We start from the raw sequence: 72,089 nt of genomic DNA, 5'->3' as shown, positions 1-72,089 counted from the left end.
TGGCAATCCCAACTGAAAAAAATGGTACCTGACCAAAAAAAAAAATTAAAGTTGGAGACCCAGACAAGGGCTAAATGGAGGTATTAACAAATAAAGCTACGAGCCAACAGTTTGCTCAGCATGATTTGCGATCTTTTTCATTCATTTTTCTCACCCTTTTGTATAGGCAAAATATGTTTGACATAAAGTTCCTCAGAAAAGGGAAGTGTTGTTCATGTGTAATCCCTATGACCTAATTGGTTTTAGCCAAGAGGGCGGAGTCAGTAGCTAGAGAGCAAGGCAGCTGAGGAAGAAGCCAGTTGCTAGGGAGCTTGATAATAGGCCAAATCCACACTTACCGGTACAGCGCTAAGGAGGCGGAGTGAGAGTGTCTTTCTGGCGCGATTTATGATGTCATCGCACCATGATGCCTCTCTCGTGGTGTGATGACATCATAAAACACGCCAGAAAGACTCTCTCACTCCGCCTGCTTAGCGCTGTGCCGGGTAAATGTGGATTCGGCCATAATTAGTGTGCTCTTATCACCTTGAATAAAGTAATCAGAAATGTTGTATGTCAACGACAGTGACTAAAAGTGGTGTATGAGTGTTGTGTTGTTATTACTGGGATTGTATTGTTCTTGCAGGGCTGTAATTTCCCAAGAAGAGGACAGAAGTCTGGGTTCCAGTTGCTTCAAATTGGAAGGATTGTGAAAAAGGGCTCTATTACTTGGTGGGATCCAACAAATTGAACTTGCTTACCTTGAGTGGTTTCAAAGACATTGTTGGCTTAACGTTTCTGTTTTTGTAGCACTTATGAGTTTGGTTAAAGAAAAGAAAAAAATAGCCGTATTGTTCTAATTGTTAAAAGATTTGGTGAAAAAGAAAATTTTTCTTAGCTTAAAACTGTGTGAAAGTTTCCTTCCTAAATTAGCCCCATAGAACCCATGAAAGAGAGATTACATGCATGTATCAGAAATGTGAGTTTAATACTGGAAATTTGATTTTTCACAAAATTATTTCCTTATTTAGGGTATTTATAGCCTCTCCTTCCATTCTAAATAATATGTAAGGCAGCTTAAAACAGTACAGAATAGTGTAGAGGCCATATTAATTAAACAAGGTCACGTTTGGTAGCCATTTCAATGGATGCAGTGTGTTAGATCTATCAACAAGTGGTCATACTAGCCAATGAAATAATATCTGCATTAAAATGTCTAAAATTGAACCAAACACATATTACCAAAAATGCCTTTCCTGCATATTGGCAGATGCAATTAAGCCTTGTTTGTTCCAAGACAAAAAATGATTTTTTTTTGCATACTTGTTAGGTGTCTCCATTTTGAATGGAGCAGCTTAATAAACAAGTGGTAGCTTCTTTACGCCTATATTGAGGGAGTGATTATCTTACCACAACAATTGTAAATGAAACAAATGAAGAGTACCTGTAAGGACTTGTGAGGAAGGGGAAATCCCATTCCTCCTTGTTCTAGCACCGGTTTTGCCTTAGCTGGTTCTGGCTTGCTGGAAGCATCTTGTTTCTGCCTTTGCTTCAACTCCCTGTCTCCACCTCTACCTACCTTTGGTTCACCTTACCCCTCCTTGCTCTGCTAATGGCTGCCTCACGTGTGCATGCCTTACACTGAATCACACCATCAGGCCTTCAAGGTTGGTATTGGCTACTCAGGCAGTGGTTCTCTGGGGTCCCAAATAGAGATGGGTATGAACCAGAATATGAATTAAAAAAAACCCACGAACCAGCCTGGTTCATGGTTTACGAACCAGTGGTTCATAGAAGCTCCTTTCCATGAACTTCCACGAACCGGTCTACTGGTTCGTTTGGTTCATTTTAAAGAGCAATGCCTCCTTCCCTGCCGCTGCAAGGCAGCAGGGAAAGGGGCATTTAAATCCGCGGATCAGCTGCTGGTCAGGGAGATCCCTGACCAGCAGCTGATCATTTGAACAGTGGGGCTTGACTGCCCAGCCAGGAGTTCTGGGCTGGCCAGCCAAGCCCCACCTGCAGTTTAAATGGCTATTTCCCCGCCTGGCTGGCCAGCCAGGAGTTCCCGGCTGGCAAGCCAAGCCCTGCTGTTTAAATGGCCGAGCAGTGGGGAAATGGCCATTTAAAGAGTGGGTGGAGCTTGGCTGGCCAGGGAAATTCCCAGTCGGCCAGCCAAGCCCTTCTGTTTAAATGGCCAGTTCCCCACCCCTTGGAGTGGTGGGGAAATGGTCATTTAAACTGTGAATGGGGCTTGTCTGACCGTCCAGGAAATCCCAGCAAGCCAGCCAAGCCACACCCACAGTTTAAATGGCCATTCCCCGCTTCTGGGAGAGGCCATTTAAATAGCCCCGCTGTTTAAATGATCAGCTGCTTGTCGGAGATCTCCCTGACAAGCAGCTGATCTGGGGGTTTAAATGCCCTTTTCCCTGCCACTGCTAAGCAGCCGGAAAGGAGTGTTTAAAACCCACGAACCAGTTCATAAACTTGCCCCAGTTTGTGGGAGTTGGTGGAGTTTTCACTAACCACATGGTTCATTTTTTCATGGTTTGTGCCCATGTCTAAGCAGAGGTCTTTCACACCACCCACCACTTAATCTTTTTAACTAGAGATGCCAGGGATTGAACCTTGGACCTTCTGTTTGCCAAGCAGATGTTCAGAGTTATTCATATCAAAAGGGGTGCTGCTTATAATTATTATTCTGCATAATGCTCTGATGTGAATTTTAGTTCTGAGTTTCATAGCTCTTTATAATTTGTTGACTGAATGCACCAAACACAAATGCGAAACGTCCTAATTAAACAGCAGAATTATCACACTTTACGTTGGGCTCCCCTCAAAATCCACTTGGAGACTGCACTTGGTGAAGAATGCTACTGTTTGTCGTGGTTTTGATTATGCTACACAGGCATCAGTGGCAGGGTTCAAGAGAAGACACGGCACACCAAGCTTCAGTACAAATGGTGTATTATATAATTTACTGGTGGATATATTTACAGGTACATTACGTTGACTGACAAAGTGCTTCGCCAGCAACCCGCAGAGCTGGAGTTCTTTACAATACAAGACTTTGCATCCTTATATATTACTTAGTAACCAATCCCCACACAGTGCTGACTCACTGTGCCAGCCCAGGTGTCCTTGACATTTACAGAGAAGTACATCACCTGGCTGGTATCACATGATAGCTACCTGTCATCACTCTGTTACTACTGATGACACAGATCAGTCACTGCTAGCTGCCTCATCTGTTTGTTTACTTTATTATCTTGACACTGTTCAACTATTGTTGGGACTTAGATGGCATATGCATATTACTCCTGTTTTGTGGTTGCTAGATTGGCTGCCTATCAGCTACCAGGTTTAATTTAAGCTATCACAATCAAAGCCCTTCATGGCCTTGGTCCCTGATAGTGGCCGGACCGCCTATACCACTTTGTTTATCTGAGCAGGGCTATCTGCAGAAGCCAACCTGCAAATGGGCAAAATCACAACTGCCTATATGTTGTGAGTTGTGATGGAATGGCTTCCTGATGAGTTCAGAAAAGCTCCCACTCTCCTGCCTTTCCGCAAACTGTGCAAAACTGAATTATTCTACGCAGGTCACAGGATTGTACTGTAAAAAAAGTTTCAGAAGGTTACTTGGGTTTAGAGACTATGATCTATACTACTGTGTGTACTGCCTGTTCTTGTAAGTAGGATCCTGCTATGTAATTTTTGCATCATTTAACAAAACACCCTGTGAGGTGGGTGGGGCTGAGAGAGCTCCAGAGAACTGTGACTAGCCCAAGGTCACCCAGCTGGCTTCAAGTGGAGGAGTGGGGAATCAAACCCGGTTCTCCAGATTAGAGTCCCGTGCTCTTAACCACTACATCAAACTGGTTCTGCATGTACATGGAGTGCACAATTTAAATGGCCACTTCCCTGCTGGCCAGCCAAGCCCCACCCACAGTTTAAATGGCCGTTTCCCAGCTGCTCTGAGTGGTGGGGAAATGGCCATTTAAATAGTGGGGCTTTGCTTTGCTTCAGTTCTGTTACTAGATTTCTTACTGGCTCCAGTTCTCTACTATGTAAATACCATTGCATTGTTTATTGGATGTTCCAATTCTGTTGATTCTATTGACTTATCCACCTTGATTTCTAGTGAGAAAGGCATACTATAAATAAGTAAATAAATAAATAGTTTTGTTTTGTATTATTTGAGTTCTCTACTTGGTTCTGGTTTTGCATCTTATTTGCACTGAATTATTTTTGCACACAATTTGCACAGTATTTATATATGCAATATATGCCATGTATCCATGAAATACATAGAAGCATGTTATTTTTGTGCAACATAGATGATGCATACATTTTCAGGGGGGAAATCAGTGTAAGGAAACAAAAGGCTAAATAAAGAATCACTAATTTGAGTCTCATGAAGGAGATAAAAAATGAAAATGTCCGTATTGAAACAGCAAGCATAAGAAATTTGAAATCATTCCAAATAATACATTCAATTGCACAACTTTTTAAAAAAAGTATGGTGAAGTTTTGAATTATATGCCTTTTGTCTTCACTTAGTAGAAATGTGTCTGTAAAAGACCTCCCCCCATTCTGATAGTACCATATTACCCAAAGATCAATTATTTTGCAGTAAAATAATAAAAAGCACAATCCTTCCATCCATCCATAAACTAGTAACTGATATGAGATAAATTTTCCTAATGCTATTTAAAAATTTTCAAATGCCTGGGGTGTTAATTAAAACATAACAATGCCAGAAAAAGTTCTTTGTTCTTTCCACTTGGATTAGACTGTTTGACCTGACATGGGTGAAAACAGTGCTCTTGAATAAATCCATCAGGAATAAATATACATCCGCTCACAACTGTGTGTCAACATAGTTTCTGATGAATCTTTTTATCTATATAACACAACCTTTTTTCTGCTGACTTCTATGAGTAATAATGAATTTCTAATATATATGAAAAGATACCTCCACAAAGCCTTGAGCAAATGCTTTGTTAATATGACTTATTCGTGAGGATTTAGAAATTCAACAAGTAAGGTCCCAGTCCTCATTACCTCAGTCCAGAGACCTCTGAGCATTACAGGTGGATTTGCATTTGCAGCAGAATGAGAAAAGGTATTTTTTCAATAATCCACTACTAAAACTCCCTGAGAGTAGAAGAATCTTTCCAGAGAAAAACTTTAGTTCACCTTGGTGCAGAGGAATGGTTTGGATTTTGGCCTAAGATATGAGAGGCCCAGATTTGAACCTCTAGTCTGCAATGGAACTTCAGTGGTGAACTTGGGTTAGACCTTCTCTTAGTTTAACCTGTGTCATAAGGTTGTTGTGTGTTTGTTGTTGCCGTGAGCATAATATGGAAGATGGGTGAATGATGTTGTAATTCACTTTGGGTCCCCATTGAGAAGAAAGCAATGAAGCGTCAGCTGCCTCGCGAGATTATCATTGATTTTTCATCTAAGAGGATCCGGGACACTATCCTATATAATTCATACAATGCAGATTTGGACTTTTTGGGTAATAAAGTTAAGATATTGAAAGACGTCCCATTTCTAGTTCGGAAAAGACGTTTTAAGTATAAAAAGTTCGCAGCTCTTCTGAGAGAACGTGGAATAAAGTACAAATGGTTATTTCCGGAAGGAATCTGGTTCAGTCACAAAGATCAAGCTTTCAAGATATTATCAGAAGATCAACTAAGGGATTTTGAGGATAAAAATCCAGAATTTCAGTGCACCAAGCAAGACGAAAAGGAGAAGTCTGAGGGGGGGGGGGGAGGAAACGAGCACTGCGGCTGCAGTTGCTCAGAGAGAATTGCGTCCGGGACCCAGGAGGGGAAGGAAAATTTAATTTGAATTTAAATTGTAATTTGCATTTAGTAAGGTCAACCACTCCATCAACATAACATAAAGCTTTAACTTTTGAATAATGGCAGTATGAAGGGAAAACATTTTGTGTAGCATAGTTGTTACATGTTGTAGTTGTTGTGTGTTTTTTTCCTTCCTCCCCTTGTTCCCTTTCTTCCCTTTGTATTGTTAGTTAATGTAGTTAATAAAAAATAAAAATATTTAAAAAAAAGAGAGAAGAAAGGTGTAGCATGAAAATCTAAACAAACAAATAAACCATTTGACAGGCAGTGGTTTTCTGTTTGCTGGGACTTTTCTTTCTTTCTTTCTTTCTTTCTTTCTTTCTTTCTTTCTTTCTTTCTTTCTTTCTTTCTTTCTTTCTTTCTTTCTTTCTTTCTTTGAGCAATTGAAGCTATGCTGTTTTCATATGTTCATTTAGGTAAATACTTGAGAACATGGTTTTAAATCAACTATATTAGGGTCCATACTGAAGATGATAATCAGCATTCACTAACCGTCTTCTAACCTTAAAGTCAGAGTTATAAAATAATGATTACTTGACCATTATTCTTTTCTTCTGAGCACATATTACCTGCACAAGTGGCCCTAATGCGGGCTTGTAATGTTCTTGCTAGTAGCAAAGGATCCCTCACCAGCAGCGGGCACTTTCTGTTGCCACTCAGCTGGGCAGTAAGGAAAATGGTTGAGAAAGGGGGTGGTGATGGTCAGCATCCCAATACACTGATGTTATTCCCCATGCACCCAGAATTGTGTCAGCATGTTGCCAGGTACACTGTAGCATTGGGGCAAAAATCTAACATTTGGGCAAAACTCCATAGAGTTTTGCCCAAATACTAGAACAGCCCTACTGATGCACTGACATCAATTCTGTGTGCATGGAGAGTGACATCAATGTGTTGCTGGTGATACCATTATGTCATTGGAGTATGCCCCCCACAGGGTAAATCTCCTGCTGATTGCCAGCCCTAATGTAGGGTAAGGCACTTTGAGCAATGTACATGTTCCATGGCTCCTGGTAACTACGACTCAGATTTTAAAAGGAAATTCAGTACAACTGCTGGGCTGGCCCACTCAAGGTAGCTGGCCAAGAGCCTAAGAGGGTCTTTAATATCTGAAACCGAGACAGAAGCTCAGCCTTTTTAAAGCTAGAAGACAGGTTCCCAAAATTCACTTCCCTGTGGTGAACAAGAACTGTTGCATTTCCATTTCTAGCACTAGCAATATATGCCTTTTAGTTGCAGTGCAATATTTTCCAAGATAAACATTAAGGTGGCATCTGATAATTTTTTTAAAAAAGATGCTTGAAATAAATCAGATTGGTAGATATTCTCCCCCCCCCCCAATCCAATTGATTGAGGAACTCGCAACCCAGGAAATTGCTGGTTCAAATGTATTTGAAATATGACTAAATGCATACCAACGATAACAACATCTGCAGTTCCATGAACTGTGCAAAAGAATGATATGGGCTATTAATCACCTGGCAGAAGGCAATCACCAGCTGGGTAAAGAAGAATCTTCATTGGAAAAAAAAACTATTTAAACACAATTTGATAGTTGTCGGAAGCAGGTTAACAGATTATATGGACCATGGGTCATTCCAACTGGCAAGTGTAGCCAGCAGGACAGGACTCCATCACAATATTTGGGGATCCATGTTCCAGGCGCCAGCCATGAGTTTACAGTGTAATTATGTAGATGTAAGCTTTATGGTGAAACCTGAAAAATGTCATTCATTTGACCCTGCCATTGTAGTTTTCAGTTAACTGAGGGCCAAGCTACACATGACAAATGACACTTGAACGGCAAGTGGATTGAGTGGAGGGCAAGTGAACAGGGAGAAATACACTTGCTGTTCAAGTGTCATCATTCTTCATGTGTAGCTTGGCCCTGAGTCTCCTTTTGATAGGCCAAAACATTTGTCATGACAGGTTATGAGAGGTTTACAAGACTGGACAACAATAATTGCAACATTCTTACCAAGATTAACAAAAGTCTCCACATATGTATCTCTACAGTGGGTCTGCACATTTCTCTGGCACTCAAGGGCATAGTGGGGAAATCCCACAGTGTGTGTCCCTGAACTCTTTGCCTGCACTACGAAAGGTATATTTGTGTGCATAGCCAATTGCCACTGATATGGAAAACCCAATCCCAATTCTACCTCAAAGCCATGGGCAAATTACCTAATTTTTCTTTCAGCTTACGCCACCTTACACTGGCAGGATATGCCACCTATTGGCATGATTAATATAAGATGGGCTATTTTAAATATGTAAAATTTCTGGAAACAGAAAACTTTTTGTTCTGTGATTTTGTTGTTGTTTTGGGAAAGAACAGAAATTTGGTGGGGGGAGGAATTGAAATATATCCAATGTTTACTTTCCTATCAGATTTAAATTTCTTTTATAGATCATTTATATACATATTTTATAACTTACTTAGCATTTATATACATAATTTATAACTTAGCATACAACATTGTATCATTTGGCATGTTTATAGTATAAATCTTTGTCTTTTATAAGAAAAATAGCAAGTATACCCAGTAGTTGAGAAAAAGCTAGAAACCGATGTAGACTTTGCTACTACAGCAAATTACTGCCCTGTCTTGAATTTACTATTTCTGCGCACAGTAAGTAGGTGATAGAGGAGCAGCTCCAGGGTATCTTGATGAAAACATATGCATTGGACCCGTTCCAGTCTGGCTTCAGGCCTAGATTTGGCATTGAGGCAGCTCTGGTGGTGCTGGTTGACAATCTAAAAAAAAGGGGGGAAACCCACATTTCTGGTCCCTCCCCCCTCCCCCACCTCAGGCCTTTGTAACCCTTCTGAGGTTAATTGGTTTAGCCCAGTGGGGAGGAGTCAAAAGCTCGAGGCAGGCTGCTGAGGAGGAGGCTGGTTGCTGGGGAGCTTAATAATTCATATGATCTTACCACTTTGATTAAGGGCTGTAATTCCTCAACAACAAGACAAAAGCCTGTGATACAGTTGCTTCAAATTAATGAAAAAGGACTCACCACTTCATGGAATGTTGAACTGTTTTACCTTTCCAAAAACATTGTTGATTTAAAGTTTTCTGCATGGTTGCACTTACGAGTTAGTTTTTAAAAAGTTGTATTTTATTAATTGTTAAAAAGTTTAAAAAGAAAAAAGAAAAATTCTTTCTTAAAATTGTGTGAAAGTTGCTTCCTAAGCCCCATAGAGGCCATGAAAAGAGAAGTGACACCTTCACATTTCTAAATGTGTCCATGAAAATCTGTTAGAGAAAAAGATTAGTCATTTATATATAGATGATTCTCACTTACAGAAAACTCAGGTAATGATGGTTTATTTAATGGTAGTACTGGTACATGCATGGAATGTAAGTGGAACTAAAATTATTAATCTCAGTGTAGCGTTTGGAGTTCTCCCAAAATTACAACTGATCTCTGGACTACAGAGACCAGTTCACCCGGAGGAAATGACAACTTTGGATTCTATGGCATCACATCTTCACTGACGTCCCTGCCTTCCCCATAATCCACTCTCCCTGGCACCATCCCCAAATCTCCATGAATTTTCCAGGCTGAAATTGGCTTCCTCAGTATGTTTAGGATTCCACTACAAGAGAAAAGAAACAGAAGTAAAGGGAAGTCAATGTGTAGTATTGTGGTCAGAAAGTGAAATAGCATTGCTCTCAATTGTTAGACTCTCCAGTTTTCTTAAGGTCCTATGCTACTCCAGATTAGATATGGGCATGAATGGAAAAAAAGAATGAACACGCTGTTTGTACTTTGTTGCCGTCACAAACAGAAGAACAGTAACGAACATGTCCCATTAATGAACATGTTTGTTATTTGTTGTTCATGGGGGCCAGAATGGCCCCTGTTGGACTTAGAGAGCCCATATTCACAGGGAGTGTTCAGCAGGCTCCCCTCCAACCATCGCTCAAATTTGGTCAAGATTGCAATATGGATCTTGGAGTTATACATTCCCAAATCCAAAGCCCCCAGGAAACTCCCATTCGATACAATTGGAGCCATCAGTTGACTTTGGCACAGTTTACAAGTGGAAGACTCGAAGGCAGGCTGCCTCCCCTCTAGGGGGCGGGTGGTCTGGCTGCTCACCGGCGGCACCCCCCATGTGCCCACCCTCCCACCAGGCCTCAGAGTACTGCACTGCACTTTCCTGTGCAGACAGGGACGTGGGTGTTGATGAGTGCGGCCCCAGGGCCTGGTGGGCTTCGGGAGGTGGTGATGGACTGCCCCGCCTCTAGGGGTGGGGGGGTCTGGTCACTTGCCAGTGACACTCCCCACGTGCCTGCCTGCCCTCCAGGCCTCAGAGTACTGCACTGCACTTTCCTGCGCAGACAAGGATGTAGGTGATGAGTGTGGCTGCTGGGCCTGGTGGGCTTGGGGAGGTGGTGGTGGGCCTCCCTCCTCTAGGGGGTGGGGGGCCTGGCCACTCACCAGTGGCACCAACCATGTGCCCACCCGCCAGACTTCAGAGTACTTCACTGAACTTTCCAGTGGAGACAGGGACATGGGTGATCAGTGCGGCCATCGGGCCTGGTAGGCTTGGGGAAGTGGTGGTGAGCTCCCTCCCCTCTAGGGTGTGGGGGGTCTGGCCTCTCACTGGTGGCACCCCCATGTATCTGCCCACCAGGCCTCAGAGTACGCTAGTGCAATTTCCTGCTCACACAGGGACATAGGTAACGAGTGTGGCTGCTGGGCCTGGTGGGCTCGGGAAGGCGACGGTGGGTGGCCTCCCCTCTAGGGGGCAAGTGGTCTGGCCACTCGCCAGTGGCACCCCTTTGTGCCCACCCACCAAGCCTCAGAGTACTGCACTGTACTTTCCTGCACAGAAATGGATGTAGGTGATGAGTGCAGCCACTGGGCCTGGTTGGCTCAGGAAGGTGGTGGCAGGCTGCCTCCCCTCTAGGGGGTAGGTAGTCTGGCCACTGATGGCTGACATCACCCACATTCCTGCTTTTGCAGAAAGGATGGGAGAGAGAGGAGAAGTTGTTTGGAGGGGTCAGAGTGTTCCAGAGAGGGAGAGGTCGAAACAGACACTGGGAACTGGGACGATCCCAATAGTTGCAAGGCCTCATCCAAGGATCCCACTGAGGTACTCAGTGGTGGCAGCTAACATCAGCCACCTTCCTGCTTTCGTGGAAAGGACAGGAGGGAGAGGAGATGTCGGGAGAGGAGAGGGGTCAGAGTGTTCCAGAGAGGGAGAGGTTCAAAGATGGATGGTGAGCTTGTCAAGGAGAGAAGGACAGAGGGTCACACTTCCTGGCTGCCTTGCGGAGCAGGACCAGGAAACACCCAAACATTTGTGAGCCTTTATCTTTGAAACCCACTGATCTTGTCAGCTGTCACTCACCATCCTGCCTCCATAGAAAGGATGGGATGGACAGGGCAGGAGAGGTCGTTGGGAAGGGTCAGAGCGGTTCCAGAGAGGGCAAGGTTCAAAGAAGGACGGGGAGCTTGACAGGGAGAGGAGGACAAAGAGGATCCCAACAACCACCGTGTTCGACTGTGCAGACTGCTCTGGCAGAGGCTTGTCCACCCCTCCTGTGTTGCAGTGGGGGCTGTCGCCAGCATCACTCACCTTCCTGACTTCACAGAAAGAATAGAATGGCCAGGACAGGAGAGGTCGTTGGGAAGTGTCAGAGCGGTTCTAGAGAGGGAGTGGTCGAAAGAGGGACTGAGTACTTGTCTAGGAGAGGAGCTCAGAGGCTTCCTGGCCTCATTGCGCAGCAGGACTGGGATGGAGGACCCCAACATCCACCCTGAAGGAGTGCCCAGACAGCTGCTGGTGAGGCTTGTCCACCCCTCCTGTGTTGAACTGGAGGCTGCTGCCAACATCACTCACCTTCCTGCCTTTGTGGAAAGGAAGTGAGTCATGGGACCCATTCCTCCCATGCACAGGGACAACAGCAGGTGCCCATGGATAGGGGTACACCGTACAGCACAACTGTATCAGCAAAAGCTTTTGAGCTGCCCATCATGCCCCAAAGCAGCAACAGCAGCAGCACAGCATCCACCTTCCTACCTTCATGGAAAGGGTGGGACAGACCCATTCCCCCCTGCCCAGAGGGGACAGCAGGTGCCCATAGATAGGGGGCCTTGTGCTGCATATCCATATGCACAACAGCTCTTGAGCTGCCCTTCATACCCAAAAGCAGCAGCAGCAGACAGCACCCACCTTCCTGCCTTCATGGACAGGGAGGGGGGGACCCATTCCTGCCTGCTCAGGGGGGACAGCAGGAGCCCACAGATAGGAGGCCCCATGCTGTACAACCCTATCATCAGCAACAGCAACAGAGCTGTGCCTTGTGGCCAAAAGCAGTGGCAGGTGACATCATCCACCTTCCTGCCTTTGCAGAAAGGATAGGGTGGGCAGGACAGGACAGGTTGGGAGGCATCTGAGCAGTTCCGGAGAGGGAGAGGTTGAAAGAGGGACCATCAGGGAACATGTCAGGAAGACAGTGACAAAGGGTTACTGCCGGCTGCATCGCCGAGCAGGACTGGGAAGACCCCTTTGTTGGCGAGCCATGAGCCGAGAAACCCACTGAGTCATGGGGCGGTGGTGGCTGACAACATGACACACCTTTCTGCCTTCACGGAAAGGACGTGATTCGCGTCGCAGCCCCTGCTCAGCATGGACAGAAGGCGCCATGGATAGGGGGCACTGTGCAGTACCGTACAACAACCTGTGCCACAGCAGCAGAGCTGTCCCTTGTGGCCAAAAGCCGTGGCAGCTGACATCACCCACCTTCTTGCCTTTTAGGAAAGGATGGGACAGGCAGGACAGGAGAGGTTGGGAGGCATCTGAGTGGTTCCAGAGAGGGAGACGTTGAAAGAGGAAATGACCAGGACATTGTCAGGGAGAGGAGGACAAAGGGTTGTTTGTCACAGTCGCATTGCAGAGTGGGACCAGGAAGGCCCAAAGGCAGTGGCAGTGCCATGTAGTCCCCCGTGACAAAGGCAGCGGTAGCTGACATGACCCACCTTCCTGCCTTTGTGGACAGGACAGGATGGGCAGGACAGAAGAAATTGTTGGGAAGGGTTGTTCTGATTCCATTCACAGAGGGCAAGGAGGAAAGAGGGACCGTACGGGAACTTGTCAAGGAGAGGACACGATGGGCAGGAGAAGTTTTGGAGAAAGATCGTATTGGTGCTGTCCAGAGAGGGAGAGGTTGAATGAGGGAGCGTCCAGGAACCTGTCTGGGAGAGGAGGACCACAGGTTACCAGCCATGGGAGCAGCCCCGAGAACCAAGGAGGGTTGGAGCCCACTTTACAGGAGTTTGGCCTAAAACTACAGTAGACTTGGGGAGGCTCAGAGCCCAGGTAGGTCCAGGTCCAAGGAGGGATACCCAAAGAAGTTGAGGTTGTCCTTCATGAAGGTCAACATGTCCACCAGGTCTGGATGCAGATGTGCACGGTGAGGACAGAGGAGGTCTCGCAGGTGGGAGAACACCTGCTCGCTTTGCACGCTGGTGGGAGTGCAGGAGAGGATGTTGGTTGCCACGATGGACAGGTCCAGCCAGATGGCAGATTTACTCGCAAAATACTCCAAGGGGTTGGAGTGGGAGGCTTGGTGAGCTCCACGAGGTACTCTCGTACCATAGCCCCTGCCGAGTCCTCCACTGTGCAAGAAGCTGCGTCCAACCACACAGCCCACCGACGAGGACCAAAGATCAAGTGGGGCCATTTGGGTGGGTCTCTCCTGGCGTGGCTCTCTTCCCAACTCTCCCACCCCTCCTCTTCCTCCTCCTCCTCCTCCTCCTCCTGCTCCTCCTTCTCCGCCGCTGCCCCAAGCCCCTGCCCAGTTCCCTCAGACCTGCCTTCCCTTTCTGGAAACGGAGCACCACTGTGCAGAGCGCCTTTTTCCAGTGCTGCATCTGACCCTCCCACATGGCGATGCCCTTGATCCAGAGGGCACAGAGGGAGGCCATTTGGTATGGCACCTTGTGGCACAGAAGATGCAAGCACTTGGCTACACATGCCTGGATCCTCCTCACAAAGTCCTGGACCCTGGGGAGCAGCTATTTCTCGTTCTTGAGCTCCTTGGCCAGGAACTAGTTGAGCTCGTGGATCAGGGGGATGATCTGACCCAGGCTGGCCTCATAGGAGCACAAGAGCTTGGTGGCCTCCTTAAAGGGTTTCAGCATCCAGGACATCTGAGCAAGGACTCTCCATTCCATGGAGCTGAGGCTCAGCTCCTCTCCCCTCCTCAGAACATCCATGGATGACAGGATGTCTTGCAACTGGCCCCTCTACTCCACCAGATGACATATCATGTCATAGGTGGAGTTCCAGTGAGTGGGCAAGTCCTGAAAAAGTTGGTGCTCGGGGTCCCCCCTCCCCCTACCTCTGCAACAGAACATGGGAAGAGTTGATGCTGTGGGAGAAGTGGGAAGTGATGTGGCGGCAGCTGTCCAGCAGATTGTGCATATACAATATTCCCTCATCCCAGCTGTCCCTTGGCTTGCTCCCCAGCCCAAGCATGTCCCTCATCACCAGGTGCAGCTTGTACGCCATGCACACCAGGCCCGGGAGGGATGCCTCTTTTACGGCTGCCAACATGTTGCTTCCCGCACCTGTCACCATGAAGCTACAGATAAACCCTTCCCCACTGGCTGTCCACTCTCTCAGTGGCACCTTTACGGTGGTGGCGATGTTCTTCCCAATATGGACCTCATCCATCCCCTGGGCCTGAAGAAGAACTGCCATATAGCCCAGTGTCAAGCTGGTTACCTTTTCCGGGGGCCAGTTCTTGGCCTGGGGTGGCAGATGTCTGCTGGTTGCCACCAGTGGGCGGTGATAGTAAAGTATCTGTGATGGCAGTCGCTCCAGAGGTCGGCCATGAAGTGTACTGTGCAGCCTTTGGCAGCTGACATCTCCCTGAGCACCATGTCTTGCACAGACTGGTAGAGGGCAGGCAGGATTTAATGTGTAATGGTGCTCTGTGACAGCATGGAGAGCCATGGGGCAAAGTGCAGAAGCAGCCTTTGGAAGCCCACACCCTCCATGACGAATAGGGGAAATGTTTGCAGGGCAATTGTCTCTACCACTACATGAATGCCTGCCTTCTGAGCCCTTGACCTCACCCTTTTCAACGACAGTATCCTCAACCTTGATGGAACAACCTCCCCAAGGGTGGTCTGCCTGAATGTTCCGCTCCCACCAGCAGCAACCTCGTGGCAAGGCTTCTTGCTTGGGGTGGATTCCAGTGACCCTCCCACTGATCCCTGCTCAGAGGAGCTGGTAGCCCTCTGTCTCCCCCCCGCCGGATGTTTTGCTGGCCGAGGAAGGAAACCACAGGCTCGGGTGACGTGTCTTCAGGTGCCTAGTCAGGACTGTCAATGACAGGTGCTTTGGGTCATTGCCCTTGTGCACCAGGCCATCACAGACACAGCACTGCACCACACCAGGGTCATTCAGAAGGCCCGGAAGTGCCTCCATACAGAGAGATTGAACCATGGCCCATTAACTGTTCCAGGGGAGGGAGGACAAAGGGTTACTGGCTGTGCCGTGGAGCTGGCAATGGAAGACGGAGTGAGGCGTGGACTGCAGGCAGGGACAGCACCGGGAGTTTGGGATGGGGACAGGATGGATGTTTCATCGAACCCTAACTGTTCCTCCATGGATCCGTTGCCCTCCTCCTCCTCAAACAGTTTAAAGATTTCCTTTTCCCCTAGTGGCAAGGGATTTTCGGCCTCCTCCACAGCCCCCCCAGGTGATTTTTGGGGAGCAGGAGTCTCTGCTACTCCAGAGCCCAGCCCAGTACTGCTTCCTGTGGGGCAACCAGGACAATTTTTGCACTTCCCCCCATGACCAACCTTGGCCCCCAGCTGAAGCCTCATTGTGCCAGCAAACAAGAATTAAGGAGGTGAGAAAAGGAGAGAACACTGTGAGCCCTCAGCCAAGTTGCCCAGTGAGCTTGGCCCCAGGGCCTGGCAGCAGCCCTGGAACCAGAGAGAGGGGGTAGAGCCCTAGCCCAGTACTCCCAGAAACCTGACCAGATCAGGAACTAAGAATAAGTGTGAGCCCTCAGCCGAGGTGCCCAGTGAGCTTGGCCCCAGAGACTGAAAGCAGCCCTGGAACCAGAGGGAGGTGCTAGAGCCCTAGCCCAGCACTCCCAGAGACCTGACCAGATCAGGCACTAATAATCAGGGTGAGCCCTCAGCCAAGGTGCCCACTGAGCTTTTCCCCAGAGCCAGGCAGCAGCCCTGGAACCAGAGAGAGGGGGTAGAGCCCTAGCCCAGCACTCACAGATACCTGACCAGATCAGGCACTGATAGTAATCAGAGTGAGCCCTCAGCCAAGATGCCCACTGAGCTTGGCCCCAGAGCCAGGCAGCAGCCCTGGAACCAGAGAGAGGAGGTAGAGCCCTAGCCCAGCACTCCCAGGGATCTGACCAGATGAGGCACTAGTACTAATAAGGTGAGCCCTCTGCCGAGGTGCCCACTGAGCTTGGCCCCAGGGCCTGGCAGCAGCCCTGGAACCAGAGGGGGTAGAGCCCTAGCCCACCCACCTTTCACAGAAAAAATACCAGCTCCAATGCACTCTCCCTGTCTCACTCCCCAAAGGCTAGCAACAGCTCTGTCCCACTCCGCTGCCTGCTGAAACTGAAAGCCAGAACTGGGAGCGCAGTGCCCTTTTATAACCAGAGGTCTCATAGAGAAAAGCGAGAGGTCTGTGGTTGGCAGAACTGCCCATGGCTGCAGAACACCACCCTTCCCCCTCCCTCCCCCCTGGTCTCTGGTCCCATGTAACCAATTGTAACCAATTTGTAGTTTCACACTTGGAAGGAAAACCTGCCCATCAAGCTAAGTTAGGCTTAGATTGGGGTTTCCAGGGTGAAAGCAGGAGTGCAGACAGAGTTCAGGCAGTCCCTGCCTCCATTGCCAAGGGAATTGATTGAAGGTTGCCTGACTGTCTTCACAAACAGCAGATGAATGCAACGAACCAGGCTTGCGACGACCACTTGTTCATTTACAATGGGGCCTAATGAACAGCTTGTTCGCAAACAGACGAACGGGCTGTTCGTGGGTTTTTTGCGTTCGTAATGCTGTTCGTGCCCATGTCTACTGCAGATTCCCCATTTTTCATCTTACCATTTTCCTCTCATTCCTAAATATGAACTTAATTAGTTAAAAAAATCCTGCATAACTTCATCCCCCCTCCCCATACTCCCCTTTCTTTGAAATGGCTCGCTCTCTAATTGGAGCAGACATCAGGAAATAAGAGCAAATAAGGGTGCTAAATCCATTAGCCTGACAATATGGACTTCTGAAAAAAAAATCAGGGTGAAGAGGGATAAAGTACCAATGAAGCATATAGTCCGAACATTTTACTCCTTAGTGAGTCATGATTCTAGTTAGTGTTTATTTAAGGTTTCACCATATGTAAAAGCCTGCTGCATGCATCCAAGCCATGTGCTAAATTTATTTAACAGGCATAGTTTTAATGGGTCACTCATAATGGGACCTTTTGGCACTGATAGACAGAGCTGATTCTTTTTAAATTGATATTTAGATGTTTAGAGGATTAGTCAAACATCTATTTTGTAATAATTTTGAGCATTTGGTTTTCACTATGTTATCTTGATGATCGTCTTCATAAAACAAAGCTTTTGCTACAATAAAATAAAATTGGTTAGTCTTAAAGGTGCTACTGGACTCTTTTTGAAAAGTTATATTGATTCTTGTAAAAATGACACTACTGGAGGTTTGTTAGTTGCAGGCCAAAGCTCCCAAATGAAATAAGTGCAGCAGATGTTAGCTTTGCTTTTCCTTCCCTTCTGTCCATGAACTCCACTAAAAGTGCAAATAAGCTGCAGCCAGTCGGTAAGGTTGTCACTTACACAATGGATCAAGGGTCAGTGGAATAGCATGTATAGAATATCTCAGGTTCAACTCCATTTTAAATAATCTCAGACAGCTCTGCTCAGAAAGATCTTTCTGTGTTGAATCTGGGACCACCAGCATGCAAAACAGTCACAGCTTTTCCCTCTTGTCCCCGACCTGGAAAACCCAAGTCTGAATCCTCACTCTGACATGAGTAATCTTAGGTCAGTTTCACACTCTCTGGGATAAGATGGAGCAAAGGAGAATGTTGCCAGTCCCTTTGTGTACCCACTAGGGTAAATAAATAAAAACGAGTTTCACAATTGGCTGAATGTTTAGTTTTTATTAGTGGTATCTTTTGTGTGTATGTTTCATTTTGTTTTTCTGTATGTATTCTTGGTGTTAACTGCCATGAACTTCACAAGAGAATGATAGTGGTGCTGTGTAAAGTGCTGTCAAGTCATAGCCGACTTAGAGTGACCTCTGTTGGCTTTTTCAAGGCAAGATACTGGCATAGGTGGTTTGCTATTGCCATTCAATTACTAACCAAGGCAGACCCTGCTTAGCTTCTGACTAGATCAGGCTTGCTAGAGCTATCTGGGTCAGGGTCACAAGAGGATAGGATAAGTTGTATATATATTTTAAACAAACAAATATCAGGTAACAAATGCTGGAAAAGTCTGCCTTTGTATCAGGCAGTTTCATATGTTCAAATTTTTGGTTCTCTGTTTGGATAGCAGAGAAAATACCTTAAATTTTCTGTTTATCTACTTTGTGGGTATCATAAGTTATTCTCATTTAAAATGAAAATATGAGGAAGTATTCACTAATGAAGGCAGAATAAAGGGTCTGGACAAAGTTCAATCAACATTCAGTTTCAAAAATACATATCTGAACAGAATGAGCTTGTGAAGGCAGCAAAGAACAACAGTAGACTTGCTTTAAAAGGAATAGGAATAGAGATGGGCACGAACCGGAAAAAATCCGAACCATATGGTTCCTGGTTCATCAAATTTCACGAACCACGAACCATGAACTTTCATGAACCTGTCCCTGGTTCGCAAACTGGTTCATTTGGTTCATGAAAACGTCACATCCAGGACAGAAAATCATCACTTCCGGTTCAGCAGAAGGTCACTTCCGGGCCAGCAGAAGGTCTGCAGGAAGTCCATCCCCTGTTGCCTAGGAAACTGATTGATTGGCACCAGGCTGTCTGCAGTGATGAACCAAAAAACGAATCAAACGTACCAGCCTAAAGTTCGTGGTGGTTCATCAGAAATGTGATCTGATGAACCGCTGGTTCGTGAACCATGAACTGGCCTGGTTCGTGCTTAATTTTGGTTCACATTTCAGTTCGTGCCCATCTCTAAATAGGAATACCTTGTTTTGTAGAAAATATAATGCAAAACATTGATACTTGGTTTAATGTACTTACTCAGAAAATTAATATTACTATGTAAGATAATAATGGGATATAATTGTCAGTGGAGGGCACCTTTTTGGCATCAGTGTCCCAAGGCAAGTATGAGACAGTGATCTAACTGTGAGTGATCTAAAGTCTATTGAATTGTCTGCTGACTAGAGCAGTTATGCTCCAAGGGGTAGGGTAGCTGAACTCAATCAATCCATATGAGAAAGTGCATATGAAAAAAAGCCAGTTGCTCTCTACTGCAGAGTAAGTAAGGAACACAGTGATGCAATTTGTACAGCATCCATGAATGGATTAACAATCTATTCGATCAATGCTTGAAAAATCAGGCCTTCAGCTAAAAGGACCTGAGTCCAACCAGTGGGCGTTGAAGCGTCCCTAAATGCCACATAAGCTTGTAAGGAGGGCCATATGTTCTTCTGTAGGAACTACGTTAATGAAATAAGAGGATAAACTTTTCTTTACAGCATTACTTCTCTGCATTTGGATCAATCATTTTAGTATGATTTACATTTTTTATTCAATCTATATATATTAAGACAAGTGTTGTGACTGACTCATCAATGCCCAGCCCAAACCCCTGGACCTAGAAATGTGAAATTTGGGGAGAACATTCCTTTTGTGATGTAGAGGTTCACTAAGAAGAGATTTTAAGAAATTTGCCCCCTCAGGGGGTAAAAAAGGGTAAAATATGTTTTCCCATAGGGATACAGTTTCCCTGTGTGACTGGCAGGGTGCTCCCCCCCCCCCCATTACCAACTGCCAACTCAGCCTCCCTGAGGTCATTTGCATATGCAGCCTTGATTGGTCATCATCCCAACTTTCTAAACAGTATGAAGGACACATGCAGTGCCTCAGGACATATACGATGACTCCCAGGTTTTCCTGTGTGCCTGGCAGGCTGATGGCTCAGCTGTGGAACTCTGTGTTCTGAGGTAAAAATCAGGCAAAGGAAACTGCAGACAGTTGAAGAAAGACAGTACAAGACTCCTGAATAGGAGTCTTGTGGATACTGAATAAAAGTCAGTATGGCAACTGAGTCTTTAAATGGCTGTTGTGGGTTTTCAGGGCTGTATTGCCGTGGTCTTGGCATTGTAGTTCCTGATGTTTCGCCAGCAGCTGTGGCTGGCATCTTCAGAGGTGTAGCACCAAAAGACAGAGATCTCTCAGTGTCACAGTGTGGAAAAGATGTTGGCAGGTCATTTGTATCTACTCAGGAGGGGTGGGGTTGAGCTGAGTCATCCTGTAAGAGTTTCCCAGGGTGTGGAATGCTAATGGCGGGAGGCTTCACTGTATCCTGAGGAGGTTCTTTTGCATATGGATTGGTACTTGATGTGCTAATCTTCTCTGCAGGGCTATTGTCGGGGATAGAATGTTTTGTTAGCCTGGTGTTTTTCAGAACTGGAAACCATGCTCTGTTCATTCTTAAGGTTTCTTCTTTCCTGTTGAAGTTTTGCTTATGCTTGTGAATTTCAATGGCTTCCCTGTGCAGTCTGACAAAGTAGTTGGAAGTGTTGTCCAGTATTTTGGTGTCCTGGAATAAGATACTGTGCCCTGTTTGAGTTAGGCTATGTTCAGCCACTGCTGATTTTTCAGGTTGTCCAAGTCTGCAGTGTCTTTCATGTTCTTTTATTCTTGCCTGGATGCTACGCTTTGTGGTCCCGATGTAAACTTGTCCACAGCTGCAGGGTATACGGTATACTCCTGCAGAGGTGAGGGGGTCTCTACTGTCTTTTGCTGATCGTAGCATCTGTTGTATTTTTCGGGTGGGTCTGAATACTGCTTGAAGGTTATGCTTTTTCATAAGCTTTCCCATCTGATCAGTATCCCATCAGTATCCCATCTGATGAGTCTTTAAATGTTCATGGGGAGATGGTACACACCCCTTCTAGGGTCCATTTCAATACAAACCTCTCACATGAACCTACCAAAGTGCCCACCACACCACCCTTCCCTCAGTCCAACTCCACCTCACACCTCTTGCAGCCATCACCTCTTACTGCCACCAAGAAGCCTTCTGGCAGATGTTGTGCAAGATACACCGATGCTAAAAAGAGTAAGCAACTTAGAGATGCGGCAAGGAAATATGCACGTCTTGCTCCTGCAGTGCACCAAACAGCAGTGGCCAAGTATCAGTAAGATCACCCCAAAGTGCACAGAGTGCCCGAGTCTCTCTATGAGCAAAGCAATCCTAAAAGACAAGTAGAGAGGTGCTCACTTCCATGGAAGGTCAAGGTTCACTCAAGTATGGCAGATGATCCTTCACTACCTTCAAGCTACCTCTTAACCTCATCCATGCAGAAACACCCCTGTTCGGCATCTCAGAACAAAGCAACATGGCCCAAGTGCTGTGAAACTGTAAGCTCATTGTTTGGGATGAGGGGTGTTTTGAGGCACTGAGCATAACTCTCAAAGATGTCAGGGGCAATGAGGGAGCAATGGGGGGAGTCACAGTGCTGCTGGCTGGAGACTTCTGGCAGACTCTGCCAGTAGTCCCAAGGGGAACTCAAGGTGTCAAGGTTACAGTGTGTGTCAAGGTGGCCCCTCATCAGGAAACTCTGAGAAAAAACATGAGGGTCCACTTGAGAGGCGAGGTGTCTGCTGGGGAAGTCTCTGAACTCCAACTAAAAATAGGGGATGGAGCATATCCTGAGTCCAAAGGAAAGGTGACCATCCCTGCAGACCTGGGCACAGTAGTGACAGACCCTAGCAGACCTAACAGCCATGATATACCCTGATATCGTCACTATCACAGAGAAGTCCATGGACTGGCTGTGCAAGTATGCCATTGTGACCCCCAATATCGACAAGGCTGCCATCATTAATGAAACACAACTTAACTCACTCAAAATGGAGTACTTATCTGTGGACTCAGTGGTGGAAATGTATGATGTGGTCCACTATCCTGTGGAGTTCCTCAGTATGCTCAACCCTCTAGGCTTCCCAGCCCACAAGCTTCTCCTCAAAGAGGTGGCTCCAGTGATGCTGCTCCAGAACATCAGCCCACCCAAACTCTGCAATGGCACCAGACTATGAGTGAAAGCCTCCACAGGAACGTCATTGAGGCCACATTGTTCACTGGCAGAACTCGGGGGGGGGGCGGAGTCAGTGTTCATACCATGCATACCACTCATACCATCAGAGAACCCCTTCCAATTCAAGAGACTGCAGTTCCCCCTCATGGTCTGCTTTGCTATGACGATGAACAAGTCCCAGGGCCAGACACTGAAGGTGGCAGGAATTGACTTGAGGGAGGACTGCTTCTCACATGGGTAGTTCTACGTGGCCTGCTCCAGAGTGAGCTCACCCAGCAGCCTGGTGATCCTAGCGCCTGAGGGGAAAACCACCAATGAGGTCTACAAAGAGGTCCTTCAGTAGGAAAAAAAGAAGGCTGTACGTATTTTTCACTTTATTTATTGCACTACAATCTTTTCCTTTTCCTTCAATAAATGTTACATTTCGAAATTCACTTCATCAGCTTTCGGCATCAACACGCTTCACTTTATGCAAACACCTTTGTGAAGCTCGGATACTATGCTATTATACTACAAAACCAACTAACCCCCCCACCCCAACCATAAAATGTTACATACCCATAAGTATTATAACTGGATTTAAAATAGTTAAATACCATAGCAAGGCACGGGCATTAAGTTAGTCTATCTATCTAAAGACAAGTGTCCTGACTGACTCATCAATGCCCAGCCCAAACCCCTGGACCTAGAAACGTTAAATTTGGGCAGGACATTACTTTTCTGATGTAGGGGCTCACTAAGAAGGGATTCTAAGAAATTTGCCCCCTAAGGGGGTAAAAAGGGATAAAATGTGTGTTTCCCATAGGGATACAGCTTCCCTGTGTGGCTGGCAGGGTCCTCCCCTCCCCTGCCAACTGCCTCTCTTCCCTGCGGTCATTTGCATATGCAGCCTTGGTTGATCATCTCTCCAACATTCTAAAGAGTATATACTTGCTATTGGGAGTCACTGAATGTGTCCTGAGGTAAAAATACACCTCCCAGTCTAGAGTTGCCAATCTCCCTGTGGGGCCTGGCTTTCCTGTGTGGCTGGCAGGCTGATGGGTCAGCTGTGGAACTCTGTGTTCTGTGGCAACTTAGAGATGCGGCAAAGAAATATGCACATCATACTCCTGCAGTGCCCTGAGCAGCAATGGGCAAGTACCAGCAAGTCCTGAGTCCATGGGAAAAGCGACCATCCCTGCAGGCCTGGGCACAGTTGTGATGACCCTAGCAGACCTAACAGCCATGATATACCCTGATATCGTCACTATCATGAAGAAGTCCATGGTCGGGCTGTGCAAGCGTGCCACTCTGACCCCCAAGCACAACAAGGCTGCCATCATTAATGAAACACAACTTAACTCCCTTGAAGGGACAGATACGCCGCCAGGCCGTATCCTGTGCCAGCAAAGTGCAGTGGCGCCGGCTCTGGCAGTGGCACAGAGATGCAAATTGGGAGAACCAGAAAGCGTTGTGGGCGGGCCTGATGCGTGGCCACCGCCGGGCGCAGCCAAAGGGCGCTGTTCTCGACAAGCAGCAGGGGGAGGGGCCAGGATAGGCGCAGCCAATGGGCAGCACGTGATCCCGGCCAGGCCCCAGAGCAGCAGGCAAACCGCGCCCATGCCGGCAGACCACCCCGGCTCATGCGTTGGGCGGGGCTTGCAGTTGGGAAGGAGAGGGGTGGGCGTGGTCTGAGGAGCCTCTCCCTCGTTTGCTCAATGCAGCACCAAGTCCGTGGTGGCTGCGTCCAGAGAGGTTTGCATGGGACTGGCAGGCACCCTGCCATGAGGAATCCAGGGCAGCAGCCAGTCCCGGCAGCAGGGAACAGCCACCAAGTGGCGCCGAAGGGGAGGGTTGGCCTGAGGCCGCCACCAAGAGGCAGACACAGCGGGCCCGCCCCCGTCCCCTTCCCAAGGCAACGACCACAGACACCCATTGCACAGAAATCAGTCTTTATTATTATACCATCCCACCTCCCCCAGCAGATGTGAGGAAGGGGAGGCGTGTAGGAGAGGTAGGGTGTCGAGGGACCATGGGGAGGCAGGGCTGGGGAGAGCCCATTTGGAAGGACAGGCAGCCAGGGGCCTGTCGATGGCCTGGATGCTGCCTCGCCAGCCCCCACTGCTCGCCCCCTGTGCCATCCGGCACCTGTGCGAGTGCATGGTCAGAAGCAGCTGCCCCTCCACCCAGCCTTCCCGGCTGTGGTGACCAGGTCACACGGCTAAGCCCCGCTTCGCTGCCCCCGGCCCCCCCAGGACCCTGCCCCATTGCCTCCAGCATCTGTATAACACCCTGGGCTGCGGCCCCACCTGTCCAGCAGAACACCCCACCCCCCAGAAGGCGGCAGTGGGGCTCACTGGCGAGGCCAGAGGCCGGACCCCCATGGCCATCCACGGGCCCGGCCTCTTGCACGCAACTGGGCCCGAGTGAGGGGCGCCTCTGGGGCGGGTGGAGCTGCTGCAGCGGGTGGGGCCGGCGGGTCGAGGATGGTGACAAGCCCTTCAGCATGGGCTTGAGAGGCGCAGAGCCCCTCCCCCACCTCCAGTACTGCGGCCATGAACTCCTGGCCGCGGTTGTTCGCCTCCTCCCATGCGGTGTGCACCTCTAGCCGCTCCCTCTCGATCACCGCCCACATTGCGGCCAGTGTCGGGGGAAGCCGCTGGGCAGGGCGGAGCCACGCGCAGCCTCAGACACACCCCACCCCTCCCAACAACCACGGCATGTTGGCGTGGGAGGCTGGCAACAGCCCCGCAGGAGTGGATGCGAGGTGGGACGCCGCGGGGCGGAGGGTGTTGTAATGACCAATGGGGCTGCCGCAGGCACCTGAGGGGCTGGACCCACTCTGGGAGGAGGCCACTCGTGGGACTGTGTTGCTGCAGCTGCGGCTGCAACGGGAGTGACCCTCCTCCGGCGCATGGGACCTCCTGCCTGGGATATGGCATCCGCCTGCTGCTACCCTATTTTCTTTGCTGATGGGGCTAGGGTTCGAGTGAGTGGACCGTTTCCCCTGCCATCTCCCGCCCCCTTGCAGCAGCACCCCCAGCAACCCTCTCCTTGGCTTATCAGGTGCCAGCTGCTCGCCCTACCAGGGATTGATCACCCTCGGTGACTCCCCCTTCCCCGCTGACATGCCCTGCCCCAACCCTCTACCTGAAGTTACTGTGAGGGGAGGGGGGCGGGGAGGCAGAACGGGGTCTGTCAGATACATTTGTGGCGATGTGCAGGTGGAGATATGTGATGGGAGTGTTGGGGGAGGGGCAGAGGACGAAGTCAGGCTCGCAGACACAGATGGCAGTTGTTTTACAACTCGTTTTATTGCACTGGAACAAGCGGGATTGTTTTTAGGCTAGCAAGGGAGCTGGGGCATTCTTCACAGCCCTCCTTCCCGCTCGGCGGGGCGGGGCTGAGATGCAGGCCACGGCGCGAAAGTGCTTCCTGGGTTGCAGCCAACCGTCCATCAGAGATGTTTGGGGAGGGCGGGATGCGGGAGAGCAGCTATGCCCTGGACATGCCTGAGGGAGAAAAAGACACATGTGGGCTTTGCCTTGTTCCACTGGCAAGGCAAGCCCCACACTCCGCCATCTGGGAGGATGCACATAGTCGAGGGCAGCAGCGACCAGCTGATGCATGACAGTCTGGCGAGCATGCACTCAGCCTTGCCAAGCCTTTACCTTTACGGGAGGGAATGAGCTGGTCATAACAAACACCTGGTCACATGTGGTTTTCGGGGCGCCTGCCTCTGAGGCGGCCAGGGGCGGCCATGGTCGCCCCCCACCCCTGCTGGGCCTCACCCAAAGTGGCAAGTGAGCGGGTGGGTTCAGGTGAATGGGCGGTTTGCACTAATCTGCAGAACGGCCCCCCCTCCCCTACCTCCTCCTCACCTGTCAGCACTCTGTTACTCATCACCAGGCGGGAACTCCAGAGTCAGGGTACCTGCAAGGAAACAGGAGAGGCTGCAGTTAGTTTGCCAAGTGTCATTCCCTTCTGTCATGGAAGGGTTAATTCGTTTGTGCTTAGTTAGAAGCAACTAGCTTGCATGAGTCCAGTTAGATGTTGAGTCGTTCTTCCTGTCAGAGTAAAAAGGGAGTTAGCCAGACATTTGCACTTCTTCCCTTTTACGGGAAGTTCCCCCACTTTTTCACAAAGTCCCCCGAGTGCATTCCGTGCCTGCCACCGTGAATGCCCTCACCCCCGTTCGGTGTTCAAAGGGGCAACGCCACGCAGTACACAGACAGAGGGACAGAGCCTCCGGCCAAGTGCTCACTTACCTGAGGGGTTTGGCCGGCGCTGGCAGGATGTTTTGTAGGGCGCGGTCGCAGATGATTGGGTGGGGAGAGGGGGGCTCGTCCATGCAGGGTGCACACGCTGATTGGTCCCTGGGATAGTTCTCATCCTATGCTCCTTCGGGCCATGGAGGCGGGGCTGGGTGCTCAGAGAGGGGGCTGGTTTTTCGCCGTTCCATGGGCGCCTATGGGCTATGCCTTCTTCCGTGGCGTACCTTTTTTGCGCCACTGTGGGCGTTCCCGCTTCTGGAGGGGCTTAGGGAGCAGACTAACTCTAGCCCCACCCTCCCCCATGCCCCCCCACGCCGACGCAGGGCTCTACGCCGCTCCTCCGCATCTGCCCGGCCGCCCTGAGGCTTGCGCCGGTGCCGGCCCGCCGGTGGGCCAGCGCCATGTCCCAGCACGGGCGGAGGGCCACTTACGCGGGCGTAAGGACCAGATACGCCGTCGCAAGCCTTAGTTCGGTTCCTATTCACTTTCCCCGCCCCTCTTAGGATTGGGCTGCCTCAGTAGTTAAATACCGTAGCGAAGCACAGGCATCAAGCTAGTGTTAAAATATAGACTGCATGTTATTTAGTATGAAAAATCTCCTGCCATACGCCAAATATGTGCTTGGCAAGTTGTGGGTAACATACCAAGAATTAGCTTTTGAGTTTGTATCACAGGGTGCTATGAATGGTTCTTATTTCATATAAGCTTCCAGTAGTGTACATTTCCCTTTCAGATACTTCAATTTAATGGGCACTGGCACAGAGGCATACATCTACGCACATACAACATACAGAAGTCTGCAGATGGCTATAATTTTCATACTGACCTAAATTGAATTTAAACATTCAGTCGGCCCAGCTGTTTTATGATAGTTCTTCAAGATCTGGAGATAATTTATCACCAGAACTTCAAAGGTGCTTTTTTGGCTCTTACTCTTGGTCATTATTAACAAGACAAATATGGAATAGCTTAAATTGAATAGTTTTTCCTCCTACAAACAGATCAGCTAGCTTTGAACAAATGTACAGTTCCTGAACTGGTCTTTTCAGTCCTCCTTCTATGGTTCCTTAATTGTATGCTTGTGCAACAAAGGTACATGGCCCCAAGACTGTACAGTCATTAGAGTGGGCTCACTCATGCCCATTTGTACCCTGTAAAATTGCTATTTTTGTTAGCTGGAGCCAGCAATTTATTGAACAATCCTTGAAGCCAGGTATCATAGGAAGTTGGCCTGCCTGACTGTTCTCTTTCACTTTCATCCTTATATTGGAGAGAAAGTGATGTATTGCATTGTTTTAGTCTAGAAAAATGACAATCAATACAGATGGAGCAGGAAAAGGCTTCTATGTTGCAAACTGCCTGGGAGAGGCACAGTAGGCATCTACATATTCTACACATAGTGATATTACTTTTCCTAGTCCAATCCCGGCAACTGGTGGGAGGGTTGGGGGCAGGGACATGGAGGGGGGCATTGTTGTGGATGTGACATCCCTTCTGGGGAAACCAGGAAGTGATGACAGGTACCTCTAGGAATTGCCATAAATCCTATGGTAAAATGGCTATTCGAACCATTACTTCCGAGTTTTCCCGGGACGAGACATTGTCATGACCAAAACGTCAACTAGATTTGAAATTCTCCCCTCCCCGCTACTGTTTGGAGTAGTGGTTTTAGTGGGATCTTGAGGTGGGGAATTCCCTGCCCCCACCAGGGCATGGCAGCCTAGTGTCACCCCTTAATTTCTCCTGTAAGATCTCATCATGACAGGTATTAATTATAAGAGAAAGAGAAAAGGTATGTAGCTATGGATGCTTTCATTTTTTTAATCCATTTATTCCGCCATTCTTTCATTCATAAATTGTTTTTAGAGGTTTATTTCTCACCTTTTAATTATATAGTTCAGTCCAATGAATTGGGAACTAAAGAAAAAGGTATGCATGACACTGATACCACTTAAAGAAAGCAGCACATAACTTTTTCTCCATTGATCCCATTTTTTTCTGAAAGGCAACATTAATCTTTAGAAAAGCAAGCAGAAAGATGGAGAGGGAGCAAAATGTATGTCTATTTTTGTTTTGTGCCCCTCTCTCCTGACATTAGAAACACAACTTGTAACATTTGGGTTTCGATAGAAGCATTTTACCTTCTCTAGGGCTTGTTTGGTTGTTTTTGCTTTGTTTATTCCCCTCCAGAATGCCTGCATTGGGGCCTACATTGTATCTCTCCAACCAAAACCCAGTAATATTAACCCAGCTTTGGCTGAGATCAGCAAATCCATGTATTTAATTAGCTGTTAGCTTATGCACATCTACCTGGGAGTACACCCCACTGAACTCAGTGGGACTTTCTTCCGAGTAAACAGCCATAAGATAGGGGGGTTCATTATAAGACAGCTCTGTTTCAAAAGGTGAAGGCAGGCTGTGCAGGTCCAATTAAATTCAGAATTAAATTCAAAACCGAAAAGAGTAGACAGTTCATAAATAGTATAGAGGGGTAGACTAATGAGAAGCTCAACATTCAAGGCCTTTCTACATTCAGCCCCATTTATCCTGCCCCCAACAGTGGTTCTTCTCAGCTATTCCCTGCACAATTATATTCCAGTGCTCAAAATGCATAGGAATCCATGACCAGTGAGCTGCTGGATCGTACCTCTTTAAACATTATGGATAGGTTTGCCAGGTGTTTGCTTATGGTGCAAAATCTCCTGGCAATTTACTTTGATTCCTGCCCATGCCAAGTGCACTAGTGGAAGAAACTGGGAAGGGGGGAAAGAGGGGAAAGGTTTAAACCAGAAGTGACAAGGGACATTCTAGCACATCTCAAAGACTCTGGTAAAACCATGGAGATTTTTGAGAAATACCAGTGTCCCTGATGATGCATTGATGTCACTTCCAGGAACATGCAGGGTGACATCAGTGTATCACCCCACTAGCAACATGAGCATGTCACTGGCACTATCGTGATACTGATGGTAAGGCCACCCTCAGCAGGGTAAGCCTCCCCCCTTGTCCAGGGGGGATTTGGCAATGCTAATTATGGAATACTCAGGCTGGATCTGGGGTCGCCACCCAGTTCCAATACAACACAATCACATGTGAGTTTTAAGTTCTCTTTTATTTCTGTATTTGCTGTTCCAACTTAGGATCAGGACCACAGTATAAGCGGCAAAAGCTCCTTCATCCCCTCCCCCTCTCCCATGCCATTTTCCCAGCTTGAAGCAGGCCAGGGTATACTATTGGGTCTATTGTTATCTCTTTCTCCTTTTCCAATAAGCTTTGACCACAATAGTAGTCCTTTTTGCTTGATGGTCTGAGCGGAGGGGCCCAGCAATCAGAATAATCTTAGTTGTGGAAGTCTTCTGGTAAACCAAGTGACACATTGGAAAGATTTGGTGTGATAAACAAAAATGGAAGATGTGAAGCCAAATAATTACTGATCTGTTTCTGCTTCAGCAGCATGAACCATTACAATGGATCCATTAAAAGGACAATCATTGGACAATGAATATCAATTCATTATATTAAGGGATCTGTTGCTCTGGGCCTTGTCACATTCCTGATGATGCTATTAGGATGTCTGCTGAGCTTAGTGTCCTCAGAACAGCACTTCTTCTGTGGGAGATGTAATTTCTGTTCTCTGATGTCTCCATGCGGTCATTGATGTGGACAGAAGAAGCAGGGAAAGCATGATCCATGTCAAGACAAATGTGGTAAGTTCCTAAGCCTCTATATCCTGTATGATAGCAGAACAGCATAAAAAGGACCATATTGTCTCTCATCTTCAGCCAAACAAATGGTATCAAGCCAACTAGATCCCCCAAATCCATTGTCCAGGTTAGTTACTTCTGGAATTTGGTACCATGACTAGAGATGGGCACCCCCCCCCCCAAATGAACCATGAGATTCGTGGTTCGTGGATTTTAATGAACCAAAAACCACGAACTGGCACGGCACTGGGACCAGTTATGACCCAACAGTAGGGAAAGGGACATTTAACAGTTTAAAGGGCCCATTCCTGCCTTGCAAGCAGCAGGTCCTTTAAACTATAAGCTCACGGGTGGCAGATGGGGATTCCCCCCCCCCAACTGCCAGCTGATACTTTAAAGGGACATGCCCTTTAAACTGCCCAAACCCCAGCCCCCCACCCCAGCCCACCCCACTCCCCCTCCCCCAGCCCCCAGCCCCAAACCCCACACTTACCTTAAAGAGGCCTGTGGTGTCCTCCTCCTCCTCCTCCTGTGAGGGATGGCAAGGGCATTTTTGGCCTCCTCCACCCCTGACCAGGCCTGCAGAGGGATACAAAAATGGCCTTGCTGCACCTCAAACGGCCACGGCACAGCCATTTGAGGGGCGGCAAAGCCATTCTCGGCCTCCACCATTCCTCTGTGGGCCTACTCAGGGGCAGAGAAGGCCAAAAACGGCCTTGCCACCCCTCACAGGAGGAGGATGATGACACCACAGGCCTCCTTAAGGTAAGTGTGGGGTTGGGGCTGGGGGGTGGGGGGGTCTGGGGCTGGGGGGTAGGGGGTAGGGGGTAGGGGGGCTGGGGTTTGAGAAGTTTAAAAGGACCTGCCGGTGCAAGTCCCTTAAAGGGGCAGTTTAAATGTCCATTTGGCCATTTAAACTGCCCCTGTAATACAACCCAATGAACCAGTATAAAGTTTGTGGAAGTTCCGTGAAAAGAGCTTCCACGAACCCTGGTTTGTGAACCACAAACCAAGCTGTTTCGTGGGTTTTTGGGGGTTGTAATTAGGTTCGTGCCCATTCTAACCATAATGACTATTAATGGATATCAACAATCTATGAATTTGGAGAAAGACCAATCAGAGATGAAAATTCCCTATGACTTTCTGAACTCTTTCCATACTATGTACCTCTTCAATTCACCCAATTGCTGCTGCTTGAACTTAAAGTATTTAGGACTTAGCAGAGAGAATTGCTGCTTTGTCAGCTCCCTTAAGGGAGCTTTTTGATGGAACAGGGCTTGGAAGGTTTTTCTTAGCTTCAAAAAATATTTGAATATAATTTGTCTTCTAGGTTCACAAAATGGCAGACATCTTGATAGCCCTATGAAAGATCAATGGCTAATATGGGAATCTAATTAGCCCCCTGTCAGGTTTAACTTGCACTTTAAGTAGAAAAGGATGTGAAATGGCAAATAGTAGACAGTGGGAAATGCCTGGGCCATTCATAAGACTGAGAAGCATTAATGATTGTTTATTATCCTACTGACATGGCAGTCAAAACTTACATGATTTGGGGGCACAACCTCTGCTTTCTGGCAGTTGATTTCTTGTTCTCAGGCCATTAACTGAGACCTTAAAACAAAGGGATATCAATGTCTTTGCGAATAAAGGATGGTTGATTTCTCATAAGCTTGTGCCTAAAACTTGAGAGCTAACATTTTTCTTGTCCAACATAACAAGTACATTACTGCTATGGCTTAGGCTCCCATTCTAGTCATTAGAACAGTGATTCAGTCAATTAATCTCATGCTCGATCCCTAAACAAATAATGATAAATCTAAGGTTGCCATACAGCAGACACAGCTTCCCAAGAGATCCCTTTCACTTCAATCGGTTTGCAGAAGAACTTGGTATAGTTGAGGGATATGCGTTTGGATATTCCCAGGCCAAAACACCCCCAATTTGATGTTTTGTTTCAGATCAGAAACACCAGAAATCACCCAAAACTTTCCTGAAATTTCACGATTGTCAAACATTTATGGGAGAGTTTCAGCATTGGGGAGCTTACTGGCTTGTGAGGGGATGGAAGTCCCATGGTTGCAGCCAGTCTGGCTGTGAGGTCCTGTGGTCTTCTGCTTCCCCTTGTAGGCAGCCAAGGCAGCAGGACTGGCAAGTGAGGAGGGAGAGAGAGTGTGCTGAGGCCCTTTGAACAACATTTCAACTTTAAGCTTCCACTGTTTTCAATAAGTGTTAGACTTAGTACTCAGACAGCAGCAAGGTCTACCTCACTGTGGTCAATGGGTGGTAGATATCTCAATTTAAGGGTGATTTAAAGGGCTACTGCTGCCAGGGCATATTCTTTTTTTTAGGAAAAAAACCCTTTTAATTACTTTTCTTTTTTAAGGGATTGGAAATATTCCCAAACTTGAAAAATATGCCCAAAATGAAATCCCAAATGATCTGTAAATCCCCTTTGTTTGCAGTCAGACTTCCCTTGCCGTGCTAAAAAGGCAGTTTATGGACATGGAATATAATAAACCCCTGCAATAATCCTAGACACTGCCTGGCCGCAGGCAGGGAGGATGCCAGCTGGACTAGAGACTGGAAAGTTACGAAACCATGAGTCATAGGGGGAATGACTGACTGATGGCCTTCCATGCCCTGGAGAGCAGCAGAGATAACAGGGCTTCCTGAGAAAATTCCCTGTCTAATTCTACGAACGCCTTCCTCTATCACATTTGATAGCCTTTCTGTCTGGTACTTACCCGGTTATCAAGCGACATTTTTACCTATAGACCATTCCAGATAGTCACATTAAACCGTTCCCAACATTGTACTACCTGCAGACAAACCATTAAGCCATTGTTTTAGGGTAAAGATGTCAGTTTTGCCCCAGGATGTTTTGTCCTATAATTAGTCTGCCCAGCTGTGTGTGCACCTTGGCACCCCCAATCCATTTGGGCTTCTCTCTGTGAAACTCTGCTCCTCCACAAATCTCTTCTTTCTGAGTCTGGTAATTATAGCCCTTCCCTCACAAACTGCTTTCCCATTTCATCACTGTCTTCTTAGTTAGCTCTGTGTATAAGTTCAGAACATTATCTGCATGCTTGCCTTTTATTTCCCCTTTAATATAAAACCCTTTCTGTTGAACACTGCCTGTTTATTTAAAAGTTCTCTAAGGAAATAATCACTGTATACATAGGCGGAGAATCCCAGTTACCCCCACGTGCTTGTCTCCTTTAATGCTAATTCCCCCAACCATTCAAGGAGATCTCCTATTTGGGTAACACCTTTCAAGTGTATGATTCTATATTTTTATGATTCTATCCATGATATTTTATGAAAACCCAAATCATGCCCTAAAAAATGAAGTTAAAATGAATTTTTAAAATGTACACCACTAATCTAGTCCTTTGTTCCCTGAGCAATCAAGTTTCTATGACTGCAATCTTAAACAAAATTACACAGTAATGAGCCCCATTAAAAACTATGGCATTCCCAACTAAACATGACAAGAACTGAGTTGTAAATGTAACTTTCATTACCTATCTTGGATAAAATTACAACTGTGCAACAATGATCATAATCTTTAACATTCCTAATACTACTAGAGCTCAGGGTGAACCTCTTTTTGTGGGAGCAGCATCATTATTAGGAGACTTCACTATGTAATTCTTTTGTGCTTACTATTTTTTATAAATGTGCCCTCATGTGGTAAAACTTAGATTACAAGTTAAAGAAATGCAATATCAGTTGTCAATGGATGCATAGTTCCTCTGCTCACGAGGAGACCTGGAAAGAGGGCAATAACAAAAGACTCTGTTTTGTGATGTTTCTCTTTACAGACTGGCAGTATAAACAGCCTCACAGAACCCACCATGGCCCCCCAAACAGATTTCCACTGAATTCTCCTCATACCTTCCAAGTCCAACCCAGGTATCATATCAAAGCAAATCACATGAACTGAGCAGGTCCATGGAATCCCAAGAGTGATGTGAACCCCCAAAGTTTTTCCCTATCAGTCCCCCTCCTCCTGGCAGCCTTGTTCATGGAAATAGCTGAGATTAAACAAGCTGCTGTGTAAGTAGTTTGTTGATTTTAACTTTAGTTACTAAACCTAAACTCATGACTGTGCTTACAGATGAAGTATCCCACATGTGCTCTGAAGAAAGAAGCAATATGCCAAGTAGGGCAAAGATTTATAAGAAAAAAAGACACCCCCCCTCAGATTTGGAGTGTGTGATAGTGGAGAAAGACAGGGTGAGCAGATCTCCCACTTATTATGTATCTAATTGTATGAGAGATGGAAAGGCTTTTCACACTCACATTCACACACACAATGTGGTTCACAGTCTGATCTAGGGTAAACAACAGTAAACCGTAACATCTATAATTCCAGGTGGTGCATGCTTGTTAATGGCTCTGGTACGTAATCAAGGGAGTCAATTAAATTTTAAAAGAGCCATGTTGGCTCATGTTCTTCAAGGAGGAACACAGATGGAAAAAAGGCTATTTGCTAAATGAGAATGGACAGTGTTGGCAAAGCAAGGAAGTATGTAAAGGGTCCATTATCAACCATGCTGGGCATAAACACATCACAATTACAGGCAAGCATTGTGACAGTGGCCCCTTTAAAGCGCTTGAAAGACTGCTCAATTAACAATGCATACATAACAAAAATTATTCTAAATACAATAAAGTTAGCAAAAGGAAGTTGCCTTTGAGAATTGCAGCTCTCTGTTCTTACAACCACTCAGCAGCAGGGAAGAGATTACATTTACTCCTACATCTCCCAGTGTGGTAGGAAAAAGGCACTACATAATCAGCAGCAACACAGGAATTGCATTTCCTTGTCATGTATAATCATTTTGTTGTTGTTTACAAATACACACAGAAAAAATATTGCATCTGATTTACTTGGATAAACTTCTCCAAAGGTTTTTCTTTTTAAATAAGTATATTTGGATAGCCTCAAATTTCAAGAGGAGGGATAAAGAGCAATGTCCTCTTTACTGAGCCCATATATCGTGACTTTAACAGAATGCTGACTTGAAATCTATGAGAAGACTATGGCCAATGAGTCGGAGAGATGTGTCTTCCTTCCCATAGCCAGTCATTACAACCTCTTCAGCAGATTGCTGTGTCACCTGTTCCTGGAACCCATTCAGTCCCTTGTGGTGATATCCTACTATCTAAAAGGCTAAGTGTATTCAAGACAACTCACTTCCTACCCTGGTGCACCTTCAGAGGGCGCTGCTGTGGAGGGAAGCCAAGATGAGGCTGCCAGAACTCCAGAGAGCATGTTGCAGCAGGAAGCCCAGGCTGAAATCAGGCGCAGAGCAGGTGGCAGTGCCTGCCCCCCATTGTCACCCAGCTGGGATCATGAGCAGAGCAGGTGGCAATGCCCCCCCCGCCTTCACCCAGCTGGGATCAGGAGTGGAGTAGGTGGCAATGCCTATCCCCTGCTTTCACCCAGCTGAGATCAGGAGTGGAGCTGGTGTCAATGCCTGCCCTCCACCTCCTTCCAGTTGGAAACAGGAGCAAAGCAGGTGGCAATGCCTTCTCCCCATCTTTACCCAGCTTGGATCAAGAGCAGAGAGGGGGCAATGCCCATTCCCCACCTTAACCCATCTGAGATGAGGAGCAAAGCAGGTGGAAATGTCCACCCCCACCTTCAACCAGCTGGGATCAGGAGTGTAACAGGTGGCAATAAACATCACCTCCCATCATCACCCAGCTGGGATCAGGAGCAGAGCAGGTGTAAATGCCTATCCCTTCTTCACCTAGCTCAGATCAGGAGCAAAGCAGGTGGCAATGCCCGCCCCCCGCCTTCACCCAGCTGGTATCAGGAGTGGAGCAGGTGGCAATGCCCAGCCCCCTTCACCCAGCTGATATCAGGAGTGGAGCAGGTGGCAATGCCTGCCTCCCTTCACCTGCCTGGGATCAGTAGTGGAGCTGGAGAAAATGCCCACCCACCCTTTATCCAGCTGGGATCAGGCTCGGAGCAGGGGTATACATGCATAATGTTGAGGTATACATGCATAGTGTTGAGATATACAAGCATAGTGAGGCAGCTAGCAGTGACAGATTAAAGTCATCTAGAGTTGTAGCAAGGTGACAGCTATCACATGACTTTAGCCAGGTGATGATTTTATCTCTGTATGCAAAGGAAATTTGGGCTGGCACAGTGAGTCAGCACTATGGCTGTGATAGGCGAGCATACACTATATAAGAGAATAGAGTCTTTTGGTTTTGGGGCTCTAGCTCTGCAGGTTGTCTGGCGGAGCAGTTTGTCAGTCAGCATAATATTTCTTGTATATTTATCCACCTGTAAATAATGTACAATACACCATTGGAACTATAGCTTGGTGTGTTGTGTCTTTCTCTTGAACCTGCCACTTAGGCCAGTGCATCATAAACAACCGCGACAGCAATACCCACCCTCTGCTTTCACCCAGCCAGGATCAGACACAGAGCAGGAGGAAATGCCCGTCCCCTTCACCCAGCCGGGATCAAGAGCTTAGCATGAGGCAATGCCTGTACCCATTCATCTGGCCTGGATCAGGCACAGAGCAGGAGGTAATGCTTGCCCCCAATTTCACCCAGCAAAGATCAGGAATGGAGCAGGTGGCAATACCCACCCCCACTTCACCCAGCCAGGATCAGGCACAGAGCAGGTGGCAGTGCCCACCCCCCTTCACTCAGCTAGAATCAGGTGCAGAGGAGGTGGCCATGCCCACCCCCCCTGCCTTCATCCTGCTGGTATCAGTGACAGAGGAGGGAATGCCCGCCTGCCTGTCCTCCCCTTTCTAGAGCCTGTTGTATTCTTTCCCACAACAGGCTTTGTTGCTAGTATATATGTATATGTATATGTATATGTATATGTATATGTATATGTATATGTATATGTATATGTATATGTATATGTATATGTATATGTATATGTATATGTATATGTATATGTGTATATATATATATACACAACATGCTATATGCTTTATGCCATATATATATATGGATCTTATGGGGATGAAGACATATAATTATCTTACAATCTGCAAAATGTACTATAGAAAGAGCAGTGTGCAAAATGGAAGTTTGTGTACTGCATGGTGCCTTAGTGTTCATGCCCATAGATTTAAAGAGATGCATGCTAGAGAAGATATATCCATTCCTCACTCAAAGATTTCAGTTCTAATCTAGCACATTTTTATCATGCTCTTTCTCCAAAGACCAGGGCCAGATCGAGGGCGGCAGGGGGGGTAGTCTGCCCCTGGCACCGCCAAAGAGGGGGCGCTGGGCACAGCTGCCAGCCACCGGGAGCGCGCCAGTGGCAGCACGGGTGGCTGAGCGGCCGCCTGTACCATTCGCCTGCCCAGCAGGACAGGGAGTGCGCAGCAAGCTGGCCACCCCCTCAGCCGGGCAGGTGAATGGCACAGAGAGCTGGGAGGCTGCCCGTGCCACTCGCCTGCCCTGCTGAGGGGGTGGCCAGCTTGCCGCGCGCTCCCTGTCCTGCTGGGCAAGTGAGTGGCACGGAGGGCTGGGAGGCCACCCGTGCCATTCACCTGCCTTGCAGGACAGGGAGCGCTCAGCAAGCTGGCTGCCTCCTCAGCTGGGCAGGTGAATGGCATGGAGAGCTGGGAGGCCGCACGTGCCACTTGCCTGCCCTACTGAGGGGGTGGCCGGCTTGCCGCGCGCTTCCTGTCCTGTGGGGCAGGCAAATGGTGCAGGTGGCCTCCCAGCCCTCTGTGCCATTCACCTGCCCAGCTGAGCAGGCGGCCAACTTGCTGTGCGCTCCCTGTCCTGCTGGGCAAGAGAGTGGCACGGAGGGCTGGGAGGCCGCCTGCACCATTCGCCTGCCCCGCAGGATAGGGAGTGTGCAGCAAGCTGGCTGCCTGCTCAGCTGGGCAGGCAAGTGGTGCAGGCAGCCTCTCAGCTGCCGGCACTGCCGGCGCTCCGCTGGTGGCACGCCCGCCCTGCATGATGATGTCACAAAGTGACATCATCACACAGCGCCGGGAGCGCACGCATGCTGCGTGCAAGTGCAAGGGCGGCTGGACTTGGGTTGTCCTGGGCCCCAGGAACCCTAGATCCAGCCCTGCCAAAGTCCCTAGAGCAGTGTAAGTTAAGCTGAGAGTTAGCCACCCGGCTAAAGAATCTCAAAGAATGTCATGGCAGAGTGGGGATTTGTGACCATGCTCGTCTCTGGGGAGCAAGCTCAGTCCTGAAGAATACTGACATTAGCATCACATGTGAACATCATGTGAACCCATGCCCTAATTGCCCCCCCCCATCAATTGCATTGAGATATTAAGATGTAGGGTCTGTCCATAGTGAACTGAACAGAGATAGCTGGGATAGATACTGAGTCATAGAAATCATAAAACACACGACACATCCTTTGAGAGATGGCCCACCATAAACAAACATTCTGCAGCTCTTTTGATGGGTGAGTTCCACTCCCTTTTCACAGTGTGTTAATTGGCCCTAGCACCGCGCAAATCCATTCCTCAGCAATCCAGCTCTGCAGGCCACTCTCCAAACAATGTTTTCCAATGTTGTCTAGACTGGAGGGGGAAGAATTAGGGGTGGTCTTGTAATACAGAAACAAAGTGCTATGATTTTGCAGCTTTCATTGAAATGAGAACAGCAAGGACTATTTTCCTAAGATCTTAATGTATCGCCTGCCACACTCTCAGAGTAAAGATTTTATATTTCATTGGTCTAGACAATGAACCAGATTTCTTGCAAAACAACTCAAGGCATCAGCATTGATATTCAAATCTCCAAATGTAAAAGCTCTCTTTTTGCTTCTATTTACTGATGCATTTCTCCCCTGAGAATAAAGACCCTTATGATATGATGGATATATGATAGCATGGTATCTGATAGAAAGAACTCCAGCTACTTGTACGCTCTTTCCTCAACTTTTCTGGTATGTCTCATTTTCTTCCCCTCTTCTCTGAAACAGGAGAATACATTTGCTTTTTAAAACATCATCTAGAAATTCCTTTGCTCAGAGAAAGATGAGAACAGATACCCATGGATTTTACCTCCCACAGATCTTTCAGAACCTGCTAAAGTCACCATTCAAGTAGTTTGCAGCTTGTAGAATTCATCCCAGAGGACAATTATCATACTTTCTCTACCATATGTGGTCTGTATCCATGGAATATATATATGTATATATTAAATATGGAATATATGAAATTGGAGGAGAAAGAACAGACTTACTCTAAGTCAAGCTTATCGTATCAAGACCAGGATTAACAAATATCTGCAGCTGCAATTTATCTACATATGTATTTTTTTTTCCTTTTTAAAATTGGAAATGTCATGGGTTGAATATAGAGTTGCCAACTCCAAGTTTGGAAATTCCTGGAGATTTGGGGGTGGAGGCTGGGGAAGGCATGGTTTGAGGGAGGGGCAGGTTGTTAACTGGATATAATGCCATAGAGTCCACTGTCCAAGGCAACTATTTTCTCCAAGGGCACTGATCTCGTAGTCAGTTGTCAGTCTGGGAGATCTCCAGCCCCCACCTGGAACTTAGCAGACCTAATTGAATTCTGGAAGGATGTATTTAAGGCAACTTCATCCCTGGCTTTTATCAGGGTATACAAAATTGTCCTCTTCTAGAAGGCTGTTTAATTGGTTCAGATTGGCTGGTAGCTTTTGGGAGGTTGAATCTCATGAATCCATGACATTAATGGTGACACCTTCCCTCAAGTCTCAGGAAAAGACTCCTTGAGTTGAGGCAAGGCATTACTCTAGGTGGAGTACAGCTGAAGGATCAAACTCATTGATTGTTTTTTTAAAAAAATTAGATTTATGGTACTTCTGTATTCCACCACTTGTAAACAGCTTTGGACCTGAGATAAGATAGGAAGTAAATGTTTAAACAAATGAGAAAATTATAACATGCACTTTAGCATTCAGTTAACTGCTTCTTTTTTGAAAAACATTTCCCTCTGTTACGGAATAGAAAATTGAAGTTTAAGCGATATCCTTGTTGATGTGATTTATTTCCTTTTCATTGATCTAAGAGGCCTTTGGAGATTATCACGGTAAACCAAAGAAAGATTTGTTGAAGGAACTGCAGTATTAACTAAATGATCTCTGAATCCTCCAAGCTGTATCCAACTAATGATGAAGTTTTAATCTCAGTTTCCTTACTTATGAAAGATTTCGCTACAGGAAAATGTCCTCAAAATTTAGGACTCTTCCATCTTGCTCTGGCATTTACAGTGTCAGGACTCTTCTTTAGACATGGGCACGGACTGAAAAACTGACCAAAATTTTACATGGACTGGGTTGGTTCGTCATTCATGAGCTGGCGGGTAGTGGACACACCTTTTTTCATAGATGCAACGAACTTTGGCCGGTCCATCAGCCCATTGGTCCGTGAAACCAGACATCTAGGTGAGGAATATGGATTTGAAGAAAGGGATTTTATATACCATTTCTGTGCCTTTCAGTATTATATATACCAGTATTATATATACCATTTCAGTATTATATGCCTTGCACCTTTTCTATGCTCAGGAGCCATTGTAGTATTTGTAATGCAATCTGCAATAATATGACACTTGAAATAAGAAGATCAAAGAAGAATGTGTTAAAACATGTTAAAACTCTGTAAGAACTGAGCACTAAACAATATATTGCTTGTAGAGAGGCACCTGTAGAAATGTCACACAAATGCTTTTTGAAGAAATTGAGTAATGTAGCAAGCTAGGTCAGCCACCTGTGGCATTATCTCTCTCAAGGCTGCAAAAAGGGGAGAGAGTGCAGAAGTGGGGGAACATTCCTTTCTGTCCACGGACCTCAGTTATCTGAAGCTCCCCCCTCCCCCTCCCCCCACCCAAGGCTGCCAAGATGAGACTTCACGGCGCCGTCGAAGGTAACAGCAAAAGGGAGGTGGGCAGGAGGAGGCAGGTGTCCTTCCAAGGGGAACAAGCACAAGGACAAGATAAGGAGCTGCAAATCTTGGAATTCCCCCAATTAAGTCGCTGACCTAAACTTGCTCTTCCAATCAAATTAACCCTAGACACCTGCGTCAAAGACTGCAAGCCAATAAGATAACAAATATTAGAATATTGTGATATTATTATAATTAACCTGAGGGTATAAATTGCTTTGCACTTCTATTGTAGCTTTGATGAGCTTTGGACACAAGGAGACCACCTACTCCTGTGTAAAAGGGCTCCTCCATTGTTTAAATTAAACAATCATATATTGCTTCATTCTACAGGACTCTGTGGTGTGTGTGTCTCTTATTGTGATTGGCGAGAGGGACACCTAAGGCACAAGTTTGTGCATAACATTGGCACCAAGCAATCAATTATCTAGGCAACGTAGGAGCTGCCTACAGATTTTCTGCTGCCCTTGAAACACACCAATCTTACCCTGAAAACCTTGATAGGCAGCTCTAGCTGCCAACCAGAGAGCTTCTATTATTCTCTATGTGAGTGTTTAATATATAAGACATAGTGCAGAGCTGCGGTGTCACTTTCCAGCTGGTTGCTGTCTCGGAGAAACAGCTTGTTGAGGGAATTTTTTCGGATTGCACCAGAAGGAGGCTTGGGGCTTGTGTTGCAGCAAGACTCTGGGTGGGAGCAAGCTTTTTGGTTTTTTTCGGATGAGGGCTCATTCTTGTTTCTCCTTTTTTTCCCTTTCAATTGTTATTTGCTTGTAGGGCGGTGGGCTAGCCTAAGGCTGTATCCCAACCCAGTCTCAGAGCTGCAGTCAGGATCTGGGTGCAAGCTTATTGGGCTTCCTTGTCTGAGGGCTCACTCTTGTTTCTTTTTAAAAAAATTGCTTGGGGAGGAGGGGTGGGCTAGCCTAGGGCTGTGCCCCAACCCAGTCTGAGAGCTAAGCTACAAGTGACGCCTTACACAGGTTGGACACTTGTCAGCTTACCTCAAGTTTTGATGGGAAATGTAGGCGTCCTGGTTTTACAGCTTGGCTCTCCATTACAGCTGCAAGGCTAGGATGCCTGTAATGGAGAGCCAAGCTGTAAAACCAGGACACCTACATTTCCCATCAAAACTTGAGGGAAGCTGACAAGTGTCCAACCTGTGTCAGGCATCGCTTGTAGCTTGGCTCTCAGAGCTGCAGTCAGGCTCTGGGTACAAGCTTATTGGTCTCTTTGAGGGCTCACTCTTCTGTCTCATTTCTCCTCCCCCCTTTCAATTCTTACTTGATTGTGTGGTGTTGGGCTAGCCTAGGGCTCTGCCAATTGCTGCAAGCCAGTGGAAGTCAACTGGTGTTTGCAGCTCCTATTCTATGTACTGGAAGTTTCCTGGGGGTGGCCACTTTGGGGGTCTGTAACTCAGATGTCTAAAATACAATCTTGGCCAAACTTGGAGAGTGGCTGAAGGAGAGCCTGCTGAAGACACACTGTTTGGCCTCTCTGAGTGCAAAGAGGGCGGTACTAGGGGCTCTGGAAGTGACAGACCATGGACCGACAAACTGGTCTGTGAACTGGGGTGGGTCCTTGAATGGTCTGTGGTCCATGAAATGTGATGGACCATTGACCGATGGTCCATGGCTTTTTCCTGGTCTGTCCCCATGTCTACTCTCCTTCATTCCTTACACACTCCTTTTTGCTTCTTTCCCTCTTCCTGTCTGTTTCAAAGTCCTTGACTTTGCTTCATAGACTTAACTTTGGATCTTTCTTCTCACTATATTCATGCTTTCCTGCCCTCTCTCCTCTTCCTGATTTTTAACATTATAATGAAAATAATATGTGGATATTTTACATATAAAAAAGGAACAGAAGGCATATCTGAGATAGAAAACATATATATCCCTTCTGGTTTCTTTGGAAAGAAATGTACTTCTTGATTCTCCATACCACTCTAATGCTTTCATCACAATATAAATATTAAGCATTATGGCAAAATTATAGAGAACCACAAACTGCATCTGAATTTTTCTTTTGTGCAAGCATTTAGCTCCTCTAGATTATGTTCATGAAAGGGGCAGGGATGGAATGGTGACCATGGACACAATGTTCATTCCTCACATACACACTCTTCTTCCCTCCTGCCTCCTTCAGCTCTGGAGCAGGTAAGGGCTTTAAATGATTGCCATGTGCCACTATACTGTTTCTAGGGCTTTACTGAAGATGGCCTAGCACTGTCCCTGTCACTCAGGGTGTGCCGTAATTAGTGTTACAATGTTAGCATAATTTCAGTCAGGGCATTCCCCTGGTGGGGAGCAGGGGATCTCCACTTACACCCTCTAACCCCTGCCACCACTTACCTGGCCAGCAGGGGGTAAATTTGTAGGAACGGGCCTCCTGGGCATGCTCCTGGGGTGGCACAATGACATCACTTCTTGGGAGTGACATCATCATGCTGCCCCAAGAACACTCCTGCACTTCACAGTGAGATGATTTGGGCATGCTGCAAAGTACATTCCTGCCCCTGCACCTGCATGATGATGCCACTTCCTAAAAGTGATATCATTGCACAGGCATGGGGGCATGTGTGCAAGCACAATGGGAGTGGCAGGAAGGTAAGTGCCGGATACCCCCCTCCCATAACTTATGGGTTTTCCCAGAAGTGACACAACTCTGGCACTGACAGTTGCCCCCTTCCACATCTCTCCCCTGGTTTTCAGCTGGTTGGTATGTATGACCAAATATGAGGTGTGAAGGACTCAGATAGAATGAACAAGAACCAGTTTATTAAACAAATAGTATAACAGTTAAGTAAATAAGAGAACATAAACATGGAGTAGAATTAATACAGGGACATGACATCTGCATAGAGCAAAATTCACACAGAAAAAACAATGGCTGGGAAGCAACAAAGCTCCCCAACATGCCTGCCTTACTTGGTTCCTCCTCCTGTCTCAGTTCCAATACAAGTAGGCCTGATTCACCCTTACCCTCATGGGGTATAAAGTATCAAATCCCTCCAAAAGGAGACTTACAGTTGCTTAGCTTCTCCCACCCTGTGCAGGGCTTTACATCTTCTCTGTCAAAGTTCTACCTTCTCACCAGCAATTGGCTTCTGCTTTTCACTCTATGTACCCCCAGCTCAATTGTAACTCTCCTAGGAGCTTGATGCAGGGGGACATAGTTGGGAGCGGTTAACTCCTCCCCCCTCTCCCAGCCAGGTGTCCCTGGTACCTGCCAGATCAGCCCTCTCATCCAGAATCAAATCTTGGATGCCTGCTTGTTTGCCTGTTACTGACCTGGCATTTAAAAGCAAGATATTATAGCCCAGTGGGATAGTGATATGATCACCAGCATCACCCTGATTGGAAGACAAACTGGAAACTGCAACAGCCCATGAATGTCTACTGTCTTTTCTCCTTACCTGCCTTCTTCTTCCACCATCATATCTCCCCCTACACCACACCCGATGATCCACTTGCCTATTTTGCAGAGGAGTTAGCCCTGTTAGTCTGTAGTAGCAAAATCAAAAAGAGTCCAGTAGCACCTTTAAGACTAACCAACTTTATTGTAGCATAAGCTTTCGAGAATCAAGTTCTCTTCGTCAGATGCACGATACAGAGACTGGTCAAATATAGAAGAGGAGGGAGGAGGAGGAGCTTGAATTACTCTTCTAGGAGCTTAGACTGTTGACCAACTCCTGACAGTATTGCTCTCAACTTTACTGACACATCCAAGAGGGAGGACATTTAAGATAGTCATATAATATTGCTTTTAAAATGTAGTTTTGGTAAAAGCCTCCCTTTCTCAAAGGGGGGATGGCCACAGTCTAGAAGGTTATTAGTTATACAATTATTAATATTCAAAGTTCATTGACATTTTTGTAAGGTTTTTTTGTCTTCAAAGAGAGAGAGAGAGAGAGAGAGAGAGGGGGGGGGGAGTTTACAGTGGATATGCTTGGTGTATTTTAATATATTTCCAGAAGAGAATGTCAATTATAAATTGCATATGAGAAATCATGAAAAAAAAACCCCAAAATGCAGTTCTCAGAATTAATCTCATCTTAGTGGCAAGCTCAGGGGAGCTGCTAATGTAACTCGCTCAAGTGGTAACATAGATTTGTTTACCCCTCTGTCACTAGTTGAAACTAAGCCCAAGTCATGTTTTGTGGCTAAAATTTCATTACCATCTGATGGGATCTGCTCAGTGGTCTCTGCACTATGTGCTGTTGATTGTAATCCAATTCTGATTGGATTGGATTGAAAGCCTATCCAAGTCAAAATACACATCATTATAATTGATGCTAAGTGTCACCTTCATTAGCAAGCTGAAAGAAAGGTCAAGGACTGACTATAGCCGACACAGACATTATTCTCTTCTAGCCCCCATGTGGGCCCCCAGAAAAAGAGGCAACATGGGAAAATTAGTCTTGCTGGCTGATTTGTAACAATTGACCTATGCTGATGTTAAAAAAGTGTTTACAAAACATTTAAAATTAACATATTGATTTGTCAACTAATGTCTTGTTTCTTCATTCAGGAGTTTATAATATTAACTGTAAAATGCAGCACTGTATCTCGTTAGGTCTGCAATGATGAAATAAGAAGACTGAAACTTGGAAGAGCTGCTGTGAGGGAGCTAGAGAAGATACTTAAAGATGTCTCTCTGGGAACCAAGATCAAGATAATCCAAAGTGTGGTATTCCCCATTACTATGTATGGATGTGAAAGTTGGACAGTGAAGAAAGCTACAAAACAATCAAAAGGACTGGCCTCAACAATCTGGAAATACAAGGGGACCGCTGACAGGAAGAAAATTGATGCATTTGAAATGTGGTGCTGGAGGAGAGTTTTGCAGATACCATGGACAGCCAAAAAGACAAATAAGTGGGTACTAGATCAAATCAAGCCTGATTCCTCCCTAGAAGCTAAAATGACAATACTGAAGCTATCGTACCTTGGCCACATCATGTGAAGGCAAGATTCTCTGGAAAAGTCAATAATGTTAGGAAAAGTGGAAGGCAGTCGGAAAAGAGGAAGACCTAAAATGAGAAGCTTGACTCAAAAAAAAGAAGCCACATCCTTCAGTTTGCAGGATCTGAGCAAATCTGTTAATGATAGGACATTTTGGAGGTCTTTCATACATAGGGTCATTATAGGTCAGAGGTGATTTGACAACATATAACACACATCTCATTAGGTAATATATAGTTGAATCTAACTGCCTCAAGCAGGTGTCCAAAGAGCTGGTGTATAAAGAAATAGCATTGTTCCCATCCCATACCAATTTGGGACCATATGTTCTCTCCTGAGCTTTTTAGGGAATGATCAAGCAACAAAAATTGCATTATTAAACACAATATAATAGAACATATAGAGATGAATATGTTCCTCCCACCTGTTCATGTAAAACATCCTGCAGCAAATTCCCCCTGCCATCTATCATCCTTAAGAAGGGGCTTTTAGAAGGATGTAGGGGTGCATCCAAAAGGAGGAGGCAACACAGGTCCCTTTGTAAGCGAAGCTCAGCTCACAATTCTCTGCATCAAAGCCCCGAATAATAATAACACATTAAATACCAAACTCGGGAAAATGGCATAATCACATTCCCAGAAGACTCTGTGTAGCACCTTTCCTGCCTTCATCAACTGAGCACAAATGCTTAATAACACACCCTGCCGTGTGTGATGATCCATTCATTTATTTGGTGGATTTTTATCCCACTTTTCTCCCCAGTGGCAATTCCAAAACTGCTTACAAAAAAATACAATACAGTTTAAACAAATTCGATATAACACACTATAAAATAATCAAACAAAAAGAGCACAACATATCCTAGGCCACTGTCCACCTGATTAATCTTTTAAAACCAAGGCCAGGGTCTAACAGCCAAGGACACAGAGTGCTTAGGCTCTTGCCCATCAGCTTATGCCAAGTCTAAGCCCCCTGGCCAAGCTTGGGCTTTAAAGAGCCCGAGAGCCAGTTTGGTGTAGTGGTTAAGAGTGCGGGACTCTAATCTAGAGAACCGGGTTTGATTCCTCACTCCTCCACTTGAAGCCAGCTAGGTGACCTTGGGTCAGTCAGAGCTTCTAGGTGCTCTCTCAGCTCCACCCACCTCACAGGATGTTTGTTGTGGGGATAATAATAACATACTTTGTAAACCACTCTGAGTGGGTGTTAAGTCATCCTGAAGGGTGATATATAAATCGAATGTTGTTGTTATTACCTGCAGAAGGAGAGACAAAACCACTCAACCTAGATGTTACAAACTGGCAGCCATCTTCCCACAATTCCTCCCTTGATCTAGTTGGGATTAGGCACTCCTGTGCTAGCAGATCTAGGGTGGAGCTAACCAATCTTGTATATACACTGTCCTATATTTTTACTGTAGCTACATGAATCTTGATGTTAACAGAAATAAAATTGTAATGTGAAATCAGTCTTCAAGATGAAATTGCTGCTCCCCTCCCCCTTAAATTAGCGGATAAAAAGACATTTTGAAATCAAATGTAATTTTCAATGTTTCTCAGCTTTTATTGGAAATTAACATTAAGAGGAAAATAAATTTTGCTACTATATTTTCTGTAGCATAGATCCACAGCAAACCATGTGTGTTAAGTGAAATCAGGACTCTCAGTTTTCCTGGATTTCCTGACATGTTCTCAGATATTTTTCTCATTTTGTTCCTGCACCGATACACATCTCACTTCCTCTTTGCTATACTCTGCTACCTCAGCAATACTAGCCAGGTCAACCTTTTCACTAATGGATCAGTGTATTGATTTAATGTCTCCCTCATGCATGACTAAACAAGAGCTCAGTAAAATACTTGTAAAAATGCAATATGCTGTGTAGCTTCTGGTGTTTTTAACCAACATGAATGGGCTAGCAATATTGGTGAAAGAGGTCAAGTGGGAACACTGAGTCTTTAAAGAAAGTCTAAGTGAAACTTAATTTTCAATGGCAATTACTTAAGAAGAATTGATCAAAAAGCTCATTTGCCTCACACAGTGGCATATTTGACCCATTTTCAACAAGACTTCTCCACATTAAATTTCTGCAGATACCACGCTGCAAATGGGCAAAATCAACAGCTGCTTACACTCACACATTCTCTGTGGTGGCCCCCATCTTATAAATAGCCTGCCGGAAGAGGTCAGGAAAGCTCCCACTTTTTGTTTTCTGCAAGCTATGCAAAACTGAGTTCAGAGAGATGCTTTTGTAAAGGGATGGGGAATGTTAATGTAAATATGCTCTTACTGGGTAATTTCTGCATCATTTAATTTGTCATATCCAATTGCTTATGTTTTGTTTCAGCAATGTTTCATCTATTTATTCCTGTATTTGAATTTTATGCTTATTTTTCAAATTTCTGTAGGGCATACCCTAATGCTTATTGAATGTCCCAGTTGTTCATCATATTGTCTTACACTGTATAATCTGCCTGGAGTCTCAGTGAGAAAGGTGGACTATAAATTACATTAATAATAATAATAATGGCGCTCTTTGCACTTAACCTATTTTGATACAAGATAACCTAGTTCTAATGTGCTCTATACGGGCACTCAAAACTTTCTGCTGTTTTGGAATCTTTCAGCTGGTATTTTCAATAGCTTGGTTTGCCTGCTGTTTTACCAAATTAGCTACAGAGTCTTGCCTAACAAGCTACTCTCTTTTGGAGTCTAATAAAGGACCAATACAGAGTGGGGGCAAGACTGCTGATAAGAAGGCTAATTGTGGCTGTAAATCTTCTCAGCTTGGTTACAACAAGTCTAGTAAGTGAAGATATAGAATTATACAGGGAGAAAAGGAAAGGAATTGTTACCTGCCTAGACGAAGAAGTCTCCAGCCCTAGCTTCAGCTGTTTGCGCATGAACTGGAGAGTCATTGACATTGGACTGTTTAACTGAAGACGTGGAGAGACAGATAAGTATGTTGACACTTTGACTGCTAGGGAACTGATAGGGAATTATGAATTTTTGGTCTCTTACACCCTCTGTGTTTCATTTGATTGGTTTCTCTGCCAACTAGAAGGTTGTTTTAATTGTTTTATCAGCTAGAATTGCCCAGCCTTTGCAACAGTTCTAGCCCTTTGTAATGGGCACTTGCAAAAGGGCTCAGGATATAGAGGAATTTTCATCAGCACCAGCTCCTAAGCAGACTAAAATTGAGAATTTTTTATTACCCAGTCACTCCTTGAAGGTATATTCAACCTCAACATCCAATTATATTGCCTCTCAGAACAACTACATCTCTGACAATACCCCTACAGGAGAATTTTGATCTATTTAAAGGGGAAGGCAATTTTGAGGCTTCCAAACCAGAAGCAACTGGCAACAACATGTCTGATTTCATTCTTTTGACTGCTAAAACTGTCAATTGTATTCTGGAATGAATAAAAGTAATTGAAGCTAAAATAGACCAACTTTCTCAGAGATCCCTAGAAGGTAAAAACCTTAGCAAGAGACTCAGTTCCACTGGGTCTTTTATTTCAAAACAGGACCCTATATCTGGGAAGATTGGCAGGAAAAAAGAATACTTGTGGAAACAATAATGCCAAAGTGAATTAAAACTACAGTCCTGCAAAGGTGGTATATATACTCGAAAGTACAAAGGCCAGGTGATTTTCTGGAATTCAGAGCATCTGGGTACCTCCCACTTAAGAGCCCTTCTTAAGGATAGGATCTCCCCCACTGAATTAATCTCTGTAGAGAACCTAAATAATTTGAATTAGAGAGTCAGTTTGGTGTAGTGGTTAAGAGCCCAAGACTCTAACCTGGAGAGCCGGGTTTGATTCCCCACTCTTCCACTTGAAGCCAGCTGGGTGACCTTGGGCTAGTCACAGCTCTCTGGAGCTCTCTCAGCCCCACCCACCTGACAGGATGCTTTGTTGTGGGGATAATAATAACATATACACTACTAGAGGACCCCAAGGTCCAAAGAGACCAAATACAGAAACAATTTTTTAATTTTATAATGAAAGTACAAGTGCTATTAGTGCAACAATTTAGAAAGAGGTTATCAATTTCATTCTACTCCATAATAATTGCAAAACCAATGCTTGACCATTCTCACAATTACAATATCTGATCAGAGATCCAGAGGAGTTAGCCATGTTAGTCTGTAGTAGCAAAATCAAAAAGAGTCCAGTAGCACCTTTAAGACTAACCAACTTTATTGTAGCATAAGCTTTTGAGAATCACAGTTCTCTTCGTCAGATGCATGGAGGGCAAGAAGAAACTGGTCAGATATATAGGTGGAGAGGGGAGGGAGGAGCAAACAGTAGGTGGAGAGGGGAGGGAGGAGCAAACAGTAGCTTCTGATATGGAGATCAGTTACTTCTGATAATGAGATAACCATTCATAGTCCCTATTCAACCCAAGCCTGACTGAGTCAAATTTACATATGAATGCCAATTCAACAGCTTCCTGTTGGATTCTGTTTTGAAAGGTTTCTGTTGAACTACAGTGACCTTTAAGTCCTTGATTTATTTCTAATTTTTGACAGATTTAATTTTATTTATTTATTTATTTCAAATTTGTATTCCGCCCTCCCCGCAAGCGGGCTCAGGGCAGATACCAACATATTAAAAATACAATTAAAATACAATTAAAAATTCATATTCATTAAAACAACATATTTAAAACAAGATGGTGGACAGCCTTCACAGGGAGGGTTTTATACACCCCCCCTTTTCCCCCCGCCCCAGGCTGGTGGAGGCCCAGCCTCAGCCATATGCCTGGCAGAACAACTCTCTCTTGCAGGCCGGGCGAAAAGATAGTAAGTCCTGCCGATGTTCTTGGATCTGTTAACAGGACATGTTGTATTTCCTACATATTGTAGTCCACATTTACATTCTATAATATAAACTACATTAGAGGTAGAACAGGTGGAGAAGCATTTGGTAAATAGTGGCTTCTCTGTTTTTGGATTGATAATGGCATTTGCGTTCACTGAGAGAGCACACATGTTGCAATACCCACATGCATGATGTCCTTTGGGCAACTGGTCTTTGTTCTTCCTTTCCGTGAAGTCTGAATGTACTAGTCTATCCTTAATGCTATGCATCCATCTGTAGCCTACTGTGGGAGGAGATTCACATCCCGGAATCCCCTGAATCACATGCCAATTACGTTTAATGATCTTAACTATCTGTGATGCAAGGGGAGTGTATTCGATAGACCACTTGATATTTGATGATCTAGTAGTTAAGCCCTTGTTTCCTGGAGGAGGGCGAGCTAGCTCCTCAGTGGCTGATGAGAAGCTTCATAAAGAGGAGTCACCACAGATTGTCAGTCGACGCAGGAACAAACTCCTCCTACGTGTGTTGAGATGGCAGGGAATCAACTCTGTTTAAACAACTCCATTGAAGGAAATTTATTACTCTCCTTTTTGACCCTTCCACATGAGGAACAGATACAGATAACTAATAGATTGGAAACCTTAAAGTTTGATCTTCACAAGGTTATCAACATTCCACTAGATTTAGAGTCTTCTCCTGGCAAGCAAACTAATACATCTGAGAGGAGTTCTTCAAAGGAACTGACTGCTCTTTTTTCCAGTCTAATACCAACAGCAGTAAAAGATTAAGAACAGACTTGTACTGATCCTTGGCAAGAGAACCTAGGACCTATAACTAGGGGAATAGGAGAGGAGAGGGTGGGACTCTAAGTGGAGGTAGGCCAAATTTTATTTTTCCACTCTTTATTTTATTCACTATTTATATTCTTTTATTCTTATTCCTAGCTGGCTACCTCTTGATTCTTGCCCAATCGGGCATCCGATTTTTTTTAAAATTTAAATTGTCTTTTAAACGAGTTAGTTTTTAAGTAGTTGTAATTTTATGTGCAGGGGGCTAGTAATTTTAAGTTTTTTACCTTTCCCGCCCTCATTTTTAGCATCCTTATTACAATGGCATTACTATTCAAGGGGTCCATAGGTCGCTTTTCTGATTGGCCGACTCCTCTACCTTATAGATTTTATGATGAGTAGTAAAATTAAGGTAACATCAGTAAATATTAGAGGAGCAAATACAGTGGTTAAAAGGGCCCAGTTTTTAACACACATATAAAGGGAACGTCTGATATAATTTTTATTCAGGAAACCCATCAGAAACAAGATACTCAAACCCTCTTGAAATCCCCCCTTTACCCTTACCAGTTCCAGGCTAAAGGCTCCTTGAAATCTTGAGGAGTTGCTATTCTCCTTTCAGCCCAATTAGGCTTCAAGCTGGGGTCTATAGATAAGGATGAAGCAGGCAGATATCTCTTTGTGACAGGAGCCATTGGCCCTAGAAAAGTCACTCTGGCCGCGATTTACGTGTCCAATGTTCAGCAAGAATCATTCTTGACTGAAACACTAGAAAGGCTTCAACATTTTAAGGAGGGTGATCTCATTATAGGGGCAGGTTTGAATTCTGTTCTTGATATTTATCAGACAGATCTCATAGACTTAATCAGCCAAAATAAACAAAAGCACACAAGCCTCAATAGCAAAAATTCTTCAAACACATGATTTGCTTGATACATGGAGAACCCTCTGTTCATTGGCCAGAGACTAATTTTTACTCCAATAGACATAAAGTGAGCACTAGGATTGATTTTGTTCTAGTCGCCTCCTCCTTGAAAGATAATATATGCTCTGCAGACATAGTTCTGGGATTGCTCTCAGACCATTCATGGGTGCACAGTTCTTTAATTATTACACCTTTGGGCCCCAAGGAACATTACTGGAGTTTTAATAAGTGTCTCCTGAATGATGAGGCAATTAAGACAGTCTATTGAAGCTGATCTAAATTTTTATTTTGAAATGAGGAGCACACCCAAAATTTCTCTATCCACAATATGGGATGCGTGGAAACCAGTTTTGAGAGGGAAAACGATAGCTCTCTCATCTCACCTGAAAAAACAAAAAACACAAAACAAGGACAGGCTATTACAAAACATAATTCGATTGGAAAAATAATTTTCAAAAATGTGCTCCTCCAAGATATATGAACAATTACAAGCTGAACACAAAGTCCTAGAAATGATAGAAACAGATCAAATTTTAAAAAAAACTTGATCTTTTTAAAGCAGCGCTATTGGCATAAAACTAACAAAGTATTAAGACTTTTGAAATGGAAATTACAACAGGTTAGGAAATCCAGATGGGTGAACCAAATTAAAACTCCCAATGGAGAAATCAAAACTCTCTCTAAAGATATAGCTGAAGTTTTTTCTACATACTATTCTAAGTTGTATTCTTTTGTAACTACGTATGGCCCTAAACTAACACAATTTTTTAAAAAGTCTTATATAATTCCAAAACTTTCAGAGAAAGGTAGCTCTTTTCTAGATACCCCCATTAGGGAAGTGGAAATTACAGACGTCATCCTATCTTTAAAGTACATCTCTGCCCCCAGTAATGACAGATTTCCTGCTGAATTTTATAAGGCCTACAAAGATGTTGTAGCTCCCCATCTCACTAGGGCTTGCAATAATATCTTAAAAATGGATATCATACCTCCCTCATGGGATGTCATACCTGCCATGATTATCCCAATTCTGAAAGAGGGCAAAGATGACACCAACCCTTCTTCATATCGGCCGATAACATTAATAAATCAAGACAATAAAATTTTCACCATCCTGATTGCCCAGACTTAAACTTTTATTGGTAAGTATATACATCAAGATCAAACTGGCTTTATGCCCTCGAGAAATATTTCTGATAACACTAGATGAATATTACATATAATTCAACATGGCAGGATTACCAAAACTCAATCTCTTATTCTTAGTGTTGATATGGCCAAAGCCTTTGACTCTATAAGTAAAAACTATTTCTTAAAACTTCTAGAGGAAATAGGTTGTGGCCCTTCCTTTCTTAGAACAATTGCATCCTTATATATTAATAATATAGCTCAAATAACAGTTAATGCCATTAGATCTAATACTTTTGTAATTGACAGAGACACCCATCAGGGGTGCCCTCTTTCACCCATTCTTTTTGCTGTGACCATTGAACCTCTGGCCAATGCTATTCGTTCCAATAACGCAATCAAAGTCATTACAATAGGAAATCAGGATCACAAGATCTCACTTTTCGCAGATGACATCGTTTTGTTTATTTCATCCCCGGAGGAGTCACTCTGTGAAATTTCAAATATGCTTAAAGATTTTGGTGCAATCTCTGGCTTAAATATTAATCTATCAAAGCTAGAAATATACCCAATTTTCTTAACTCAAGCTACTGAAGTCAACATGCAAAAGTGCCACGAATTTGCATGGGTTAACGATCACTAGTGTTATCTCGGGATCAAAGTCCCATTAGATTTTTCATCTATAATAGATAGTAATCTAGGAAATTTGGTTGCGAAACTAAACATCCATTAGAGATTTGGAACGACAAAATTTTATCATGGCAGGAATGGTTATCTACAATTAAAAGCTTTATTTTTGCCTAAATTTCTTAAGTTTTTTAGGACTATTCCCTTTTCTATTCCAGATAAGATGCTGTAGCAGTGGCAAAAATTATTAAACCAATTTATTTGGGGGGGACGTAGAGCAAGGATAGCATTTCCTACTTTGTGTAAGCCTAGACATCAAGGGGGTATCCATCTGCCCAATCTGAAGCTTTATTATTGGGCTTCTGTTTCATTACTACTAATCCAAATGTTGAAAACTCAAGCACCTGAACCATGGGTTAGTACCGGGGAAGCTTATTCTGACCCAATACCTCTTCGAGGCACAGTCTGGTCACCTTTTAAGCTACATTCTCCATGGGTCTAATTATGTTTGTATTTGTGTACTTTTCTACATTATAAATATAATAATAATAATAATAATAATAATAATAATATCAAATTGCTTATGTTTTGTTTCAGCAACATTTCATCTCTTTATTCCTATATTTGAATTTTATGCTTATTTTTCAAATTTCTGCAGTGCATACCCTATTGTATTGTTTATTGAATGTCTCAGTTGTTGATCCTATTGTCTTACATGGTGTGATCTACCTTGCGTCTCATTGAGAACAGTGGGCTATAAAGAACATAAATAAACAAAATAAATACATTAATATTTATATGGCACATTTGAAGCAAGTGTTTCAAGTGGCCTACAAACACTAAGACAACAGTATAAAAGTGCAGTCATAAAAATCTGTAGGGAGATTTCAGGTTGGAATTCATACAGTGGCAGCTAAAGAGGGCAGGTGGCAGATTTTTCCTTTCCTTCCTGTTCTCTCAGCAGCTTCCCAGTGATGCTACATGTTGGAGGAGCCATGAGAATACTACCCGAAACATGTTCATAGTGAAGAGGAAGCAGCTGAAATAATTTTTCTATCTCCAACAGAAGCCTTGTTGTACCACCTGCAAGGAGACATACAATAAGACCCTGAGTTTTTGACTGTTGTTAATTTTAATGAGCGTATGCTGTTTTATGACTTTATCATAGTTGTAAGTCACTTCAAGCAGGTTCTGTGGAGAAGTGGTGCATACATTTTCTTTAAAAATAAGTATAGTGGTTAAGTGATTGGTTTGTGAATCAGCACTCTGCTGGTTCGAATTCCACTACTGCCATGAGCTTGGTAAGTGGCCTTGGGTATGTCACTCTTTTCAGCTCCAATTCCACAGCTGTATTGTGGGGATAATAACATTGACTTTGTTCACCTCTCTGAGTGGGGCACAAATCTGTCTAGAAGAGCGCTATATAAGCACAGTTATTGTTATTATTCTAAGTGAAAAAGCGGTATTTAGCCTATCTCCCCCCAAAAATGATGCTCTAGGAAGAAATCTCAAAGGCTCAATGAGAAGAAAGGCTCACAACCTTCCAGGAATACAACCAGAGTAGCTCCTCATTTCCAGAAGGAGAATGTTTCATAGCCCTGGAGTAGTGCACAGTCATATCATTGAATAGAATCTATGGGCTCCAGGTTAATTTCTCACTGTCATAAAGCTCACTGGACAACTTGGGGCCAGTAACTTTATCTCTGCCTAGGATGAGGCTCATAGAATGATAAAATGAAGATGAGAGAACCACCACTATGCTCCATAGAAGAAAGATGGGGTTAAAATTTGCACAATTTTACTGAAACAAGGTGTAATTTGATTAACAAAGATGATAAGAGTTTTCATATAGGGACAGCTGGTATTTGGGTCATAGGCTATGTGGAGTTCAACATCAGCATCTTGGAATATGGCTTTGAACTGATAGCTGAAGACACAAAGATTGTCCTCTGGCATTGAATAAGAGAGAAAATGAGACAATGTGTGAAGACAAAACAGCAAAATTATCTTTATTTTGCATTTATTTAGATATTCATATCCTGCCTTACTCATCCCCACTGGGTCTCAAGATAGTTTGTAATACACACACAAACACAGAGACACACATATAGAAGGAAGACAGTCTGGCAGGAAGAAAGAGGACAATTGTAACTCCTGGGTTAGTCCTCAATCCTCTGGGTTGTCTCACTCAGAGCTTTAGGCTAAGAGCCGAGGGCCCTTTGGACCAAAGGTTTGTGCCTCCGGCCACACTCAGGCTAAATACCTGTAATGGAGAAGGAACAGGTGGTCAGCCAAAATCCCATTCAAATAGCTCAATGGTATTTCCAAACTTCTTCCCCTGCCCGCTTTCTTCCTCTTCAAGAACAACCCTATACAAAACACATTACAACAATCAAGCCTAGACAGTAAGGCTTGCATAAATGCAAAGCCAACCCAATAACACAATATACAAACTATGCATGCTTATGTTATGTGGCTGTTGAAGTTAAAAGTTACCATACTTATACTGACTGTAGCAGCTAACATTTAAATCACTGGGCATTCTTACTGGCTATAAATCCTATTTATTTTACTTAGGGAGCTGTAAATCATTCATTTAAATACATGAGCACAGATTTCACACCTGCTTAGCTTTTACTGATACTTTATAATGCAGATTTAGCTTCTGCTCACCTGTCTCATCTCATAGGCACCAATTCATTCCTGCCACAATAGCAATGCATTCCAGAGAGTGGAAATTTGGCCCACGCTGTTTCTCTAACATATGGTATTTCTCACCTAATGATTCCTTGTTATTTTTCTTCACTGCATATCCCCCTCCCTCATTTTATTTTCCTACTTCAGTAGAAGCGAAATGAACCACCACTATAAAAATAACTGGCATAATGTAAGCCACTATTCATATAAAAAGCATTAGCCTAAGTTGGTATGAGAAGAACAAATAAATACCAGATTTGCATGTCTATAGTTATAGCTATGGAATCTCAGTTACTAAAAATATGCAGTATTTATTTTATGTGATCTTTAGATTAGTTTCCTGATCTTTTCTAGATTGTGTTTGAAAATATGTACAATGAATCTCAGAGTCTTATAAACACATCCTGCTGCTGAATATCTCAGGTCACCATCATTACATGAATTACATCCATATCCAGTAGTGATAGTGGTTATATTTCAGTTACATTGAGTCTCTAAGCAAGGTCACTTTTAGAGAACCTGATGATCCAGGGGCTCTTTTCTTCACTTTCAATGCAACCTGGACTATCTGAGTATCACAGATGGCTCAATGGCAAAGCACATACTTTGGTTGCAGAAGACCACAAAGTCAGTGCCAGGTATTTCCAATTGAAAATTGGGAAACACTTTTGTTTTGTAGACAGTACTGGAGCAATTGTCTGATTTGGTATCAGAGTGTTTCATAAGAACAAATATGCCTGAAGTTTAACAAATACTCAGGATCAATAAAGTTTCAAGTGGGGAGTCATGCTGGTGTCCTGCTCATCAGGTTGGAGGCAAGTCCCAGAAGCAACAGGTCCCACAGCAAACATTCTCAGATTACAGCCCAAAATCCAAGTCCAGGGCCAGATTACTCAATCCAGAAGCACAGTCCAAAAGAAGCATAAATTCATAGTGCGTAGCCAGGTAACATATTCTGAAATTAAGGCCCAAGATTCAGGCAGCAAGAGTACAAGAGCTTTGCTACAAGTAGTTCAGGCAACTAATAAGCTCATCATTAAAATTACAAACAAATCAATCCCCCACTGGCTACAGCCTCACTGTACCTTATATAGGGGACTTCCTCTACAGCTGGTCTGGGTCCTTTTTAGTCCCCTTTCTAAAGCTGAGTCCATGAAGAGTAATGGGGAACAGATAGGATTGCCAGATCCCCTTATCCTCCTAGCAGGAGGGGGGGGGCATCTGGCACTTACCAGGCTTGATCTCCTTGGTTGATCTTCCGGAAATGACATCATCATGTCTGTCGGTGGGTATGCTCCCACACTTAACATAGGCCAACGGGTACGATGATGTTACTTGAGGAAGTGACATCGTGGCCAGTGGAGCATGCCTGTTGCGCATTTGCCCAGGAGGCCTTTTTCCTCCCGGGCCCATTCCCTGGACTATTTCCTCCCACTAGCCAGGTGAGTGGCAGTGGGATGCAGAGGCTAGGAGGAGAAAATCCCCTGTCCCCACTGGGGGACCTGGCAACCCTAGACCCGGATCCTGTAATAACTTAAGTCTCTTCAGGGTAGGCATGTCATTCCCCCACCTGGGGCGAGGGATCTCCTGCTCCCACCCTTCGCCCCCTGTGCCCACTTACTTGCCAGCAGGGAAGCGTGCTCCCTGGAGCAACTCCGGTTGGTGTGGTGTGCCCTTAGGCAGCACGGCGCACTCTTGTGCCCACAGTTCCCACGTGTGAAACAAGGACCCGGGGCTCAGCAAGGTAGGTGCTGGGCTCCCAATCTCCTGCCGGGGGAATCAACGACCTGGCAACCGTACTCTACAGTGAAAGCCTCAGAGTGAAGGCCTCAGGCTGCCAGGTGTGCACTCATGTACCAGATCCCTAGCTCTTGTCTTCTCTGCCCCTGGGGTCCTTCGGGACCTTGTGGCAGGTCTGGCAGCAGGTAAGTTCATGCTTTGGTCTCCTGGCTTGCTGGTTCTGGGGGCAGCCCTGATGCTGGCTGAGGGTCCCTTTGGGAGGGTCCTGAGGAACCTGCATCATGAGAGGGTCTGCCAAGGTGGAACTTGGGGGCAGGTTATCTTCCTCCTCTGATGAACAGTCATCTTCTCACTTGATACCAGAGCAATCTATAACAGTTTGTCTGCAATAGAAGAGCGAGTACAGTAGCTCCTTAAAGACCAATTATTTCCAGGGAAGAAGCTTTTGAAAGTCAGCACTCCCTTCATCAGACAAAGAGACCTTTGATTCTCGAAAGCTTATACCAGGGAAATCTTGTTGGTCTTTAAGATAAATACAATACTATTTTAAAATCTGTTAGCCAATTGCCGAATCCCCCAGGAAGCAGTGCAGGAAGCAGTCCCTGGAGTAACCAGACACTGATTAGTAGGAGACTTACGCATGAGATGAGGCCTTACAGCGCAAGCCTACAAAGGGGAGTAGAGAGCCTTGGCCCTCCCTACAGGCAATTCCTACAAAGGCCAAGTGGTGATAGCAGGTATAGGAGAGAAGGAGAAAAAAATCCCTTCTGGGGATTGGGAGAGCCGAGTGAGTGGCATATATCAGCCAGGCAGAGACTTGAACTACCACTGCTGCTCAGACATCTTGGAAGATAAAATGGGACAGTGCCTGTGAGACAGTGGGTTTGTTCTGCCACATTAAGGTAGCAGTTACCACAGGCGTAATGTGCATGTTAAGGATTTTCCTTTGAAAACAGTCTACCTGTTAATAGAAGTGAAACATATTTAATCTTTGGTGTGTAATCAATACTTCCTTCTCTGCAGGTAGTGACAGGACCCTGTTCCCTTTGCTGCCTTGGCATCCCTCATAATTAACTAGTCAAGTGTACTAATCATTTCTTGCTCTTGCCAGGCTCTTTGACTGCCGACACATATCATATTTCATGTCTGCAATATCAGTATCATGCAAAACAAGCATTGATACTTGGAAGGCGCTTGAACTTATGCCTTGTAGAGTATTATTTTAATAAAAAATGTTTACACATGAGTGAAACGTCAACACTATTGTCGTTCCTTGCCTAGGGGACATGCATGAATTCTATCCTGTCCTTCCAAACAGTCACATCAAGCCTTAATGTTAGGAAATCTTCTCTCCATTTCCCACACTTAGGCAAAATTGAAATGGAAGTCAGATTTCTTCCTGGCTTGCCCTGCTCATACTGTTCTTAATAAATTTCTCTTGTTATTTCTAGGCCAATTGTTGTAATTGTGTTTTCGTTGGCTTTCAACATTATATTTCATCTCCAGATGGTCTACAGTTTGGCTTGTTGGCTTTTCCCCAAATGCAAAAATAGGAATATTACACCATTTCCCTTCAATTGCCCCCTCCCCCCATATATACATATTTGTCAATGGAGAGTCTTTAAGATTCTACCTCATGGGACACTTGATATCTCAATTATTTCATTGTGGGGTAAAATCCTCAGGGAGATCTTATTTTTCACTCTAGACTTAACAATCTGCTGGCAGTATATGGATGTATTCATTGGGATTTTGTGACATCATCTTCTAAAACGTTTGGCTGTTGAGATTTTGTTTTGCTTTCCAGGATGGATTTAAAGGACAAGGATGCCCTAGGCAGCGCCACATAATAAGGCTCCAGAGTTCTCTGACCCATTTGGCACTTCTTTTCTCTCTCTGATCTTATATAGACACACACACACAAGCAGGCATTCATCTCTCATACTACAATAGAGCAGTCATTCTGTGGACATTGGGGCAGGTTGCCACTACTAAAATGCCCCTATGACTAGAAACACAGATGACTATTGTCACATGACAAGAAACCAATTGGCACAACACTGTAGGGAATTTTAAATGAGTTCAGTGTCCACAGATAGATACGAAGGCCTCCTGCTGTGGCTTTCCTCTACTTCTCTGAGGTACCCTTTCTTTACACACACATCAGCCCTTTACACTGGTATCTTATGTGTATGAGGCTGTATCATTACAGCACCTACTATGCAATTCTTTTAACTAGAGATGATGGGGATTGAACCTGGGATCTTTTGTATGCAAAGCAGATACCCTAGCACAGAGCCAAGGCCTTTTTCCTGTGATTCTATGAACTGGTGTCAGGAATAAAGGGGGAAAGGACAAGGCCCTGCAGCACAGGAAGAGAAATACATATACATTTCTTCTTCATTTGAAAGTATAACAGCTATGGAGCCCTGTCTCTATGGCCTGGTGACCTTCTGGAATAACAACTTATATTGAATCAGTCCATCAAGTTCAGCATTGCCTACTCAGACTTACACCAGCTCTCTGGTGTCTCAGACAGAGGTCTTCCCCATCATCTACTGCCTGATCCTTTTTAACTGGAGTTGATGGAGATTGAACCAGAGAGCTGCTAGCATGCAAAGCAGAGGCTCATCCACTGAACCACAGCCCCTCCCCAAACCTAAGCACGGCCACTGCATCAATATATGCCACTGGATGGCACTTGGCACAGCAGATTTTGCTTAAGATGTTTTTCAGGGATGCTTGCAGAATTCTCAGCCACCACATTTCTGCACTGAATTGGATCTGCCACTCATCAGCATGGCACACCGAAACAGATTTGACTTCACTCTTCCCCTCTCTTCTCTTATTCCAGCATAGTTTGGGAAACAGTGTGTGACTGCAATATTTATTTAGCCAAATGCATACAGCCTTGGGTAGCTAAAATGTGTATTCAAATAAGGGGGGGGGGGGGTAGCAGGCCAGAGGAACAGAATCCATATGAGCAGATGATAATTAAAAAACTAGAGGAAGGGGTAGGTATTCCTCCCTAGTGATTATAATTCTCAGTCAAATGCCAATAATTCAATACAGAAAATGGTAAACGGGTAATTTCCAAAAATTGTCACAATTCTCTCATTGTTATTACACATTAGAATTGGTTTTGCAGCAAGTTTAAAATTTGAGCTGCAGAGAGGTGATTGTGGAAGAAAATGTTTAGTCCTAAATAACTATTTGGGCTAAAATCAGTTATAGATGCATGCTTTCTATCAGTTTCAGTGGACCTCATATATGCATAGCCACGAGCAAGATGTCAGAATAAAAGTGTTGGTTTATATAATTAAACTTGAATGACCCTGAATGTTTTTCTTTTTAAGCGCACTTTATTGCATACCAGAATTTTCCGTCTTTCTGCTGGATGATTGTTTTAAGTTCCAGCACACACCTGGGTCTTTTCATCTCCCTCACCCCACCATAATCAATATTAAGTGTGTCTGTAAAGAAAAGGTAGCCTCAAAGGCAAATCAAAACATGACAAAGCCATCACTACTATTCTGAGAGGAAAGATCTTACAAGCCAAATTTTATTCACAGGAATAAGAATGCGTTAGATTTTGTTACTCTGCAGATATATTGTTTCAGTTTTTGAATGGTGCCGTTTACTCTGTGTCTAGTCCTATGGATTGGGTGAGGAGAGCACCTTCACTGGCTTACATTTAGGAAGGCATGTCACACAGTCTTATGTCAGAGAGCATTTGGTGGAGGGTAATTTGTTTTGGCAGATGCGGTGGTCCTGACTCAGTTCTGCTATGTTTGTCAATCCTATGTGTTTTCTGTTCTTGGCCATTTCCACACACGTTGAATAATGCACTTTCAATGCACTTTCGCAGTCCTTTGGAAGTGGATTTTTTGTTCCACACATGGAAAATCAGTTTCAAATGTTCACAAAAGAGTATGGAAAGTGGATTATCCAACGTGTGTGGAAGCAGCCCTTGTGTATTTTAAATTGTGTCTGCTTTTAAATTTGTAATTTGTGTATCTTAATATGTGTTTTGTTAGCTAGACTATTATAAGTTGTGTCCTTAAACCCTGGTTGCTGCATTGCTAGCCACCTTGAGTCTGAGGAGTTAAGTTAGGACAGAAAAGATGTAAATAAATATGACATCATTCCAATATGAGACTTATAAACATGGTAATTATCCTCCTTGAGAATGCTGATGAATCCACATAGTACTGAAATATTCCAGTGTTCATTGGGTGAGCTAAACCAAATAACTGAAATGATAGTGGGATGGTAGCAGCCTGATAACTATATAACCCTCCAGTTTGGATAAAGAGAATTCCCCCCCCCCGCCCCTTTCCAGAATACTATAACGGGATGTTTTCCAATTATGTTTTTGAGCAGCAAATTCAGGAAAGAAATTATTTCTTTGTAAATTTCATAATTAATGGATGAAATTCATTTACTCAAAATGGCTTTAAAGGGAGACTAACAAATTCATGGAATAAATGGACTTACAGATCCGTGGAGAGGGAATGTGCCTCATTGGCAGAGCATGTGCTTTGTATGTACATGGTTCCAGGTTAAACCCATGGCATCTCTTGTTTTAAAAAGGTTCAAGTAATAGGTGATGTGAAAGACATCAACCTGACCCTGGAATGTTGCTGCCAGCAAAAGAAGACCTTGATAGACTAAGATCTGATTCAGTAGAAGGCAGCTTTATGTGTTGAAATCCAATGATACGGAAATTGTGACTTCTAGAGCAAAAGGCACCATTCAAACGCTTGAATAATAAAATAGCTGCAATCTAGCATGGTCTATTAGATTTTGTGTCCTAAGAACTAAATTTGACTGATAAGACTGATGTTGTCAAGTGGTAATTGCTGGTTTGATTCGTTTTTTGAGGATTTTTTCTTTATAGCCAGATAGGGCTGCCAGACCCTCGGTGGGGGAGGGGGATCCCCCACCCCCACCCCTACTTACCTGGCCAGCGGGGGGGGCGTACACCTTCCATGTGCACCCCCCCGCGGTAATGCGTGCCCCCGCGCACAGCAGCCGCTAGGATCAGGCCTGTTTTGGCCTGGATCAGGGTCCCTGTGGAGTGCGGGAGCATTCCTGCACTCCACAGGGGCGCACAACGGACCTGATCCGCGTCAAAACGGGCTAAATCCGTGCCCAAAAGGGCGCAGATCGGGCCCGTTTTGGCGTGGATTGGGCCCGTTGTGGGCCCCTACGGAGCGCAGGAACGATCCTGCGCTCTGCAGGGGCCCAAAATGGGCCCAATCCATGCCAAAATGGACCCGATCCGCACCCATTTTGGCATGGATCGGGCCCGTTTTGGGCTGGTGCCAAGTGCAGGAGTGTTCCTGCACTCCGCAGCAGCCCCCAACGGCGCAATCCAGGGGCTGCGTGATGACGTCACTTCACAGAAGTGACGTCATCACGCTTGCAGGAGAGTGCGCGCGCGTGAAGCGCACGCGCACCCTCCCCCCAGGTAAGAGCCAGGCCCCAATCTCCCGCTGGGAGATTGAGGGGGCCTGGTAACCCTATAGCCATATCAAACATTGATTAAAAGAAAAGATAGTTGTATCACCACAGTCATTGGCCATTATGTCCAAATAGAACTTCCATGTTTAGAGGCAAGACACATTTTGTGAGAGGCACAGGGCAGCTGGGAAACACTGATGTCTTCATGTCCAGCTTCTAGGATTCTCAGAAGCATTTGGTCGGTGACTGTAGAGAGACAGGATGCTGAACTAGATTACTAATGTGAAGTAATGATGAGAGTGTCAGACCAGGATTTGGGAGAGCATTGTTTGAATTGCCACTCTGCTGTGGAGGCCTGCTGAGTGACATTGGGCCAGTCACATCCAGATTTGTTTTGAGAACAAAATAGAGGCAAAAAGAAAGTTGTAAACTGCTTTGGGCCCCAATTTGGGAAGAAGACAGGATATAAGTAAGTAAGTAAATAAGTAAGTCCATCCAACTAGTTCTGCTGATGTTATATATTTATTTTTTATTTATTATTAATTGCCTTTCTACCTTATGGCACTCAAGGTGGTTTATAATGCAAAGAGCACAACAAACATAAAAACACATTTCCTTGTTTGCCCAGAAGTTTCTTTCAGAGAGAAATGAGAATACTAGTCCCCTGGAGATGTCTCAAGGCTACTGTAGATCTCTTTCTCACACATTCCAAAGACATGTTGAATGGCAAGTGAAAATACATCCCCGCTACATACTTCAGAGGTCTCCAATTGTTTTTGGAACAGGTCTGGACCCCCTCCAAAAGGCAGCACGTCTGTTTTCAAGTGGTTTCAAATTGTTTGCTGAAGGAACCATTATATAACACAGAAAAGACTTTTCAGACCACCTTGGATAATCTCAAACACAACACTTCCCAAGTTCACCTATTGCCTGCAATTTGATGATTACACAACAAATGTTGAGTCATCAAGAGATGGAAAACCAGGCGATATAGATTCTTGTGTGAACCAGCCCCAAGAGGGAACTAAGTGCCTACTGACACAACTGCAGTTCTTAGACTTTCAATTCAGCTTATTTTCACTGAGTATGGTACAATCCTGGCCAGAAAATAAAAGCGTACGACCATGCACCCACCAAGAAGAGATTTGAATTAGCCCTAAATAACAGAATTTGCACAGCAGGATTGTTCAACTAACTCTCTATGCAAACAAAATCTATATTGTAAGAAAATATCTGTTAATGTTGGACTGCTATTGGGATTGCGGTTGTTCATGTGGTACAAAGAGGGGCTGAAAATGAATGAATGTAGCAAAACGCAAGGACAGAGTGGAGGGACTGACTACATAAATCACATTATTAGTTTGGGGCTGTTTTCTGACAGAATCAAGTAGTGCAAAGTACAACTAATGACTTCTCTCCCTTAGAGGGCTGCAAACATTTTTACCAGAGATACTGTTGGTTAAATCCACAAAGCCAAAAAGTGCTGGGCCTTGACAGATGAAGTGCAAAGGGAACCAAACTCAGCAAAAATATTGATTCAAGCCACTCACAGCAAGGAAGATATGGAAAACCTGACCATAACTCTTAATTACAATAACGGTGGGATTGTATCACGTGAAGGGACATTAACTGACTGGCTGATGGAGGCTGCAGTGCTAGGTAAATTGTGGAAAGTTTAATTTGAGAACATGTTTGATGAATCCAATTTCTGACCTGACCTAGTAATGATTATGAAAATATGGTATTTGGATGTGCACAGACATGCACACACAGAATTATAGATGTTCTTGCCAAAACGGAGTCTCTTAAAAATCAGGAATGCTCATATATTACTGAGTTGCCCGAGAAGTGGAAAATCTGTCCTACTTTGTAAACCGCAAACTGAAATAAGAAGAGAAATCTCTAACAACTTTCACATAAAATCTGAAGTAAAAAAAAAATCTGTCCATTTCAGATGTTTTCTTTAAATTTAACAAGTTCAGTCTCAGAAACAGACTTTCAGAATCAGTGTTTTGAAGTACTGTTTATTTTGTTATGCTGCAAAATAGTATGCATTTTTGGGAGGATCAATAAAATTGACACTATACTGCCAGAAAAAGATTAATTCAATTATTTTCTGGTGAGAAGAGTTGAAATCAAAATTATTCTAATCAATTTTTGACAACTATAGTAGCATATTTGTTTATAAAAAGCTAAGATAAACCTATCAGCACAGTTACCAAGGACTATGGATTTTAAAGGATGAAGAGATGCTTTTTTGGAATGCGTAGACCACTTCTAGGGAAATCAATCCAGTTACATTTTATAAAGTACTGCTTGATTATGCCAGGAGTCATAGGATAATAGGTGGCCTATGTTCTTCTATCCTCTCTGGAGCTATCAGGTTTATAGGTTGTGACCCCTAAAGCATGACCTACCAGCATAAACCTCTCTCCACACATGTTCAGGGATACACTTTACAGAGTTGTTGTGGCTGGGGACTGAACGTTGTTTTCTAGGTGTATGTATATGTATGTATTTCTTCCCTCGGACAGTCACCATTTGTTCAGTAGGGTTAGCCAGAAACAAGGAATTGACTTTTATTGAACATTTAACACAACAGTGGAGTGATTCGTGAAAATATATTCGATGTGGTCCATGTTGGAAGGACCAATGGGAAAGGCCCTTATTGCTGACCAGTCCAGGAATAATTGAAGACTATCCTAGGATTTCACCAACAGGAAGCCAATTCCAAGTTCCACAAAAAAATAATTAGTTATATTGTCGAAGGCTTTCACGGCCGGAGAACGATGGTTGTTGTGGATTTTCTGGGCTGTATAGCCGTGGTCTTGGCATTGAAGTTCCTGACGTTTCACCAGCAGCTGTGACTGGCATCTTCAGAGGTGTAGCACCAAAAGACAGAGAACTACACAGCTGCTGGCGAAATGTCAGGAACTACAATGCCAAGACCATGGCTATACAGCCCGGAAAATCCACAACAACCAAATAATTAGTTGTTTTGTTTCTCTGTCATACAGTATGATAAAACACATATACCTCTTTTGCCTTGAAGGTATTTGACATATGACAAAAGCCAATGATGAAAATTTCTATGCTCTTTTAAAATATATATATAACCATTTAAAAAAGAGGTCATACATCAGCAATTTATTGTATCCTAGTCTTCTTGCATATGCAGACACAATATTGGTGCACCTGTATCCTACCGAAACTTAAACCTAATATTCAAGGGATACAATCCTAGCAGTGAAGTTTAACTGTGACCTACTTTTGTGAACCTGGGGATTCTAGTTGTAGTCAAAATAATCATCATCATAATAATCCCAAGGTAGAGTTACTATACCAGCAGGTTATTAAAATACTGCTCAACCCTTATCACCAGGAAATTCATTTAATTATTTGGTAAACATACTTTTCTATTGGCTACATGTTGATTGCTTTCTAATCTATAGCAAGGAAAATGTAATGACAGGCAAGAAAAAGTTCAGCCCTTAGTTTGGGGGTAGTTTGGTGATAGTCATGCAGTTCACTTGTTCACACATATTTGCCTTCGCAGCAAAATTGAAAAGAATTATTATCTCAGCCATGCAGACAATCAAGAGTAGCTGCTGAATTTGGATTATAGAAAGAACTGTGTGTATGTTGTGGGAATTCAGGAGTAGTACAGGCAGAGAATGTAGAGTTTGGTAGAGGTTTGCATTTCTTTTGTTATTAATTACCATCATTATAAAATGGGGTATTCTGTAATTATCATAATTAATATGAAAATGAAACAAAATGAAACTATATAGTGTATAGTAGATGTGCATTTCCTTTTGTTATCAATTACAATAATTACAAAAATGGGATGTTCAACAATTATCATAATTATAAAAACAAAACAAATTCCCCATCTAAACAGCCTATAATGGGGGAAAAAACACAAATGATTTTACATCATTTTGTTCTGATTTCTTTTATTATTGCAGTCTCTGCCTCTATTGCTTTTGCTTTCACAAGGCAGACAGCATTTTCCTAATAAGGGCATAGTAAAAATGTTTATTAGGGGGAGGTGGGAGATAAAGTCTGGACTTGCTTGATTGGCTACAAGCAATAGTCACTAGGATTACATATACCTGAGAGGCATTCTAGTCCTGAAGGATATGGGCCAGGATGGCTTCCCTCTCCTCCCAATGCCTGTCCAAATTTTCCATTGTAGCCTGTGCTCCCCAGCTAGCCTGCTGCTCTCCAAACCTTATTCCTCCATTCAGGAAAATCTACCCATAGGCCCTCCTACTGCTGCCTGCCAGATGCCTTACCCTCATGGTGCCACCAAATGTCCTTGCTTTGTCAGTCTGCCTCCTGTGCTACTTTTCTTCAGAGCTAAGTGGTTGCAGTGTTTTCTGTGCTACTGTTTAGAATCTTTCCTGTCAATTCTTCCAGAGACTTTAACACGGATGCCTTTGTTTGCTAAAATGGCTTTATTCTATTTGTCTAAAATTTGACATTCTGGGGGTCATAGGGGAGTACTACAATCCTTCTGAGTTTTGTCCAGTTTGCATGGGAAATCATGAAGGTAAAGATCTGAGAAAAAGGGGAAGGGGAAGGGTCTTCAATTGAAACCAATGGAAAATAATAATGAAATAGAAGTATGAGAATGAAACAATAACTAAAGAAACAATAATAAGACAAAACCATCCCCCCAAACCCCCCAATAATGAAACAGTCACTTTTGGAATTAATAACAAAAATGAAAGAAAGGAAACTAATATACATACGTGTTTAAGTCTAGTCTACAATGAACCCCTCCACATACACTTTTCTTTCATTGTGTTCTAGTTTCTTTTATTATTGACAGTCTCTGAATCTATTCGTTTCACCAGCATTTTCATAATAAAAGGCAGAGAGAGCACAGAGTGCTTTGGGGGTAGGGAAGTGGCTTTCTTGATTGACTGCAAGTTGTAGCCACTAGTTTTACATACACATGAGAGATATTCCAGTCCTGAAGGATATGAGGTGGGGTATTGCCTTTCTCACTCCTCCCAATGCCTGCCCTGCTGTGCCAAATTTTCCTTTGCTTTCTGCACTCTTTTGCTTGCCTGCTGCTCTTCAAATCTTATGTGGCATCCAAGCAAATCTACCTCAGTGTCTTCCGGCTGTTGCTTGCCTGCCCAAATACCTTATTCTCTCTGAGCCATCCAATGCCCTTGCCTGGACAGTCTATCTCTTCCTTGCACTACTGTTCTTCACACTCTATGGCTGCAGTGCCTTTCTGTGCTGCTCTTTGGAATCTTTCCTATCAATTCTCCCATAGACTTTAATGTTAAACATGGATAATTTTTGTTGCCTCAAAAAGGCTGGGGAAGCTTTATTCTATTTGCCTAAAATTTGGTGATGTGTGTTTCCTTGAGAGCTTTGCCCAATTTGGATGGAAAACCATGAAGTTACAAACCCGAGAAAGGGGATGGATTTTTCATTGAAACCAATGGGAAATTACAAAGCAGAATTGTGAAAATGAACACACAATAATGAAAGAAACAATAATGAAATAAAACCATAGACGACAAGCCAATAATACAATTCCCTTTTGGAATTAATAACAAGACCAAAACAAATGCCCATGCAAAAGGCTAATATTTAGTACAGAAATTCAATGCTTCAGAATCTCTACTAGCATTTTTTTTAAAAAAAAAACTCAACCTAGCTCTGTGTCCATCAAATTCTAAAGTCTTCCTCCAGCCTAAGGAGCCTTCCTCTTGGTGAGCAGAGAGATAGGATACAAGTAGGATCCCCTGTTCCCAGCTCTCATTGCCTGCCACCACTCTGAGCAGCAGGAAAAAAACAAAAATAATGGTTGTTAGGCCTATGGTGTGATGTCACTTCAAATGAAAACCTGGAAGTGACTGTTACAGCCAAGGGGCAACTTCCTTCATGCCCTCCTGGTCATATTTTCCTTTGCTACCTGCCACCACCAAATGTATAGGCTCTGACCCTCACCAGCCATTTGGAAACTGTTGAATCACTTTTGACACAGCTTTGTTTTTAACCAAATAAAGATCTTTATTATATTACATTAGAATATAAAATACAGAGAGGGCACAACATGTAGGAAGGTATATCTCACTAAGGCTAACAGTTAAATATAAAAAGGAAAGAAAATTACTAATCTCTATCTACACCACCTGAGAATTGCTAGTTTCCTTAGCATCCTTCAGATGGATGTACATCTTTTTGGAGTCAAGGGATGGTAGAGACAAACAATTCTTCAACCTCCCCCGCCAGTTTCCAGATGAACAACATCACGCAAAAGACTGCAGATTTTTTAAAATGCTTCCTCTGAGAGGCAGATCCCTCCCTTCTCCTGAGTTAGGATCAGCCTCCCTCCAAGCTCCATAGCATCCCAACCTCTAGTCACCTAGGGATCCCAGGCTTTACAATGCCATCAAAAGGCTAGAAAAACATCATTCTCTCCATCACAGGGGTGACAATTAGAACAAATGTCCAGGCCTCTTTTATTTTCCTTCTTCCTTAGCTTTCCGAGGGCCTAAGTCAGAAAGTGAATTAAAGGCTAATGATATTTAAAGACTCGTTTGATATTTCTTTAGCATAGTCCTCTCTATTGTTTTCTTACAGAGTTTCTGGCAATTCCTCCAGAGGCATGATGCCACTGATAGAGAGGTGTGATGCCATGTTTCTAGTCTCTATGAAGTTATGAAACTATGTAAACAATGCATGTTGTAACTTGTCATGTATCTGTGTATTGGGTATATGTGAGAGAGGAATGATCCAATTTAACTAATGAGAGAAGTTTCACAAGCACTGCAGTCTGTACAAAATTTGGAAATAAAAAAGGGACAATCAGGGTTTCCTAAGGCATCAGTTCCCTTGTGGAGAAAAATTTGGAGATTTTCAGTTTATTGTTGTTGTTGTTGTTGTTGTTGTTGTTGTTGTTAATTACATTTCTAACTCACCTTTCCCAGGGCTCAGGGCGAGGTACAACCATTATACAAATACAATATAAAAACAATGGTTCATATCATAATTGAGGAAAATTTCAAAATTATCCCTAGTTACCTCCACTGTTTCTGGATGGGGTAAGTTATTCCTCCTCCTTTATGGGGGGCAGGTCCCTCAACAGTTGTGAAGGCAGAATCTCAGCTTCTCAACTGATAACATGTTGTGAGCCCTCTTTTTATACTGTTTTTGTCTTTGGTCTAAGAGCAGCCAAACCAGAATAAATGATGCAAAATAAAACAAATCATTAAAGCTAGATCAATGTGTAGAACAGATTACTTGATGGCTATTAGCCTTAATGATTAACTGGAACCTACGTGTTCTGAAGCAATGATGCTCATTTCTCATGAACCATGACGAATTTTATCCTGGTTCGCTTGATTTGTATTTCAGTTTGTCATTGCAGACAGCCTGGCAATGATCAATCAGTTTCCTAGGCAATGGGGAGGATGGGCTCTCTGCAGACCTTCTGCTGACCCAGAAGTGATGTTTTCACAAATTGAATGAACCAGTTTGTGAACCGGGGCAAGTTCGTGAAAGTTTGTGGTTTGTGGATCGTGAAACGCGACGAACCATGAACCGCATGGTTCAGAATTTTCCCAGTTCATGCTCATCTCTAATGCTGAACAAAATTGTTGGGGGGACAGCAGACAATGTACTTCGCAGGTCATCTGAATTTTCATGTCAGGTATACATTTCCCCACATGCACTAGGTGCCTCAGCCGATAGAAAAGGCAAGGCACTCTTTCACAAGAAAAAGGAAGGTTTTTTTTCCTTCCTACTTCCCAGAAAGTTGGGTGGTGATGGCTGGTTTGCTGCTGCTACCCATGCAGGAGCAGCATTAGTTTGGTTGAAGAGGGCAGGAAGACATAGAAGGAAAAAAATGTTCTCTAGTTTACATCATAATCTTCTTTGAATCATAGTG

The 72,089-nt window shown here is 44.5% G+C and overlaps 1 long non-coding RNA gene across 1 annotated transcript; it reads right to left on the bottom strand.

The window, feature by feature from the left end:
• Nucleotides 1–25,471: 25,471 nt before the first annotated feature.
• Nucleotides 25,472–71,308, bottom strand: LOC129323735 (uncharacterized). The gene is made up of 5 exons (XR_008596479.1): nucleotides 71,225–71,308; nucleotides 32,162–32,259; nucleotides 31,659–31,725; nucleotides 26,018–26,069; nucleotides 25,472–25,648 (listed from the first exon to the last, which is right to left on the bottom strand). It is a non-coding gene; the product is annotated as an uncharacterized LOC129323735 (long non-coding RNA).
• Between the last annotated feature and the right edge of the window lie 781 nt (nucleotides 71,309–72,089).

The sequence above is a fragment of the Eublepharis macularius genome, chromosome 2 (genome assembly GCF_028583425.1).
Source record: "Eublepharis macularius isolate TG4126 chromosome 2, MPM_Emac_v1.0, whole genome shotgun sequence".
Taxonomy (NCBI): domain Eukaryota; kingdom Metazoa; phylum Chordata; class Lepidosauria; order Squamata; family Eublepharidae; genus Eublepharis; species Eublepharis macularius.
This window is presented reverse-complemented; position numbering and strand designations above follow the sequence as displayed.